The sequence below is a fragment of the Urocitellus parryii genome, unplaced genomic scaffold (genome assembly GCF_045843805.1).
Source record: "Urocitellus parryii isolate mUroPar1 unplaced genomic scaffold, mUroPar1.hap1 Scaffold_49, whole genome shotgun sequence".
NCBI lineage: Eukaryota > Metazoa > Chordata > Mammalia > Rodentia > Sciuridae > Urocitellus > Urocitellus parryii.
In genome coordinates, this window is record NW_027554054.1 from 1,747,600 (window position 1) to 1,819,688 (window position 72,089).

Sequence of the window (72,089 nt, forward strand, 5' to 3'; positions counted from 1 at the left end):
CAACAGTTCTTCAATATCTATTATATTTACTAGTCATGATTTCTTTAGATACTCCTTAGAGTTGGATATCACTCTCCTCTGAAATTCTTTAGCTTTTCAATGTTTCTCATGAATGTCAACCAGATTAGAAACTAATGAGCTTTGTAATTCTACCTTACTATCTTCCCAGTCTGCAGTTCTGTCTTGTTTGAAACATATCTGAAAAGACAGCTTAGGTCTTTCATTTTTTGAATCATTAATCTTTATAGGATCTTAAAAGTACATAAATCTTTTTAAAAGACTGACCTCTCATTTCACACTTGAGATTTAAGAGAAAAATAAATTATAAGTGTTTAAAATTCAAGGCAAGATCACTTTCACTACTGCATATAATGCATTTTGAAATACCGATCAATACTGTACCAGCAGGTGAACAAAGGGACGGTAAATCAGAGAGAATGGTGACTGTGGCTGCCACCAGACAAGCACTTTCTTCTGACAGCCGGGTTTTAGTGGCTATGTGACTTGGAGAGTCTGACATCTTGGTACTCAGATGTGGCATATGCTGAACTAAAATGAACATCAATAGTTCCATAGTTGCAAACATAAGAGATTTTCCAGGAATGAGGCCACAACTGTAAACTCCTTCTCCTAATACTGGACAGGATTCTTTTTCCATTTGATCTTCATCTTAGATAAAAAATAATTTTGGTGAAATTTTCAGCAGAAAATTGAAAATGGCATATAAAATATCACAATAAATACCTTTAAGAAATTCCTGCAAAAGGATTTACAGGTAAATGCCTAAATAATGCCAAATGTCTTTCTTAGTATAATTCTATGCCTTACTAGAATTTTGTGTATTAACTTCTCTAAACTGATGGATAGTTATTTTTTACTTGGAAAATATTAGGTATTTATTTCCTAATAAAGATAACACATATGCTAGGTTAAACTATGTGAAGTTGACATTTTTGGAGGGGAAAAATGATCAGCTATCAGCAATTTCATTTGGTCCTAATGAAAACAAAATCAGTTTCAAATTTTCTAAATGTATGATCATTTTTAAAATCATAAACCTCCTGGCCTTACTACTTTAAAAAATTAGAGTGCAAATAAGGTTTACTTTAAGTTAGTGTGATTTAAAGTGCTTACTTAGAGTATTTCTTTTTTCCTACAAATAATTCTGAGCAGCTCTTACTATCTGTTGTAAAACTCCAGTAACCAACAGCTTTTCAGGTCAAAAGGAGATGATGCAAAACACTCAGAAACTCAACACCAATCAGCTATTATAAATTGAATCAAATAAGTTGAATTAATTTTAATTTTAAAGGATAAACGTATATTATTAAAAGCTGAGAAAACATACATATGAAAACAAAGTATTTTGCAATTAATATTAACATAGAGGGCTGTGTAACAAATAAGAATATTAACAATCTTGGGAAATGGTCACATTTCATTCTAACAGATATTTAAGCAACAGATGTCTTAAATATTTAAGTTGAATTATTCTCCCACAGTTAAAAAATACTTGAATTAAACAATATTGTTAGAGTTTAGTGCCCTTAAACCAAATCTAAGCTGAGTACCTGAGAGTTGTGTGCCACAGACAACAGGGATTTTTGGCGAGTCCCTCCTCTGTTCACCTCAGCAACGATTACAAACTTTCACTTTCAGCTTTCACAGGTAGTCTGCCCAATGAGTCTGCCTCAAATTTCAAAGTCAGAGAAAGCTCAATCACAAATAAAGTACCTTTACCTCTTCCCTTAATGTTTCCACTTTATCTAATGCCCAGCTTCTTTCCCAAGTTGATTCATCTTTCTTCATGTGATCCCACCGTTCCCATCCTAGTTGACTTCCAGGGATTCTTCAAAGATTTCAATCATATCTCATATGTCTTCAACCTCCCTGTCTAGTTAGACTATTCTCCTCAATATAAGAAAAATGTTCAATTCTTTCTTATCTAAAGCTCCCAAAGTCTCTTAGACCCTTTTATCTACCCACATGCCTCCTCTGTCTTGCTCCTTCCTTTCCCAGCTCCTTCCTTTCATTTGCTTTCTCATTCACCCCCCTGATCTTCTACAATCTGGCTTTTACCAACCCAAGAAAATACTCTGAAGAAGGTCTCTAATAACCTCCTCTGGACCCTTTTCTTTCCTCATTTATGTACTATTTCTTTAGATGTTATAATCTGCATTTTTTTTTTGGTACTGGGGATTGAACCCAGGGGTGCTTAACCACGGAACCACATCCCCAGCCTCCTTTTGTTTTGTTTTGTTTTGTTTTGTTTTCATTTTGAGACAGGGTCTTACTAAGATGTGTAGGGCCTCACTTAATTTCTGAGGCTGGCTTTGAATTTGTGATCCTCCTACCTCAGCCTTCAGAGTCACTGGGATTACAGGCATTAGCCACCACTCCTGGCCTCATCTGCCTTTCTTGAAATTTCTCTCTTATCTTATAGGGGGTGGGGGAAGTGTCCTCCGGGCAGCTCTGGTTCAACCCAAACGTCTGGTGGCTGTGGTGGCCGCGCTGGGCTCCAGGCGGGGCTGGCGGCGCCTCCTCGGTCTTCTCTTCCTAGTTGGCCCGCCAGCAGCGGCTGCGCAGCCTCGGGGCCTGTCCCGCCTCCTGAGCCGCGGAGTGGGCGCGGTGGCGCTGCAGAAGGTCCACGGGTCTACTCTGTGCGCCCAGCTCGCCTCACTCCTGCAGGGCTCCTCCAGGTGCTTGTTTATGGCTGGAGCCTCCGCTGCTCGGGCTGCGCCATCCCCCATCCTACCTCATCCCCCAGACCTCGCCCCCCCCCAGCAGCGCGCGGCTCATTGACTGCCCCCCCACCCCTCTCGGCCCGGCTGGCCCCATCCCCCTCCTCCTCCTCCCACCTGGGCGGCCAGGCCCTTCCTCCCTTGCACGCCTCTTCCTCATCTTTTCCCTCCTTCTCCTCTTCCTCCAGCCTCCGGACGCATGGAGCCTGCCCTGCGGCCGAGCTACTGCTCGGCGCTGCTTCTCTGCTTGCCTTGGTTCGGGGCGCACCCAGAGAAGTGGGAGAATCGCCGCGTTCAGAGCGCCCGCCAGCACAGTGGCCACCACGGCAGGAGCACCCGGGCCCTGAAGGCTACACCAGTGCCAGGCAGTTTTGAGTTCTTTCCCTCGGTCTGATTTCAGATTGTATGTGGCTTGCTAGATGAAGCTCTGTTGAATATTTGCTCCAAACTCCCAACTCTGGGATCTTTATTCAATATGAGAAACTCCTTTCTCATCTTTAAGAAGCAGTATGTACCAATAGGGTGTTCAGGGCTGCATCTCTTCTTATTGGTTGGTCCAACTTTCCTGTTCATTGGGGGGGGGTCACTTTTAATTGTCCTCTTTGGTCATGCATCTGTAATGCTTGATCAGCACCCATGCAGTTTAGTTCTTAAACATACTGTCTCCTCTGCTTTCTAGAAATCATTAATTGAACACATGAGCCTGAGTATATGTTAAATGTTTTTGATATCTCTTTTAATCCTCAGAGTAATCTCATCATAAGTTATGATCAGACATATTTTTTTTTACAGAAGAGAAACTGGCTCAGAGAAATGATTTAATTATTCCAAAGGGCCATAGGCTATGTGCCTGAGTCAAGATTCAGGTCAAGGTTCTGGTGACTTCATGTTGACACTATGTTGCTTTCCATCCAGGAGCAGCTTGTTGGTCGTGGAGTCTGGCATGCTTATCATATTCCACATCAAAATGTCTCTGCTAGGTTTCACTGTGTTTCCGCGTCCCTAGTTGCTGATCAGGGTGGTGGCCATTTACCTGTTTAGAACTAGGAGTATGCCCAAGTCTTACTGGCTAACTGGGCTTACAGGTCTTTCTTAACTCCCCAACATCCAGCTCATCCTGATCTTACTACTAGGCTAAATCCTGCTTAGATGAGGCAGAAACTATACATGTTAGTGTCCAGATCTGTGTGAAGATTTTACATCTTTATTCTGACATTGTTACATTCTGAAGCCACCAAAGGATTAAAGGGAGAGTTCCTTGTTTCTCATTCTGAATTTTATTTTATTTTTTTAGTTACTAAAATAAAGTTTGAGACTCTAAGCATATCATCAGAGCAGTTTATTTGCCAATGATGCAGTGAAACACACATTAAAAAATGCTTTCAGGAAGTAAAACTTGGGGCTAGGGTTGTGGCTCAGTGGTTAGTAGAAGAAAGGAGAGAACTAGAAACAAGAACAAAACAAAATAAAAATAAACCAAAAAAAACCCCTATGCTTCAAAAGACAAGGCAAGGAAAAAATAGCTGCTATAAAAAAGGCTAAAAATAAGGAAAAAAAGAAACATATATGAATATATGTCAATGAACCAATTAGCACCAGAAGAAAATAATTACTATCAATCAAAAAATGAAAGAATCCTCTCCCCAAAGGTGAACAAAATAGTGGACAAGAATGGATGGTCACGGCTATGTGCAACAGTACTTCATTCCACTTTTTGAGTTGAAATAGCTCTCAGCTTCCCTTCTCAATAGCATAAGGTAGGATGGAGTAGGAAATGCTGTCCCTAGGGGTTTTGTCTGCCCAGAGCAGATCCATGCACTCCCAGGATGGGACTGTGCTGAGTTCTATTGTGAGTGCTCCATGTTAGGGGCAGTATGGTGACGCTTGACTTCATCTCCTGCAGCATGGCTGCCTCACTCAGGATGGCTCCTGCCTCAGCTCTCCATTTGTCGGTTAAGAAACAAAGAGAACTTTTCAAAGACCAGTTCACAGTACAGCCTCTGGATCATCTAAGTTCAGCCTTATTTTCCGGTCCAAAGGTTTTTTTTTTTTTTTTTTTTTTTTTTTTTTTGCTGCCAAGTCTGACCATTATATTTTGTTTGTTATTCCTCCTTGTTGTGATAAACCTGCTGCTGCTGCCATAAGGAGCTTGGCTCCAACATACTCTTTTTTTTTTGTTTTTTGTTCAGTGCAGTCAAATTCCTGAGTATCTAAGATACTCTGGCCAACAGTGATTTTTAGTGAAATCCCTCTTTCACTCACATTGCTGAAAAGCAGTAGTCTTATTGCTCAAATCTGGAGCCATGGAGCAACTGAAAATGTAAACTTCCTCAAATCCATCATCTTGAATCCCCAATTTCCTTTTATTCTAATCTGACCAGGAGGAGTTCAAGTTCAGACACTCTGCTATTATTGGGGCCAAATGACCTTTGAATTCTCATTCACATGTTTGCATGCTTATCCTCGGGTGGAGTGCTCTCTTTCATTACGTGAAGAGATATTGTCTAGTGTTCATAAGAATTTATTTCCGTGCAGTCAATTCTCCCTTAAGATTTTTTTTGTGTCTTGTATTCCAACATTATGTAAGTTTTATCTGCTAGTAGAATATGAGGGTAGGATACCAGTAAAAAAAACAATAACAACAAGAACAAAATCCTTCTGTTCTTTGCTATTTCTATGCTAAATGCCATAGTTTCTAACATGGTAAACCTTTTTTTTTTAATATAATTTTCCTCTGATTTTTTCATTCTGATTTTTGTACTACATTTATATTTATTATTTGTTATGGTTTTAATGTGGTGCCCTACAAAAGTTCACGTGAGACCGTGCAAAAAATTTTGAAGGAGAAATGATTGCATTATAGCCTTAATATAATCAGTGAATCGATCTCTGATGGGATTAATTGACTGATAACTGGAGGCAGGTGGGGGTGTGGCTACATGAAATAGTTCATTGGGGATGTGGCCATGAGGTATATATTTTGTATCTGGCAAGCAAAGATCTCTGTCTATCTGTGCTTTCTGATCACCATGTAAGCCGCTTCCCTCTGCCACACTCTTCAGACATGATGTCCTGCCTCACCTTGAGCCCTGAGTAATGGAGTCAGTTGTCCATGGACTTAGACCTCTGGCACCTTGAGCCCCCAAATAAATTTTTCTCCTCTATAGTTGGGCTGGTTGAGTCTTTTAATAGCAGCAGTAAAATAGCTGACTGAAGCATTATTTAACTACTCTCTTGTTCTTACTCATTTCTATTCATTTATATTGTAGTTTTTACTCTCCATTTTAAAATTGCAGTATTTCCAAATTTTAGTGTCATTTATAATACTTTATATATTTTCAATTTTACCTCACATTCTTGAAGTTGCATGTTCTCAATAACAATTCCCTATTTCTTCTTATAGTAACAAAAAATTTAGCAAGGCACAAAGACAACAAAGAGTGCTAATATTTACCAGCCCTTTTATCTAAGGGTGAAAATGTGTCTAAACTCTGACCAACAGCGTGTGTTAAATTTAATTAAGTTTGGATTAAAATTGCTTCTATGCATATTTTAGATTTGACCTAAAGGTTTCTTTGTACATAGTGAACTATAATCTAATGTGATGTGTAAACAGATTGTAACCTATACTTTTAACAAGCAGCCAACTCTTAGCCAATCACAGGCAGCCAATTCAAACCTGTTTTAAATAAGGCACCAGGACCTCACCTCAATTTATATGTCAAAAAGTGTTACCCAGCTATGTGGTTCAGTACTGGCTTTACTCCCAATTCATTCTGCTTGTAGGAAATTCCAGATTCACAAATCCTACTATGCTCAGTTAAACTTTGTTGAATTTAATATGCAAAACTTTTTAAACAAATGTAACTTGGATATGATATGCAGCTCATATGAACTTCTGTTAAAAACCCTTTGACCATCCTTTTCCACTAATGGTTCCATGCTATTATTGAAATATCAAAAAATAATCAAGAAAAGCTTATTAACTTCTTCTTATGTCCTTTAAAAGGAGGAACACTATAAAAATTTTGTCCTAAGTCAAAAGTAAGATTGTAAGGCATTGAACAGTGGGTATTATTAACAGTGGAGCAAAATCACCATAGAACCCATGGCCTCCTTCCCTCCAGAGTAGCATCTAATGTATTAATATACCATTATATTTCCCCCCAATATTCAAAAGTAGACATAATTTCAATTGTACACATAATTAATCATCTTTTATTTATTTTCTTCTTGGGGTTGTCCTTTAGTTCATTCTTAGAAAGGTCTTCTATATTCTTGGCAGTAATTTTTTAATTATAAATTCTTAGAGTAAAAGACATAACTTATAAATGACAAAAAAAACAATAAAAAATGGTAAGAGAAAAGGTCACTCATTGTTACCTAAGAAAAGAAAGTGTGTCAAGAAGGATATAATTTACAGGATAAAATGTTTCAGAGCTAATGAACTGGAGAAGTGTATGTTAACTTTGGTATTATGTTTAAAAATAATCTTCAAGTTTAAAAATTTTGAGTGTTCTAGCTTAATTTGACACTTATATTCTGTTCTATTGTTTATATTAAACTTTTAATAATGTTTGTTTTTTATTCACTTTGCTTAATTATTTGTTTATGCATATATATTACATGAATATGTTAACAGATTTTCTTTATACCTATAGCTTTCAACACACATAAAAAATGCTGCATCTCTTTTTCTCATTGTTATTTCTATAGTTTGGATTTTAAATATTCTTCAAAATCTCATATATTAGAGGCTTAATACCAAGTTAATGTTACTGTTGGGAGCTGGAAGGACCTTTAAGATGTAGGGTCTCATGGGAGGAAGTTAGGTCATTGGTAGCATATCTTGAAAGGTACATGGGCACCTCAGCTTCTTCCTGTTCTTCTTTCATGCTTCCTCACATCATGAAGTGAATGGCTTGTTCTGCACATGTTCCCACCATGATATACTACTCTCTTTTCACAGGCTCAAAAGCAACAGGTCAACCAACCCCAAATTAAAACTGTTACTGGCAGGAGTCAGGATCCTGTACTCTGGAGTTAAAGAATGAACACCCTCCAACTCAGCCAAGTTAAGCAAGTGAGCAGGAATTTTATGGAAATGGAAAGTGAGAGAAAGATTCAGAACTCTTTGCGCCAGGGAGCAGCAGGGTGCCCTTTAATTCTTATAGCACTCCTCCTTTTAAAGGCATATAAGAAGAAATTAATAAGCTTCTCTTGATTTTATTTTTTGATATTTCAGTTGTCCCATGGTGGGTGGGCCAGAATATGGATTATGCAATCATTTTTGCAATATGGAGACTTACCCCCTTTCTGAGAAACAGGAAATGTCTTATAGTATGTCAGGGCATGTTAAAGTGGCTGTCCTCATGCTTGCTCTCTTGTCCACCTTTTCTGTCCCTTCCCTACTCTCCACTGCTTAGCCTTTTCTATCTCAAACTTCCAAAACTGAGAGCCAACATAAACTTTACTTCTTTTTTTTTAAGTAGATTATCTTGGACTTTTTTTTTTTTACACTAACAGAAAACTGACTAACATAGCTGTGGTTTAGGTGAATGACTATACTTCCCCATTCCTTTAATATTAGGGTTAGCCATGACATTTACTCTGCTCAACAAAATTTGGCTGAAATCTTGAGGCTGTCATGTTCTTTTTATTCTATTGTACTCTGCCATCAGAGACGAAGGAGCATAGTGAGAGCTGTGAACCTAACAAGCCACCTGAGGCATAGCTACTCTGGCCAATGTGCAAATACTTGAGAAATAATAACCACTGTCATGCACCATTGAAAAGTGACAGTTATTTGCTGCACACCATCATCACAGCAATACAGTATTATATGTTTGGTATATATTTATTGATGTATTAGTGAAATAAATAAATGAATGTGTGCACAGTAAAAAACTATTTAAAGGAAAGATTATTAGAATGATTATGCTATTGCATTGTTATAATTTATAACTTTTACTTCATGAATGAAAGGAGGCGGTTGTGTATATTAATATACTTGTACTAATGAGACAAATCAATACAAATTTAGTGATTTTAGATCACGTAAAATTATGATCTTTCAATTCTATAAGTCAAAAATCTGAAACATCTCACTTGCTTAAAATCAAGGTGCTGAAAGAACTGTATTCTTTTTGAAGGATCTAGGGGAGAAGCTTCCTTGTCTTCTCCAACAACTAGAGAATATCCACATTCTTCAACTTCTAGATTTTTTCCTTTATTTTAAAAGGCACAAATGTCCCTTACACATTGCATATCTCTGACCTGCACTTTTGCCTTTTTCTCCACATTCAAGAACTTTTGATGATTTGGGAACTGACCATATTTAAAAAAGGATACTCTTCCAATTTTTAAATGAAATGATTAACAATCTTAATTCCATCTGTAATCTTAATTTCCTTTTTCCTACAGGTACTGAGGTGCATAGTGCAGTTTATAAGTCTGCATGGAACCCATTAACATGACTTCATTTGGGAAAAAAATGGCCTTTGTGGATGTTAAATTAAAAATCTTGAGATATGATAATTATGGATTAAGGTGGAGCCTAAGCCAATGGTAAGTGTCCTTATAAGAGAAAGAGAAAAAAACAGAAAATAATAATCATGTGAAAACGCAAGTGGAGATTGGAAGAATTCAGACCCAAGACAAAATATACATGGGGCCATCAGAAGGTTGAAGAGGCAAGGGTGAATTGTCAAGAACTTCAGAGAGAGTGCTGTCCTATCTTTGCTTTGACTTCATTCTTTGGTTCTCCAGAACTGTGGAATAGTAAGTGATTTTTTTTTAAAGCCACTGACTTCATGGTGATTTGTTGTATGGCAGGCACAGGAAACCAGTGCATCATATGAAGTAGCATATATGTAGGTTCTGGGATTTAGGACATGGACATTTTGGAGGCTCATCAATTTGCCTACCACATGTATATACCTTATAACTGCAAAGTGATATCCTCATTCAAACTAATTTTAATTTTAGAGGTCAGTGTATTCTAAAAATAACTGCTGACAAGTGCAAATTGGTTGCTGCAATCCAGAGACAGCAAGAGTAAAGAAATCCTGCCATACTTTATTAATGTCAATGATAAAATTAGATTCACTAAAATATTCAAATACTATATTTTTGGTTATTTATCACTCTAAAATAAATTTCCCTATGAGTTAATGGTATAAAGAAATAAATGTATTAATGATTTCATGGATTAGGAAGCTAAACAAAGAAACTATAGCACTCAATAATATAATCAATAACTTAGACTTAACAAACATATATAGAATATTTCATTCTTCAACCAATGAATACAGTTCCTTCTTGGAAGTACATGGATCCTTCTTTAAAATAGACCACATGTTAAGCCACAAAGCAACTCTTAGCAAATACAAAAAAAAAGAAAGAAAGAAATATTACCCTGCATTCTATCAGATCATAATGGAATGAAATTAGAAAGTGATGATAAAATTAAAAAAAAAAAAAAAACAAAACAGAAGCTACTCCAACACCTGGAGACTAAATAATATGCTATTGAATGAACAGTGGATTGCAGTGGATTGCAGACAACATCAAAGATGAGATTAAAAAAATTCTTATAGGTCAGTAAGAACACTGATATAACATATCAAAATCTCTAGAGCACTATGAAGGCAGTACTAAGAGGAAAGTTCATTGCATGAGGTTTATTCTTTAAAAGAAGAAAAAGTCAACAAATAAATGGCCTAACGTTACACCTTAAAGCCCTAGAAAAAGAAAAACAAATCAACACCCAAAACAGTAGAAGACAGGAAATAATTAAAATTAGAGCCAAAAATCAATGAAGTTGAAACAAAAGAAAAAAATTGACAAAACAAAAAGTTGTTTACTTGAAAAAAATGAGTAAAATTAATAAACCCTTAGCCATGCTAAAGAAGAGAAGGGAAGAGAAAATTCAAATTACTAAAATACGGATGAAAAAGGAAATATTGCAAAGGAAACTACATAAATACAGAAGATAATTAGAAATTATTTTGAAACTTTGTACTCCAATAAAACAGAAAATATCAAAGACATCAAAAAATTTCTAGAATCATCTGATTTATCCAAACTGAATCAGGAGGATATACACAAGTTAAACAGATCAATTTCTAGCAATGAAATAGAAGATGCCATTAGAAGCCTACTAACCAAGAAAAGCCCAGGAGCAGATGGATACACAGTTGAGTTCTACATGACCTTCAAAGAAGAAGTAATACCAATACTTCTCAAATTACTTTATGAAATATGAAATAGAAAAAGAGGGAACACTTCCAAACTCATTCTATGAGGCCAATATCACCCTGATTCCACAACTAGGCAAAAATGCATCAAAGAAAGCAAACTGCAGACCAATATCTCTAATGAACATAGATGCAAAAATTCTCAATAAAATTCTGGCAAATTGAATACAGAAACATATCAGAAAGTGGGGTCCATCCCAGGGATGCAAGGTTGGTTCAACATAGAGAATTCAATACATGTAATTCATCACATCAATAGACTTAAAGATAAGAATCATATGATCATCTGTATAGATGCAGAAAAAGCTTTTGACAAAATTCATGGTCTTTTTAAAACAATATAGATTGCCTGGATTGCCTGGGCTAATTCTACAGCGTTATTTTCATCTCATGGTTTAATCCATTCTTGCTAAAAGATGGAATAAACTATCATGTTAAAAATGTATACATATTCATTCCTTAAATGTTTTTATCTCAAGTAATTTATAGATGTGGGCAATGTCAATAAATGTGTTTTATAACAACATATTATCTTTTAAGTACACATGTGATTTGATACTACCATTAAAATTAACACTTTATGACCTAATGTCTGTATATTATGGGTTCATGGACACTAGAAAAAATATGTATTGCAAAGTGACTGTAGGAAAAGTAACTGTCCTTTTTTCCTCCTTGGTTTATACCTGTCTCTATGGTAGGTAATTTTTATATTAATTAATTATGACCATGTTATTCTAAGTTGCATAGGGAAGCTAACAGTCTTCTTTTCACTGTGAATCATTTTGGCTTAAAGCAATCCTGTGGGTTTTCTTTTTTCCAAGTAATTTTATTTCTTATAATTTGTAGTAAAATATATGAACTATATAGTCATTTTCTGGGTAACAATCAATAGATACATACTGTGAGCATTTTAAGTGAAATTTTTCCTTTCCAAAGCAATCCACCTGCACTGGAACAAGTCAAGAAACAAAAATATGTTGAAATAATGTCAAAAACAAAGACATTTTCAACTGAATATACACCATAACCAGAAATCATGTTTTAGATACATCACAGTTGGAGCTAGTTTTGATATGGTCATAGTGAACTTCTGAGTAGCTGTGCTTTTTATTCTTTTTTTTTTTTTTTTGGCAGTAAGATAAGTTTTTGACATATTTGATCTTGTAGATTTAATAAAATTTCAACCTCCTTACCACTTAAGTTGGGGTATACTGCTTGTGTATCCAGAAAGTATTCTTCCTGTCTCCCTTTGTGATTTTATTTGAATGGAGAAATGAAAAGAAAGTAGCAGAAACAAAAGAACCTCTCTATGTCAGTCATGATTTCACATTGGTTGGGCAAAGAGATGGACCTAACATTTCTAGAAAAAGCCTTTTAAAAGGGACTTTCTGAACTGGAAATGGCACTTTGAGTGCTTCCTGCGACTTGTCCACAGTGATGAGATTTTGAGTAACCATTTTGTGTTCCTGAATATAGAAACTGTTAACAATGAGAAAGATAGAAGTACTCTAGGTCCTTCAGGTGGTGTGGAGCCACCCTACTGGCCCTGTACTGGCTACCTCTGTAATTCTTTTACATGAAATCATAAACTAATTTATTTAAGGGACTGAAGGCTTTATTGGTTTACTGATTTAAGTTGTTGAGTGCAATTAAATTTATAACATCAAAAGTTGTTCAGGGCAATTCTTATGAATTTTTTCTCTTGTGAATCTGAGATTCTGTACTTCTATGTGTTTTTCTTTTTCTCAATATTCAAATCAGCTCTGCACACTAACATCAATAAAGTTAATTATTGTGCTTTATTTCTACTCACATTTGCATATTTTCCTTAGAATGTAGTTCATGCAAATTAATTGAAGGATGTAAATTGCTAGTACGAATGTATTTAATAATATCATTTAATTGAAGTTTCTAGTGATGCTCTTTTAGGATCATACAGATACTTCACAAATACCTGTGGTTTGAATATAACCATTATATTTTAAAATCCATGTGTTTGAGATTCATATGTAAAATCTTAGTTATAGGTGCTATTTATAAAGAATGTGGTAGACTTAAATCTGTATACAGAGGTGAAACAATAATGATCAGCCATGGACAGAGTTCTAGTCCCTGAAGCATCCAAAGTCTCAGTTGTGTTTTACCCATAGCTCTTCAAAGGATTTTTGATCCTTAGATAAAGAATTTGTTAATACTTTAAAGTTTTAAACTTAAGATCTATAAAGATTCTTTCTCTGAGACTCATATGTGAGAGTTTTACTTAAATAATATCTGGAACAACAGCTTACCCCCAGGCATTTTTAGGATACTAACATTACAGTGATGAAAATATGAGATGTCTGAAAACTTGAGCTTGTAAAATAATGAAAGAAAATAAATGAGATGAAGATTGGGTACCTCATGTATTCACATTGAAAGAGATTCAATACTTTTATTTTCCTGTGATGTCCCCACTGTCTTGCCTAATTCAGGGTACAAATCTAATACCATATTAATCAATAAAAGTTTTTAAGGTCCTTCATTCAGATAACTTTGAACTTTTCTCTTTTGTATTGTTACTATAGTTTTGCCTCTTTTCTGTGACCTATCCACTATTTACTAAATTGTGTCTCCTTCTTTCCCAAATTCAAATATTGAAGCCCTAACCCCCAATATGACTTTACATGTAGACAGAGATTTTTTGGAGGTAATGAAGATTTATAGAAGTCATAAAATTTGGCCCTAATCCAACTCGATATCTTACCTTGTAATATTTAGGAGACACAAAGACACACACACACACACACACACACACACACACACAGTGGAAGTGGAAAAAAAATCTTTCTCTCTACACTCAGGCACCATGGAAAGACCATGTTAGGAAGCAGTAAGAAGTCAACTACATCTACAAGCCAGGAAGAGAGCTAATTAGAGACCTAGATTTTGTACTTCTAGTCTCCAGAATTGTGAGAAAACACATTGTTGTTTAAGTCACTCTGTTTATGCTACAGTCCTGTGTTGCTTAATGATTGGATACATTATGAGAAATGTAGCATTAGGGGATTTCATCCTTGTACAAACATTGTAGAGTGTGATTACACAAACTAGAACAACTTCCATATCTGATATAGTCTTCCGTAATATCTATGTAGTATGTCATTGATGAAAATGTGGTTGTGTGGTGCTTGATTTTATTTTGTCATGGCAACCTGAACAGGCTTAGACACTGTTCCATTTAAACATGTCATTGTTAGCTGTGGATTTCTTTTCTTCTCTAAAGGATTTTAAGATTTTAGACTATTATTTTATTCTTCCTTGTAATCCTCATTATTTGGTTTATTCTTAGCTGCTCACTTAATAGGTTTGAGCAAATTTATGGGTGACTAAAAGAAATCCTCATAATTGCGTCCAGAGTATAGTGTAGTGTCACAGCACATCAGGCTGAAAGTGGTCATGAAGTTTCCAGAACCAAGCACAATTTAGGCACATAATAGCTTTTTTTTTTTTTTTTTTTTTTTGAGAGAGAGAGAGAGAGAGAGAATTTTTTTTTATATTTATTTTTTAGTTTTCGGTGGACACAACATCTTTGTCTGTATGTGGTGCTGTGGATCGAACCTGGGCCTCATGCATGCCAGGCGAGTGCGCTACCCTTTGAGCCACATCCCCAGCCCCTAGGCACATAATAGCTTCAATTTAAGTGGCACCAACCACACCCGAAGGATTTGAGGAATAGACAACACTTTTTTTTTTCTTTTAGAGAGTTTAGAGAGAGAGAGAGAGAGAGGGAGAGAGAGAAATTTTTTTTAATATTTATTTTTTAGTTTTCGGTGGACACAACATCTTTATTTCATTTTTATGTGGTGCTGAGGATTGAACTCAGCGCCCCACGAATGCCAGGTGAACGCGCTACCTCTTGGGCCACATCCCCAGCCCCAAGACAACACTTCTTTACATATTATTCTCTTATAAACCTTTTAAAATGTTTTTAAGTGCATATTTCTGCAACACCCCAATCCTAATTCTAATTAGTTGTTCTGAGTTGAATTCCAGAGTCTGCGTTTTTTATAAATATATTTTCAATTGTTGATGGACCTTTTTCTTATTTATTTATACATGGTGCTGAGAATCGAACCCAGTGCCTCACACATGCCAGGCAAGTGTGCTACTGCTGAGCCACAGTCCCAGCTCCCAGGGTCTGCATTTTTAAAAATAATTTAGGTAATACTGATGTAAATGGCCAGAGGCTCTCTTTTGAAAAAAAGTGTTCCAGTACTTTCCTCCTAATGTAGTTGATTATTGCTCTTAAACAATACCAAATAGAAGAAAGAAAACAAAAATATTGAGGAAAGGATGTATCTGGCAAAACACAATTGTTATGATAGTCTAATTATTTGACAAGAACTGTAATTGAAATAATAGGTTCTCATCATTCCAGAAGTAATGAATTCCACCCCCTGAGTAAAGTAGCATACCTTATTATTAACAATATTTTAAGGAGAAAAACATGATAAACTTAAATCTGCTATATGGGTGATATAATAATGATCAATCCCTGAAAGAATTTTTTCACCTGGGTACAATGAATGTTTCTATGTCACAACAGTGTGGAGCAGTAAAAGGAACAAGTACATTGTAGATCTGGTCAAACACCTTCCCAGGAACAAATGTGTTAATTTTACTAAATATGTTCAATAAATTCAAACATATTTCTCTTAGTAAATGTAACCAAATAAAAAGATAATTGTATGACTATTCAGACAATTACAGCAACCATTATTAAAAGCAAAGTTGAAAATGTGATTCACATCTATAGAATGTCTATTTATGTGACAGATACTATGACAAGTGTCCTAAATTAAAAAAAAAAAAAAGCTCAAACTTTTCCAGTCAAAATTCTCATTCTCATTTCTCAAATGAGAAAATTAAAACTCAAGTAGGGTAAATAAATTTCTCAAGACAAGTTATTAACAGAATTATGAAAACAAATGAAATTTCTGAATAGTGTATTAAGACATCCAGTCTTACTACTGACTCTGCAATATATTGTAGCATTCACTTTAAAATTTCTATAGACTAAGTAATATCTCCTATCAATGTATTTAGATTTCTTTATTTTATACTTACTGTTTCTTTCATTTCTTTTTTTTCCCTGAAGTGATGATGGATTTATGGTAGCAGAGTCATAGTCAGCTTATGACTGATTTTGTTTTGTTATAAAACAAAGCTATGCATTTTTTTAAGTGTTTGGGTTGCTTATGATGCTACTTTTCCTGAAGTAATGACATCTGTTCACCCAAATTTACCTGATGAATTAAAGAAGTACAATAACTATGTTCAATAAAGAAATGGGCATAGAGTCTGTTCTGAGCATCAGTGTTTTTCTTAAATGTAGTAACTTTATTGTATCATTTTCCTGAGCTATCAAAAGAATCCTCATCTCAGATGAGTGTTGATACAAAATAGAAAGGCTCAATTATGTGCACATAGGACTTTCTAAAAAAATACTCCAGTCTCAGAACTATATTCCTGGGAAAAGCTTACCATTATCCTTGGCAAGGATGAATAGTTAATTTTTTGGAAGCTAAGTCCATTAGGTACAGAGCCCCAAAATGTGAGTTCTCATAATTGTTATCCATACAAGCAAAGAACTTCTCTGCCACCGGCTGAAATCAAATTGAGAGCAACAAGACCAAGAAGGAGAGAAAGAGAGAGAGATGGAGAGATGAATAAGATTTTAGAAGCGTTACAATCCCAACAAATCAAGATGGCCTTTTCCTTCCCTGTCCTTTTCGGATGATACTTAGAAGTTTGCTTATAACAGATGAAAAGAGATTGATCTGGTTTCATGATTCCGTTCTGAGGTCGAAGTGCCACATCTGGTGATGGTTTTCTTGCTGGCAGAGTGCTGAGGCAGTGCTAGGGGTCACATGGTAAGACAGGAAGCTCACATACATGTCCTCTTCTCCCTCCCTTTCCATAAATAAAAACCCCAGGATTCACGTGGGGCTCCACTCTTACGGCTCTATCTAATCCTAATCCTAATTGCCCCATAAAGGCCCACCTTTAAATACCGGGGTCAGGTTCATTTCCCCCCCACTTAATACTTCACAATAGAGATTAAACGTCAACATGAGTTTGAAAGAGGTAGAAATCATATTCAAACCATAAAAACTAGCATAATTGTCTTTAGTGATAGAGAAAAAAAGGTTATTTCATTTTTTTTCATTTCATTTTCATTTCTTCATTTTATGAAACATAAGTTTTCTGTGGGAGTATTGCAAAGACTACATTTCCATTTCTTTTCTTTTTTTTGTTTTTTTGTTTTTTGCTTCTACATTCAAATAGTCAGAAAGTATTACAACAAACATAAATACATACATACTCACACACAGATATCTATATATATATCTATATCTATATCTATCTCTATCTATATCTATATCTATATCTATATCTATATATCAAAAGAATTCTCTAGGGGTGGTTGGTATGTGATGAACTTTTTAAGGTTAGTTTACCATAACAGGCAAGATTTTTTTTTTGGTTGTGTTTAATACTTTCTATTGTTCTCTGACTTTAAATTACTTAGTTATACCAAATATCTATCATTTTAAAATAAGTTCTGACAGCATAGTATCTCATTCTGATTTAAAAGATGAATTATTTTCCAGATCATTCAATTCTTTTCAGAAGGATTACAATTCAAATAATGTTTCTTTTGTGGATGAGGATAAAATATCTATTCTTCTATCTTTATCTTATGCACTGTGATTTATCTGAAACTTAGACCATGTCCCTTGTGGAAACATAATCTAATGTAAAATTTACTCTTATTTAACAGTGATGCCATCATTTGTGGTTTTATTAATATTAGAAATGCACTTAATGATAATAATTTTTATGGCACATATCTCCAGTTTACGGTATGACAGTTGTAGTATGTTATAAATTGATTGTTAAGTAGTAAATTCATTGACTACTCATTGAAGTAGTTACTATTTTAGACCAAAAAACTTTTGTTGAACAAATGAATACCATTTAATCTGTAAGTTATTTTAATATGAGTTTTCCTAGTACTATTTCTTTTTCAAAAGAGGTGAGAATTATAAAAAGGTAAGTGTGGAAGAATTTTTTTCCACATGATAATTTAAAATTGGGGTTAATCGTCATTGTAGCTAAATTTATTGTCTCTTAATAAACAAGACTCTAAGTGTTTTATATGTATTATTTCCTTTAACACTTTTAAACATCTCATAAATGGGATACTATTATTAACCCTCTGTTAGTAATGAAGATAATGTGGCTGACTCAGTCATTTACTAAAGGATACAGAGATAGAAGGAAATAAAGGTAAGATTTAAACCCACTATTATTTCAGAGATTTCACTCTACTAAATATGTAATGATAGTGTGCATTTCACATAGATTATTTCTATTAAAAGGAAGGAATTTTCTGAGTCTTGTTTTGTATTTTGAAGTACTATTATGTTGGGCATATTATTTCACCTTTATTCCTATAAAACAAGATTGAGAAAAGCATTCTGAGAAGAATCATTTTCATGAAAAACAGATTGCAAGGAAGATCAGACTTTTGAATGACTGATTCACAGATATAAAAACAAATGCAAGAAATATTTGCTCCAAAAAAATTAGGAAATATTGTTAACAATTAGCCATTCTATTAAAAAAAAACAATAAATTTTCTTATTGAAGTATTATTTCTGCCAATGCTTTTACAGTACCTTCAATATATCAGTATTCCCAAAGTCAAAGGTAAAATTTATCTTTGTTAGAAAATTTGTGACTTATGATAAAAAATTAATTTTGAGGATGAGAACCAGACAAGGTGATCCAGGGGTCTCTTTATTTTTATTTATTAATCTGTGTTATTATCATTTATCTTCAATTCACACAGCAAAGTGCTTCTCTTTTTTTCTCATTTGCAGAATGTTATCTGTTTCTATTTATAATGGATCATGAAAATGTGCAAGTTTAGCTCCCTTCCACTGGTGAATTTAAATGGATTAACATCATCAAGCGTAATGTCAAGAGACAGCCTAATAGAATGCTGTTTAGTTTACTGAATAATATGGTCACTGGCAAGCTCAGTTAAAACATAATCTCACTAATTGGATTCTAGGAGCAATGTCCAAGAGATAATTTATAAAGCTCATGGATCCAAGGTAAATTTATGAAGTTCATGTATCTAAGGCAACGTCAAGAAATGGGAAAAAAGGACCCATTAAATAAAGGCAAGAACAATTACTAGGCCAGAGGCACATACACAGTAGCTTTTAGGGTGGCAATGTGAGGATGTAGAAACTGATTTCCAAGGCAGAGATATCATTCTTAGGTCTTGGAAATTGTGAGCCCTGATCCTTTGGGCTATCATGGTAACACAGAGTCTTTCACTGGAGAAGGCTGGTGATGGGCAGATGAGTCACAGTCTGATTGGTGTCCTAGGGAGAACCTTTATTTCTCCTGTTTTGTCCTGAGGCTCACTTTCTTCAGTCTCTGACACCAGGCTGACTGCATCAAGACTGCAAAACTAACAAAATTATAAAAATCTAAATCATACCACAGGCACCAGACTGAAGCTTTCTGCCCAACACTATCTGAAATCACGTGAGTTGAAAGTGGAACCTTTCTTATGAATGCAGTGCCTTTCCAAATTTGAAGTCACACACACACACACAATCAATCACAAGTTCCGAAAATGCCATCGAGTATAATACTTATGGGAGGATGAAAGCTAAACAATTGGCCACTTATCGATTTGAAGAAATCCATTGAGGTAAAGTGAAAACAGGAGCAGGAAATGATGACTTGTGGAATCAAGAGTTAAGATTGCCATTTTTGGAAACAGGGACAGGAGCATGTTGAAGAAGCTGTCAGGATCTAATTAGTTTTGCTTTTATCTGTGGCCAGTGAATGTGTGTATATATAACAGTATTGCTAGGCATATATGCTTTATGTAAATCCTATGCATGGTATTCCAAGAAAAAATGTTTTAGAATAAAACAAGATTTTAGTTCCATAACTTTGATGCATGATTCTGTGTAGTGCTATAAACCTTGCAGGAGATCTTTTTTTGTTTGTTTGTTTGTTTTTTTGTGGTTCTGATAATTTATTTTGAAAAATTTGTTCAAGTTCACACTTGGTGTTCACTGTTGGGTATCTTCGGGCACCTGCGGGTCTCTAGTTTCCCAGGTGTTTCTTATGCCTGCCTTGGGCTATTAATTTTCCTGTGGCCTTGTTGGTCAGATCCACAGAAGCAAATGCAAGTGTTCTTCCTTGCTTCAGAATTTGTGCTGTAATCACTATTTCTTCTCCTATTTTAGCAGGTGACATGTACGTTATGTTCATGTCAACGCTGACTCCAGGCAGACCCCTTTCTGAGCACAGCAAAGCCACAGTTGATATGCTGTCTATTAAAGTGGCTGTCAAACCACCATGGAGTGTGCCCATTTTATTAGCATGCTGCTCTTCTACTTTCATTTCACAAATCACTTTCTCAGGAGCAGCAGAGACGAGAGTCACCTTTTCCAAAACTCTGTCAAAGCCGGGCGACCTCAACAGGGCCTTCATCACTTCCCGCGCGTTCTGCATCAGGCCGCTCATCGTGCATGCACTGCGAGCCTCCGGGTGCCACGCACGCCCCGACCTCAGGAGATCTTGATTGTTATTCTGATATGCCATGAATGAGCTATTCAGTAGAGGTTACAGTTCTTTGTAAAAATGGTTAAAATTAATAATTTTTCTTTATTAATTTTTATTATTTATAAAAAAGTATGGAGAATGATCCAAATATTTTAAGAGAGATAAAAATAATCAATTAGCTTGTCAGATATGTACACTCCAATGTAAAGCATCATTGATCCTTGCATTTCATAGACATCTTGAACATATATTTAGACAAAAAGAAAGACAACACCAATTGTGCCTAAGAATTCATGCACAGTTTCTTGGGATAGCATTTAGAAAAATAGTAAGAAACTTAGTTCAATAGACAGATTATCTATGAACACCACCTCAAAGAAAAGTATGTTTTTGAGAATTCTAAGAGATTCTGACTTCTTATTTTTAAACCCATAGCTTAATATTTTTTAAACTTTGTAAACACTAGCTATAATTAGGTAGCACTGCCCAGGTTATGAACACCAAGATAAGCAAATTGCTTATCACATAGGCTTGGTTCTTCTGCTATTTTTACAACTTATTAAAACAAATACTTATTATTTTTTTAAAAAGATTCTTCTCTAACATTTATATTTAATGCTATATATTTCCCTATAAATTTCAAATCAACTACATGTCATTTACATTATCACTCAGTTCAAAAACATTATTTTTTACACTCAGTGTGATTTCTATCCAAATTTATTAATTACAAATAATATTTTATAATTATCTTTTTTTGTGACTATTTTTAATTTACTTTCACTGTGGTCAGAGACTTTGTATAATTTTCATCCTTTGAAAGTTTTCAAAGATTTAATTAATGACCCAACATACACTTAATTTTGAAAATGTTCCAAATATACTGAAAAAGAAAATGAGTTCTTTCTTCTGGGAAGTAGTGTTCTATATTTCTGAATTAGATCTTTTGGTTAATTATTCTTTTCTAAACTTCTATATCCTTAGTGATTTTTGTGTAATTACTTTATGTAATTATTAGTTAATTATGTTAATTCTCCTACTTTTAATGTAGATGTATCTATTTTTTATTTTATGTGCATCTGTGTTTTGTTAGTTATGTTTTGAGGCTATGCAACTAGTTGTAGGCAAACGTTAAACTTTCCTGATGATTTTAACCTTGTAAAATTATGACATGTTCTTTTTTTATTTCTCACACTACTTTTTGATACAATTATCTCTTCAGTGTGTCTAATCCATTGTTAAAACTGTAAGTTGACTTCCATTGTGCTTCCTTACCATTGCTTTCTGTATCTCCACTTTTATGGAGTCCACTGTGGCCCTTGAGAAAGTGAGTGGGCATCTGCATTTTCTGAAGCATTAGCTCCAGGTTTCTGGGGAATTAAAAATACAAAACCAAACTGCTTTTGGACTGTAGTATGACAAGAGTAGTTGTATTATGATTATTAACTGATGCAATCTTTTTTGCCATTTTAAAAATTTTGTATCATTTTCATATTTTATAAGTGTAACATAAATGATGCTTTAAGATATCAAGGGGATACATTTACATTTAGCCCTTTTATCCATAATGTATTTTGCTCCCTAGGATTCTCCTTTTTATGTAGGATAAACTTCATAATATCCCCTATGCATTTTTCCCTCTTTTCTTTAGTTCCCTTAGTTTTTCTTTTATCTTATTTTGTTTTGTCTCTTATCTTCATTCTCAAAGTTTTTCTCTGGTCTTTTAATATGTATTCCCATGTAATAATTATATCTTCAGTGTGTCTAATCTCTTGTTAAAACTATAATTTGACTTCCATTGTGCTTCATTACCATTGCTTTCTGTATCTCCAGGTGCTACAGGTGCAGATTTAACCAACCACAAATAAAAAATATTAGAAGAAATATTCAGGCAAGTTCCAAAAGGCAAAACTTGAATTTACCCCTAAATGACCATTATACTTTCTCTACATAAATGGAAGGATGTGGGGGCATACCCTCTAGAGGCCTATGCCATTTCACAGATCTTTCTTTCCAGGGCTCATTGTCTGAACTTTGGTCACTTTGGGTCTTCTTTATGTACTGTAGTTAGACTTATGATGGGTGTTTCTATACAGAACAACTACAGACTTTTCTTCTTATCATCATTCCTTGAATAATTTTTGCTTACCAAAGCTTTAATTGTTGCAGTTACTCTTTCTGCAATCTTATTTTTTTTTCTATTCATTATGAGAGTCTCATAAATTTAAATTTGGGGGATGGAGATGTAGCTCAGTGGAAGAGTGCTTGTCTAGCATGTGTGAATCCCTGGGGTTGATCCTTAGCACCACATAAAAATAAATAAAATAGAGGCATTCTGTCCATGAACAAGTACATTTTTTAAAATTTAAATATTATCTACTTTCAAACTTCTGTATTTTCCCCTCTACATTCTTTTCTGACCAGAATGTTTATATATCAAAATGTTCAAATTCCTCCAAAATTTTGTTCCATAAGCTTATTTTTTTTTCATTTCTGTTTATTCATGATATATATTGCTGACTCTTTCCCTTCAGCAGTTAAAATGTTACCTTATGAAAGTCTTTAGCAAACCCCATGCCCCCATTCGAATTAGTGCTTTCTCCTCCCTTGTTTTAGTCTTGTGATGAAGTTATCCTTACTCATTGTCTGCAATTTTATATTTTTCTTCATTTCTTCTCAATCTACTGCCAACCAACTCTGTAGATGTCATCTGTACAATCTGTTGTAGTAATGTCGATAATCCTCATTGTTTTGTCTAATGTGAAGACTTTAATTTATATAATACTTGGCCTATCGTCAGCAGTGGCTCCTTTGGCTTTCCCAACAGGCTGCATATTTTCTTCCATCATAATGGTCCATTATTCTTAGCCTTCTTCTTAGGTGATTAGTTTTTTGTCTGTACTTAAATCAGGTGTTCCCAAGGTTCTGAATTTATGATGTTCAGAACAAATTAGTTTCCATCTGTGGGTTTATGTGTGAGATTTAATAGTGTCTTTGGCATACTCTCAAAATGGCTTTATCAAACTGCATTGAATTTACTTGGTCATTTGTGAGTTTCCTCTATTGCAAGATGAAATTTTTGAGGAGTGACATTATATGGTATGGAACGTTTAATTAATTCAGTATTGGGAACATGATAGAGTTTAATAAATATTTATTTAATTATTAAATGAGGACCCTGATGCAATCAGATTTTGATGACCAGACATTGTCTCTACTAAGCATGGGTATGACTTCTGCATCTAAAATAAAATTTTACTCCCTTCTTCCTTTTTGCAAACTTCTGCTACTATCTGATAAACACATCTACTATCCAAATCAATTCAACAAATATATTTGGAATGAGCACAGTATATATATATATATATATATATATATATATATATATATATATAGATGAAAACTTGACATTTATGAGCTTCTATTTTATTTGTAAATAATAGGCTCAATAATGTAAAAAATTTAGCTGAAACATGTAAAGTTTATATATTTGATTCACAGTAACAAAATAGATGGAAGAGAGAGTGGTATTCTATATCAGTGTTTCTTAATACAATTGTAATGTAAACCGAATGCACAAAGACAACTTTTCATTGCTGTAACCAAAATATCTGACAAGAATAACTTAGAAGAAGAAAGATTTATTTTGGCTAATGGCTTCAGAGGTTTGAATCCATGATCATCCTTTTCATGGGGTGAAGCAAAACATGTTGGTGGAAAGACATGGTAGAATAAAGGTGTTCAGCTCTGGACATCAGGGAAACAGAGAAAAACGGTTCAAATGGGGAGAGAAGATAAAACATTTTTTACCTATGATATATCATAATTCAGACTCTAAATTTATATTACAAATATACTCTATATAGAAATCATAAGATGTAGAGTTAAAATAGTAGGAGCATCTGAATTTAAATATTTTCCAAATTTATGTCAATTTTCTAAAAAGTGAGCCAAGCATGAAAAAAAATACTCTTCATTGCAAAAGCTGTATTCTATTGATAAATCTTGTTTCGTTTTCAGCATAATTTGTTTGAAACAGAAGCATATCCTTTTGAAAATTACATATGCTCAAATCACACAACTTCTCTTATTCTTTTATCAGCTTGGTGTTACATGCATTAACTTCATAGGGATATATGCATGAAATTCAAAGAAATGAGCAACTGAAACCTTTATCAATACCAATATCTACAAAATTCAGAATTTTTTTGCAGCCATAGTGTACGATTTTGTGGATTATGATAAAAATTATTTGAATATTGATTCACACTAGACAAATGCATAGAATCCTATCTGTAATATGTATGTTATTGTTGGATCTGAAATGTCCCCCAAAAGCTCATGTGTTGAAGGCTTTGTTTCCAAGGTAGCAATGTTCAGAGATGTGATTTTTGGGATGTGATTGTATCATAGCGCTCTGATCCCATGAATAGATTAATCCATTTAGGGATTCATAGTTTAGTAAGATTTGGAAATGATGTTTTGTATAAAATTAATCTTTTTTTCTCTATTTTTCTGGCCCCACCTGCTCCTGTCTGATGGTCTGCCTCGACACAGACCTAAAAATAATACAACCATCTGGCCATGGAAGGGAATCTCTGAAATCATAAACCAAACAATCTTTCCCGATTTAAGTTCATTTTCTCAAGCATTTGCCACAACAACAGAAACCTAGCTAACACAACATAGTTTCAGTTTTAACAGTGTTTTTTGTGGGTCCCATACTGGGGATTGAACTCGGGACACTCAACCACTAAGCCACATTCCCCAGCCATACTTTATATTTTGTATTTAGAGATAGGGTCTCGCTGAATTGGTTAGTACCTTGCTTTTGCTGAAGCTGCATTGATCTTGTTATCCTTCTGCCTCAACCTCCCAAGCCTCTGGGATTACAGGCATGCACCACCATAACTGGCTCAACAGTGTTTTTTATATTTCAGTATTTGTTAGGCCCAGATGAGTCACAGTTAATTCCATTTTGGGGTGTGTAAATTCATATTCTCTCAGTGATACAAAGTGCAGTATCAGACAGTGAGCTGAAAAATCCATCAGAACTGGGACATACTCTTTAAATCCAGATTTGGGTTGGGTGGTCTGGGACTAGAGTTTTTACCCTAGAGGTGCTTTACCTCTGAGCTACATTCCCAGTCTTTCTTTGTTTCTTTTTAAAAAATTGAAAGAGGTCTTGCTAAGTTTCAAAGGCTGGTTTTGGACTTGTGATCCTGCTGCTTCAGCCTCCAGAGTCACTGGGTGTATACCACCATGCCATATTTCAGCTATCAGAAAGTTGTAGTTGGCATATATAAATTATTTGAAAATGATGTATGTTATAAATAAAATTTTATAGTCCAAAAATGGGCATTTCTTTGAAAATTTGGAACGCCTTAAAAAAATGTGACCAAACCATTAATTGATTAGTATGTATTATCTTTTACAACTCATCTAAAGGTAAAATATAAAGTTTTTTAAATCTTGAATTATTTGATCACTGATAGTACTAGAAATATTTTGCATTATGTGGGTAATTGGTGACAATTTAACATCTTTAAATTTGTATAAAATATAGTTTTTCCTTTCACTAATAGTTTTCTAATGAAATTTTCATAACTGATATACTTTGGCTATTTCTCCACAAAACCATAATACTTTTTTTTTATTTTAAATGAACATATGAAGCCAGCTGTTTGCATGAACAATTAAAGAAATGAAATCACGCACGATTGCTAGAAAAGTCTGAAATATTGCCTTAAGAAGGCCTCATATAATATGGATTATTTATTTGATTGTTTATCTTAGTCTGTGGTTTACTTTTGCTGAAGTCTTTGACTTTTTTCTTGCTCTTAAGTACAAGCTTGATCAGCTTACCCAACTTCTCTCCATTACCCCTGTTATGGTTTGAATCTGGAATTTCCCAAAAAAACTTTTGTTGAAAACATCATCCACAGGGGTAAGCAAGGTTCAGAAGTAGGGCTTTTAGGACATGATTGCATTATGAGAACTGTAACCTCATCAATGATCAATCAGAAGAAATTATTAATCAACGGATTAATTTAATGAGTTAAAATTTGAATGGACTGCTTAGTGGCAACTCTAAGTAGGTGGGGCATGCTGAATAACAAACCCATACCTAGGTAACTGAGTATATCTGGTCAAGATTCTTTTCTCTTTCTACTTTCATCTATTTGGTGCCTAGAGGCTTTCCTTCACTATGCCCTTCCATGGTGATATTCTGCCTCATCTTGGGCCTAGAGCAATGGAGGATGCTGCCCATGGACTGAACCACTGAAACCATGAGTCCAAAATAAATTTTTCTTGGGCTGGGGATGTGGCTCAAGCGGTAGCTTGCTTGCCTGGCATGTGTGCGGCCCGGGTTCGATCCTCAGCACCACATACAAACAAAGATGTTGTGTCCGCCGAAAACTAAAAAAGAAATATTAAAATTCTCTCTCTCTCTTTAAAAAAATATAACTTTTTCCTTCTCTAAGTTATTTTTGTTAAGTATTCAGAAAAATGATTAGCACAACTCCATTATTTCCCATCAGTTGTGTCAATTCAACAAAAAAAAAAGTTAATTTTTATTCCTTAAGATGATTTGTTTCCTTAAGATGATTTATTTGGATATTAACATATAATTTTTATAGTTTAACTTTTAGGGGACGTATATATTCACATTTATATTATATTCACATATTTAACTTCATGAGAGAAGCCACAGTGTAATTCTCCAAAGGACTGACAAAAGGCCAATTAAAAAAAAGAAGACATATGCTGGAAATTTAACATTTTTCTGCAAGTGCTGAATCTACAAAATGAATGTATGGGAATCAAGAAGTCAAGATGTATTTGAAGATATCTGGAGACCTAACCATTATCTTTGGTTTATATATATCCCTTAAAATCTGAAATGTTTTCAGAGTGAGAGGCATTTTGAAGAGTCATTCTCAGGATTTTAGCTTCAGATACAAGAATATGGAAAAATGACTAGAAATTATTCCTATTTCCCAGAACTACCATAAAGATTTGAAACAAACAAACAAAAAAAAAAACCAATAACAGAACATGTTCTAAAGTGTGAATGCCTAATGAGCCTTATTTATGATTAAAGAATACATTTAAATAAAATTAATCTTCAGAACATATTCAGCATTTCAGATATTAAGTCACTGAAGTTATTAACTTTTATTAAGAGCATAGTGTTAAAAACTAGAGCTTCTTTTCTACTGTTTTTCTGCTCCAGTATGACTTTACAATTAATAAGTGACACTTTGAAAAGAGTATCCCTTTTAAAACACCAAAGTATATATTGAATCATTGTTAGTAGGATAATAATTGCATTATTATTGTTATAAGATAAATAATCTCTTTATGTACTGGATATTAAGAAATGTTAACCATATTTCCATATACTTTTTAATGGAATATTACATTAGCAAAGTTACTCACCGTGGCTTCTTGACCTACCAATTTTGAGACTGTTTCCTATAACATCAATGTTTTGTTTCCAAGTTATTTTACTGCAGCAGGCAGGACATCTAACTGAATAATATATTGCTTGGCTGAAACAGCCTGGACTTTAATTCTGTAACAGTCCTGTTACATTACCATCTTTCATAAGGCCTGTCACTAAGCCATGGCAGTAGGAAAGAGGAGCAGGAAAGGAACATTGATGAGGGCACATGCATTCTGGTCATTTCCCAAGAGAAGACAAACACCAATCTACTGAAGGACTTTGGCTGCCAGCAGGTAAAATCAGGACATTGCCTTTATTTCCAGCATATTAGGGATGTTTCAATTCTGCCTTTCTCAGCTGGATGGAGAACATGCTGACAGACCCTGACCTTTCATCAGTGGAATCAGGGAATTTGAAGGTTATTTTACAGCTCCTAGCAACAAATTCGTAAGCCTTACAATTTCTAAGAACTCAGTATGTGGCCTCCTGTTTTCAGAAGAGTGAAATTCTATTTGTCTGTTGCAATTTCACAAGAAATAATATTCATGTTATGACATCTGTTGTATTTTTATTTTCCTATTAAATGGAGATGATTAAACTTTTTTTTTCCCAGAAGAAATATTTTCCTATCTTTGTGGTGTGTGTTGGCCCATTTTATAGGACATAAGAAAGGAATAATCTTTCACCTCCTGATACAAACTGGTTTCTCTGATTTGTCCATAGTAACCACTGGGTCTTATCATTCTGGCTGGCTTCCTGTCACACTGTTCAGCCATGAGTGTTGTACCGACCATGCACACTGAAGTTGTTGCCTGTATTCATCATGTGCTTTCACAGTTGCATGGTTTCACCCACGATGTTCCTCTTCTTGGAATATTGTCATTCTTCTCTGCCTGCTCCAATTGACCACACCTGGATTTCTCTAGGACTTTCTCTTTAAATGCTGTAAATCTGATACTTTGGACTGTTTCTTCTTTGTGCTCTCATATCACCTAGTATAGTTGGTTATTTTAGTACCTTCTACTTAAAGCGTAAGGCCAATTTATTTCATATGCAGTAAAAAATTCTTACCTTTTTGTCTCCTATGCTTAACATAGTTACTGAGATGCACTAGACTTTTTGTTAATTATTTAAATAAATGCTTTAATGGTCCTTTGCTACATAACGATTTTAAAAGAAGAGAATAACTTTTGTAGCCCTTTCTTCTTAAAGCAAACCCCATTTCACAATTTTAATGCTGAATCTTTCCCATACAAAGTGTTCATTATAGAGAAGACCTGTATATTTATATTTCCATATGAATAATACATCATGTAATTTTTAGACACTTACTTTAACTTATTCAAATCTTCAACTATATACAAATATTTTAAGTAAGTACAATGCTGCAGACTATTTGTTCATGGATACCACATTTTCATTGTCTCTCACTCATATATTCCACTTTTCAAGAATATCTCCTTATTCCTTTTTACCTCTTTTACCCAATTACTTCGATTGGCAAAAGCTTGAATTTTGTTAAACCCGACTTTGCTAACTCAATTCAACCCATTGGTCTGATAGATCCATCACTTAATCTAAAATTGTACACTCTTCCTTCTGTTGTGGAGGATCCCCTCCCTGTTTAAACTTTGCTGCTTGATTTTCCGAGAACATGGAAACATGGTATTTCCCATGTATTTCCCCACTCTACATCTTCTCCTACTATAGGATTTCTTTTCTTTCCTTTAGAGCATGATTTCCTCAGATGTTTTCTATACTCACAAATCTGCATTATTATTTTTTTTTCATACTCTTAAACCTTCTTTGGTCTAGCTTTCTCATACTCCATCAACATAACCTGCCCTGGTCAAGGTCACCAGTGACTTCCTTATTGTCAATCACCACAAGTAATTCTCAGTGCTCATCTTAGATTTCTTTATAATTAACCAGCAGAAGAATTTGACAGAACCGATTTCAACCTCTTCTTTAGGTAATCTCTTCATTTGACTTTCATAACACCTCACCTCTGCTTTCCAAGAGTAGGTGTTTGCTCCACAGTCAAAAAGCTATAGATTATTGTTTATAGAGAAGTCAAAAATGAAAACACAAGTTACTAAAATGCTGTTTGTATTTCACCATTTGCCAGCAATACTTCTTCCAAAAATAAAAAGATAATTTGTCACGCTGATTTTTAATTACTATAAATCCTATAGAATTTTTTTTAAAGAGAGAGAGAATTTTTTTAATATTTATTTTTTAGTTTTCGGTGGACACAACATCTTTGTTTGTATGTGGTGCTGAGGATCGAACCCGGGCCGCATACATGCCAGGCGAGCAAGCTACCGCTTGAGCCACATCCCCAGCCCAAATCCTATAGAATTTTACAAATTTATTTTGAATCATTGAGTTTTTGACTCTGCAGAAACTCCACTAGAAGCTTTATTTCTTGGAATAAGTTTGTGACAACTCAAAATGGTTCGAGCTCCACTTTATAGAGTGGTTTGTACTTCCAGCCTCTGGGGATATTGCTTTTAAACAAGAGACTCAAATCAGAGTGATGCACCAGTGACTGTAAAGATTTAGAAATATATTATTATGAGTCACTTCAATTCTTTCATTTTATGTTAAATGTGGAGTGTGGGTGTGTGTGTGTGTGAGGGGGTATGTGTGTATGTAGAATACAAAACAGTGAAATAAAGAGCACTTTATAATGTATAATGGTTTTGTTTGTGACATCAGTTTTATATCTACCAAAAATGAACAATATCTTTAATATTGGCATTTAGTCCATTTGTCTTCAAAAAATTATAAAAATAAAGAATGAAGTAAGAAAACAGAAACTGCCATAGTATTATAAATGATTGTGATGGATCAATATATCTAGCCTTTTTAAACATCAGATTGTTAAAAATATACTATTTTATTAAATATGTGCTACACAATTTTTATTTGCTTTTTAAAATTTATACTGGTTGACTCAAAAAACAGAAATTCACTGTCTTATATTTATGGAGGCTGGGAGGCCAAAGTCAAGGTTTTGGAAAGGTTTGTGCATATGATGGCTGTGAGCACAATCTGTTCCAGGCCTCCCTTGTTGGCTTGTATATGACAGTTCTCTCCTTATGACACCCAGTGACTCTTCAGATTATTCTCTCTTTTTAATCTATCTCTGTGTTCAAATTTCTACTTTATATAAGGATGCCATTTATATTGAATTAAGACCCACATTAATGAATTTGTTTTAAATGTATTACATTTGCATAGATAATATATATTATTCATAATATATATATATATATATATATATATATATTATATATATATGATATATAACCAATCTCCAAATAAAGCCACAATCTGAAAAAATGGAATATATATACATATATATGAATATATGTATATGTATATGAATATATACACATATGTATATACATATGTATTAATAACAAAATATAATTCATCCATAGATATATATTATACATTCAGTAAAATAATAATTTAATAGTCTCTGAATAAAATGTCTGTACATTGGTTTTATTTATTTCACTTTATCATTTGTACTGAAAATAATTTTATTGTATAAAGGAGTAGATATTAAAAATATCTACTCTATGTGTCAAATATACTGGGTAGGTTTATTATACCTTCATCTTCTACTTTTGCACCTAAAACTCACTTCACACAGCTTGGTCACATATTTTAAAATATCTTGGTACATAAACCTTCCAAATTTATATTTTTTGGTCCAGCTTACCCCTTATACACTTGTTTCACAATTACAATGGCCTTGTACTGTATCAGTTGTATTTCTGACAGATGATACAGAACTGACATGCTCAAAACTGAACTCCCAATTTTTCCCTACCAAACTTTATTTTCTCTCAGTTTGATTCATTCAGCATATCACAACACCGTACTTCCAGCTACTCAGGCCACTTTACAGAATAACAAGTGGCTCTTTTACTCACCTATACCATACCAGAACTAGGAAAATCCTAATACCTCTATCTCCAAAACATATTTGGAATATGACCACCTAATGTTCCTATTAACTGTTGAGATCTTGGCCCAAGTCACAACCATCTCTTTCCTGTGTGAATGTTTCCTTGAATTTATATGATTTGTTCTTTACCTTACAGGCCTAACCTCAAAAAAAAAAAAAAAAAAAAAAAAAAAAGCAGTCAAAGTCTTCTGAAAACAATAAGATAAATGTGAATTTTCCTTCTCAAAGATCCTGTGGATTCTCATTTTCCTTACTAAAGGCCATTCCCTTGAAGCAGCAATGGCTTAGGGGGTCCTGGAATTCCTAATTCTCATGGCTTCCCTCTCAGATCCTAACTGCCATCACTGTTACACCTCTGTATAGAACTTTGCTGGCCCTTGGGCACATTAGACATAATTCCTTAGGGATTTTGCCCATAATATTTAATCATTCACATGGTTTTTCCGCAAGATTTTCAAGTGTTTTCCTTCCTGCCTCATAGTTTCTGTGACTAATTTGTTTTAAAAGTCTTTTTTTTAAAATGTAATATTTCCTTTCAGCTTTATTGCCTGAAGAGTGACCTGTTTTAGTTTTCTACTATATTTACAGCACTTAGTCCCTATGTATTTTATATGCTAATTTGCCTTGTTATAACCAAACAGCTACACCAAACCCCAGTGAATAGAAATTTCAGGAATATTTTTTTTTGTTTTGCTTATTACTTTGCCTGTGAGGATTTAGATGACACATGTACATGTTCAGTACACATTATGAATAGAAAATTTTAAAAAATGACTTTAGAAACAAAAAAAACTTTTTAAATAGGACTTGGATTATCACAATAAAGGACAATGGTTTTAAAGTAACAAAATCTACAACAATAAAGATACCTAAGCTATTAGTGAATTAACTTTCCATAAGTAATAGTTTGATAAATATGTCCTAAATCAAAAGTTCTTCCCCAAATAATGATTCAAGGATTCTCCTTCTACACAATGTGAATCAGTCATTTCCACATGCATTGTACAAAATCTTCCTGAGTAATCTCTCTGTAAGAACATTCTGGGTACCTTTTCAAGGGCTTAGCTTGCATTGGTTTGCTACCCTACTATTCATGTTCCATGGGCTAGCACTCATTTAGAGCAGTAGTTAGAAGAGGGTATGGATTTAATAAAGAAATAATATTTCTATCAGGTCAAATAATAAACATGATAAAATAAACATAGGGTAACTATACAAAATTGAAAATCAAATCTTGCACATTAGAGTGAGGTGTACTATGGATACATAATTACAGAACTGTTTTAAGGAGTAAGCTTTTTAAATCATTTTCAGTTTAAAATATAAAGCTGTGGCTATTTTTCTTATTCTATGTAATATACAAGGAGTGATTCATGTGTCAATCTTGCCCAACCAAATATCTGAATTGTTGCATTCTGTGTTGTTTTATGTTTACCTGGCAGGAAGATTCTTGAAAGTAATGTTGTCTTGTGTTCTTGCAGCTGTTCTTAACAATCTGAGCATATGGTTTTGTAAATTGCTTGCAAGGAAAATTTTACAGACTGAAACTCACCCTGAAGAACACAATAGACACCTACAGAAAGGTCTTGCTTTCAGGGAAGCAGCATTAAAGCACCTTTCAGTGCTACCCAGAAAAGGGTCCATAGGTGGTTGTTCTTGATTTCCATGGTAACATCAAGGGAACTGTCACAATGTCTGAAGTCCTTGAGGTTCTACAAATGAAGGAGGAGTATATGTCCTCAATTCCCTGTAGTGGGAACCCATTTCAATAGCTGCAATCTGATTTGCAGATGGAACAATATATCTACAAAAGAAAAAGTGATGACACGTGCACCATAAATTTGAAGAGGACCTGAGAGAAGCTTTTCCTGTCTTGTTGCTATTGAAAACCATGCTGAGGTCTGTTTCATAGCTTTCAGGAATACTGGCCAGTCGGTTGTGTTGAAGTTTGCTATTTCCACTGGACCCACTCCTATTGCTGGATCCTTCCCTCCTGGAATCTTCAACAACCAGATTCAGGCAGTCTTCCAGAGCTCCATTTTCTGGGGGTTACTGATCCCAGGGTTGTCCTTGAACCCTCTTACATTTCCTCTATCTGTTATTGCTCTTTTTAACCCAGATTCTCCTCTGCGCTATGTTGACATTGCAATTCCTTGGAACAGCAAGGGAGATCACTCTGTGGGTCTGATGTGGGGGATGCTGGTCTGAGAAATTCTGTGCATGTACATCAACATCTCCTGTGAACATCCATGGGAGGTCATGTCTGATCTCTGTTTCCACAGAGATTGAAAAGGAAGAGCAAGCTACTGCTAAAAAATCTGTGAACAAGAAGGAATTTCAGGGATCTGGGGATGTGGCTTAAGTGGTAGCGCACTCGCCTGGCATGCAGGGGGCGCTGGGTTTGATCCTCAGCACCACATAAAATTAAAATAAAGATGTTGTGTCCACCGAAAACTAAAAAATAAATATTAAAAAATTCTCTCTCTCTCTCTTTTTAAAAAATAAGGAATTTCAGGGTGAATGGATTGTTCCAGCTCCTAAGTTCACTGCTCCTAAACCTGAAGGTTGCAGACTGCCCGAAGGCATATGGGTTCCCCTGTGCCTCTCCAGAAGTTCCCTACTGAGGACTTGGGCACTAGTTCACCACCAAAGGCTGATCTGAGCTCCCATTGCTCAGAATACTGCATGGTTCAGATAACTGAACCAATACCAAGTCATCTTGAACTGTTCTTCTGCACACACAAAATTGAAATAAGTTATGGAAAATCACAACCAGTTTTAGAAGAACTGCATTGTGTCTTAATTTGGGGAAAATAATTAATTTTCAGTTTTCTAAGTATTTTGGTGATTATTCAGACACACTATGCCTACATTTACCAAAAGAGGTTCCACAGAGCAGTAGTTATGTGACATGATCAATGAGGAAAATGTTTCCTCTGCCAACAAAATTTTTAGAAAATACTTAACTTTGTAGTTTCCTCAGAGAAGCATGAAAACAAAAATACAGTAAGGTAATTGAGATACCCTTCACTTCCCTTGGTTTAAGTGAAATGCATACCCTCTTACTCTATGTTAACAATGAGACTATTTTCTTATCATCTTAATACATATTGTAATTAGTTTTCCAGGGATGCCATAACAAATGGCATGGCTTAGAGAAACAGAAATGCATTTTCTCAGAGTCCTGAAGGCTAGAAATCTGACATCAAGATATTAGCAGGCCTGTGTTCCATCCGAAACTTGTAGAGATAGGATCCTTCTTTACATCTTCCAGCTTTTGAACCCAAATAGCCCTTGGTTTGTGGCATCATAATTCTAATTTCCATCTGCTTTCTTATGTGCTTGAATGTCCCCCTTTTGGAAAAAAGGACATCAGTCATTTTGGTTAATGGTCAACCTAATTTCTTCCCTTTTCTCTGATTTACATCTATAAAGATCATGTTTCCAAAGAAAGTCATCTTCTGAGGGACTATGTGTCAGGAATTGAACATCTCTATTTAAGTGAGGACAAAAAGTAATACATAACATCTGTTTGCATATTTTCTGAAGAGTAAAATTTGGGATACTATGTTACATAATTGCATCTTTTAACTACCTACAGTGGAAGTGTGTGTGATATATGCAAGTTTTACATTTTTCTAAAGTTACAGAAACATCAGAGCTAAATACCAATAGCTCATGTTAATCATTGCTCCAGCAACATAATTCATCCAATCTATCCTCACATATATATACTCAAATGCCAGTAATATTATTAATAACAACTCATAACTTAAAATTTGTGAACAGATTATCAATGTAAGTATTCATTTTATATTATTACTTGCACAATCTTAGTAATACCATTTGAAAATATACATGACTTACTTTATTTCGCACTTCATCTTGAATTAAAGACTCCATTTATTATTTATTTATTCAAGAAAATTATTTTAAAATCTAATGTTCTTTTGATTTCTGTTTTAAACCTCTGTTTTTTTAAATCAACTCCCTCTTGTAGAAGAAATTTAAAATATGTTAATATTATACACACACATACACATTCACATATCACTCAATTTATATGCTTCAAGTTAATCACTTAATTTACACCTGAAAAAGTAGTAATACTGTGAATTTATCTTGGTACAAACTACAAGATGAGTATGTATATGAATATATAATTTTTCCCCTAAATTAAATGGGCTTTATCAAAAGTCATTTTTGATTTAACACCATACTTCTCAGTTGGAGATATAAAAATAAAGTACATTTTTTTTCTGTGCCTTTCTCTGTGAAATCTTATGATTTTGTAAAGATACATTTTGTGACACTGTAATTATTTTACGATCCAGTACAAGTGTTGTTGGTTATAGTTGGGAAACCAAGTTTGCTACACAAACAATACTAAACACAATTTTGTATAAATGGTGTAATAATACTTTTTGTACAGTGGCAAGGCAATTTAAAGATAAGACTTAAGCTCAAAAAACAAGCTGAAAAGAAAGGAAGGTGAATTGAATTGTACTACATAGAGTTTGCTTCCTACTCATACAAAAAGAAAACAAAACAAATTTGTCAACTTTTCAGATCAAACCATTGTTTCATGTTCCATGATATAAATAGAAGATCTGGATTATTTTCTCTGATTTTGTAAAACAACACACTTAAATCTCCTCATAAATTAACATAACATAGTTTCTATTCTTTATGAACTAAATATTTTTCCTACTATACACAAAATTTCTAGCTACCTATTTATTTGGGAGTTACCTATGTACTGTCTTCAATTTAATCAACTACCTAAAATGTGGTGACATTTTAAAATTATTTTAGTATTGATTTTAACTATTTATTTAAACTAAGTTATTCTGCCATTCTGGGAACCAAACTGTGACCACCACTTTCAAGCAAACCAGATACTTCTACATAGTCTAGTTGTTTGTAATATAAAGGTAAATTTAGTGATTCATTATTTAGATGGATTTATATATGATTTTGTGGTGAACAGTTTTGGGATTCCTTGTTAATATCACCTTCTTTCAATCTCAGTTGTGGCCCTTTTTGGAAGTATATGAGGTTCTTGAATATCATGAAGATTTGTATGGATCTAGGTGTAATAGCATATGCCTGTAAGCCCAGTTACTTGGGAGGCTGAGGCAGGAGGATCACAAATCTAAGCACAGCCTCAGTAATTTAGCAGACTCTGTCTCTGAATTTACAATAAAGAATTGTGGGGTTGAATCTCCATAATATAGTGCCCTGGTTCAATTCCCAATACCAAACAAACAAAAACTACCAAAAAAAAGAACAAAAACAAACAAGAACATTAAACATTATATGGAGATTTCAGGAAATAGCGTCAATCTTTGATATTGTCTGATATACAGGATGTAGTAGCTAAAATAAATTTAAAAATTAATAAAAATAAGTTCATAGATAAATTCACTGAAGGAAATACAGTTGCAGAGGAAAAGATGTTGAAGATACAGAAACGAAGTAAGCCAAGGTAAAAAAAAATCAGCTAAAAATAAACAGAATTTAGTGGGAAATGGAGGTGATACACTTCATAAGAAAAAGGAAATAAATAAATACAAATAGGTATTTAATAGATAATTATAGGGTTGCCAGTCATTAGACTGAGGTTTTTTCCTACCCAGTTTCACTAGTCTATGTTCTATAGGAGATAATGTCAGTTGTTGAAAGTGAATGATCTGAAGGGATGGTAGGATATTTAAGAACAAGCAGGTTTTATATAGCAAATTTGCATACCAGGAAATAAAATTAACCCAAGTCAAATAAAATTAGAGCTAATGAGTCCATTTGAAATTGAATATTGCATATAATTTTACTTGCAGCTGTCCAACTTGCCAACTATAAGTATGGTGAAACTGAAAGTTTATGTAAATCCAAGTCTGGAAACACAAAAGAAAAGAGGATGAAAGAACTTTGCAAAGTTTGAAGGAGAGTGATTAATAGAAGAATACAGCATTGATGGTTGTGTAAGGAAAGATGTGAACACAGGAGTAGTCCTAAGAAGGTTGAACAAAATAGAAGTATCATAAGATAGTGAGAGTGGTTGAAGTTCAAACGAAGAAGTGTGAAGAGCAGGAAGGACAGGGAATTGTGGTCACAGAAGAGGGAATAAGGTTTTAACATTAAAACAAACAAATAACCAAACAAACCCTACACCACACAATGCAGAGATTTGATCCTAAAACTTACTCTAATAATAATTAGGATATGGAAAGGGATGGTCTTTCTTAATTCTTATAGTTTTTAAATTATTTTAGAATTGTGTCTTCCACACTGGATAAAGCGATGTCTAAGCAATGAACTTATGTGGGAAATGTTATTTGTAGAACTAAAAAAAAAAAAAAAGAAGCTTGTACTGTTCCCATGCAGACACTTTCTTAGAGAATTCTTTTCCTTAACCTATGAGGAAGAATGCCTCTATTTATACTGTGTCCTAAGACACAAAGCTTGTTCCAGGCACCACTGCAACACAAGAATCCCACTCGTTCTATTTTCTCTTTTCCTGGTTTTTGAAGTATAATGCTTAATGAGTCAATTGTTACTGAGAAGCAAGGGCCCACTTGTCTAAATGAGGAACATATAATAAACTCAGGGTTGTGCAAGGAAGTCTTGACTATTGTCAGGTTTAGTCAGTTTCATTGTATCTTCCCCACCCATTATTTTTATACTTGTATACTAATATATATTCAAGCTCTTAGTCCATTCTAAAAATTCCTTAATTTCTATATAGCCCATTGATCACATATTTATTTTGCCTTTTAAGTGTTATTTACACCATTCAGTTTGCTCCTTAACTCTATGTTTTCTTGAGTAGCTAATAAACTTTACCATGTGTATGCCCTTTTTCCTCAGTGTGCCTTATTATTCCTGAAGATAAAAGATTACTATTTATTTTTATTTCTCCCATCAGAGATGAAATTTATTAATAAATGGTTTTGTAGAATTTGTTGGACTTCTCAAGTGGAGTGAATGGTGGGATGGGGGATATATAGGGCAGCATAGCTGCATATTTAGTGGTTACCCCATTCATTCACCGTCCTTTTATAATCTCCTGGGTTATTCCTGAAGTCTGGTAGATTATGTATCTGAACTGATGTTCTATGAAGAGAATAAAGAGGAATTCATTATGCTTTCAAAATAGCTCATAGTATTAAAAATGGTTATGGGTCAACAATTTTTCCATTATTCATGGGAGGTCTTAATTGCACACACTATTAGTATTGTTTCTTTTCAGGCAATAGAAAAATGAGTCTTCATAAATGCTAAGTATAAAGGTATAAATAAAGGTATAAATTGTATATGCTGCTTAATGTAGTGTTGCTGATGTAACCCAACTGGGTTTACGACATACATATTCCTTACTCACTAACAAGGCCAAGAGGTATCAGTATGTGTTTCTGGGCCCTGCATCTGCCACTTTACAGCATGCCTAAAGGTCACACCTATGAAGAGGTTTCTTTCTTCAAAACAAAAATCTGATTTTTCTTATAAAGGGCAAAAGAAGCCATCCATGTGGACTTGCACAGAAATTCTTATCAAACTTTAAATTTATATATATATATATATATATATATATATATATATATATATATATTAGAGAGTTAAAACTAATAAGAATTGACATATAATATAATAATATATATAATAATAACTGACAATATGAATTCACAAATAGCTAGTTATTGCTATACACTCACACACTATATATATACACACACACATATACACATTTAAATATAATTTTCACTGAATGATAACTTAATTATTATAAAATTCACCACTAATTCTGTCAGCATTAATAGCTAAGATAGCACTGTTTCAAGAAATACACTTTTACTGATATCAATATTTTCACTGGTCTCACAAAATGTATAGCCATATGCATTTCTAAAGGCATTATTATTTTTCTAAGAAATTAAAGGCAGAGTACTAAAAACATGTAACAAATATTTTGAAACACAATCCTAATGTTTAAGATCTCCACTAGGAAGGTAAAAATAGCTTTATCTGTACACTTGGTACTCAATAAAATTTGTGCTGCATTGGTGGCTGACCACAGCACTTGGAATAAATCTTAAGCATTTCTTGAAGCAGCTGGTCATAAAATATAGATAAATTATTGGAATGTCTGAAGGTTAAACTCATTTTCCAATAAAATGGAAAGAGTTCATATAAAAACTCAGATAAGTGATGGTTTAAAGACTTTTTTTTTTTTTACTTTCCAAGAACTATGGAATTTCAATGAAAGAAATAGGAGTGTAAAAATGAGAATGCTCCCTGTGTTTTCTAAAAGAAGAATTTCTTCTTTATAAAACACTTCCCTATGTTTGGGAGAAAATAAATTCATCTGGTTTTAGTTATAAAATATCTTCTATACCATTTATTTTAAGAGATATTGAGAATCTAAGTTTTCAACATTTGCTGCATGAACTGCTAGAACTATAAATGTGATGGAATGATTGTTTTTATTTTTTTAAGCAACAATCTCATTTTATGTATTCCTTGTTTATTACCAAGGAATCAGAGCTTCTTTATGGATCTTAATATACTGTGTAAATAGAGAAAATGTGTTCTTTGATATTCAAATAATAATTTAACACAACATTCATAGAAGCTAGTGAAAGAGTTTGAATGATAGAACTTACATGTAATTTTCTTGAAAGTATTTTAATTTACAGCAAGCTTTGTCCTAAGTAATAATTTGATAATTTGATACTAAACTTGACTGATATTGCAAGTATTAAGGATATTTCAGAATTTTTATCTACATAAAAAAATGTCAGCATGTAATTATGTTCCTATTTCTATTTTGCAGAGATTGCTTTGTATAAAATAAAGGAATTAAATATTCAATATTAAGGGACTTTTTGGAAAAATGTATATGTCTAAGGGGAGGCTCCTTTTTAGGAACATCCCAATTGTTACATAAATCAAAATTTTGAGATGATCGTTTTTTTCAATTATTTGCTCCAAATCAAAAATATTTAGGGAACTATAAATAGAAATATTAATACTATTGTTAGGTAACTAGTCAGCCATGAATGGGTGAGCAGGGGAGAAAAAAAACGACATGTTGAAATCTTCCCCAGCCATAGTTACATCACCTTGAGGAAAAAGATTGCTTCAAAATCCTATCACACTGCTGGGTGCAGAGGTACATGCTTGTAATCCCAGTAGCTCTGGAGGCAGAGGCAGGGGGATTGCAAGCCAGACTCAGCAATTTAGCTAGGTGCTAAGCAACTCAATGAGACCCTGTCTCTAATAAAACACAAAATAGGGCTAGGGATGTGGCTCGGTGGTCGAGTGCCACTGAGTTCAATCCCTGATACCCCTGCCCCCAGGAAAAAAAAAAGTATCACACCCTACCAGGTAGAGTGGTCTTAATTTTCTCTGTGAACACCACCCCATCTCTTTGAAAGAGGTCCAAGAAGTTTCTATGCTGTCAGTCAAAAATCAGAAGGAGGAATTGGCTGGAACTCTGGAAATTTCCCTGGGATCCCAGTAAAACTGGAGGGCAGGAGGGACATTCTCATGCCCATTAACTGTGAGAAACATATTTGAATTCTTTCTAATCTGGTTGTTAAGTATCAGAGGAAGAGGGGTCTCCGCGCTACCTCAGTTTTGTGAAAGGGACATGCTCTGTAACAGTACCATTTCATTCAATAACAAGTTAGTTGGTATAAATGTCTACTAAAGCTGCAATTAATATCTTATGTTGAGACATGAGAACAAAAGAAAGCCCTGTTATATCCCCTCACAACAGTCCTAAAAGGACTACATGGTGAGGGGTATTCAAAATAGTAGAAACAAGGAGATGTTCCCAGTGGATAGAGTTTTTCGACTGCTGCTTATATGGTCCTTAGAAAAATAATTTCTTCTCTTTAGACTTCAGCTTCATATATATGTACACACACACACACACACACACACACACACATACACACATATAAATGTGTGTGTGTGTTTTAAGATAATCTCTGCTATTTCTTTTGACTTCTATATTGTAAAATTAAAGTGATAAAATATTTGAACTTTACTAATGTTAAGCATTATATGCAGATATTTCATTTCTTAAGTCTTGACTAGAATTAATAATACAAAATTCAAAATATAGTCCTATTGATAGACTTTAAACCAAGAAGAGAATACAAAAATTATGCTGATTCAATTTAACTTTTAGCTGCTCTAAATGTATATGAAAATTACAACTTCTTGACTATTTTCTCCTATTCACTTTCTACCGTTGTAGATATGACAAATGTTAGAAGAGGGATTAAATTCAGTTTTTAAATCAGATGTTTAAAAATATCTTACTAAAAACTATACTTAGTAATATGCTAATGTTAGTTTTGGATCTGTTAGTCTATTTATGGTGTTATAACAAAATTATTCAAGACTGGGTAATTTATAAACAAAGAAACTTATTTCTCACTGTGCTGGGGACTGGCAAATCTGGGATCACAGCACCAGAAACTTCATGCTGCCCTCAACTGGCTGAAAAGACAGAAAGGAAAGAATGTTGGGTCTTCATATAGCACAAGAGCAAAAGAGAGAAAAACTATTCCTTCAAACCCTTTATACAGGCTCTACTCCCATTGTGGGGGGGAGGATCTGACCTCATAACTCAATAACTTTCTGAGATTTCCAATCATTACTGTTGTGTGACACTAAATTTCCTTTTGTTCTTTCTTTTTAAAAAATATCAGTGTTTGAAGCCAATGGTGCTTAACCATTGAGCCACATTTCAGCACTTTCTATGTTTTATTTTGAGATGGGGTCTCACTAAGTTGTTTAGGGTCTCACTAAATTGCTGAGGCTGGCTTTGAACTTGCTTCAGCCTCCTAAATTGCTGGGATAACAGGTGTGTGCCACCAGGGAAGCAAACAATCTTAAAGTTTTAGCCTTGACAATAATCTTCTGTGTCTCCATGATGCTGGAAATGGAAATATTCACTTGATAATGGTAGAGTAAAGGTCAGGCAAGCGTCTGAGGAAGAGACCACCAAGAGACTGTCTCATGCAACAGCAAGGGGTTTATTGGGGGACCAGCATGCTGGGGCTCAGAGCTCACTTGAATAGAGCAGAGAGAGCCCTGAGAACAGCTTAAGCAGAGCTTATATACTTTTCTTAGAGAGGGCAGGGAGGGAAGTTCATTGATGGGTCAGGGCAAGTGGGCGGTTTGCCTGCAACCGAGTGAGGGAGTGCATTCTGCAGTTTGGCAGTTGGGGACAGCACATTCTGGGAACAAGATTAGCAAACAGTTCTCAATATTTCAACAGTGTTTTGTTAAGCATACAGAAAAAGGGAGTGACGAGTACCTATTTTATTAACCTTTCAGTAGGAACAAAAATAACTCAAATTGAAATAGTGGTTTAGGGGCTGGGGTTGTGGCTCAGTGGTAGAGCGCTCACCTGGCATGTGTGAGGCTCTGGGTTCGATCCTCAGCACCACATACAAATAAAAATAAAGGTATTGTGTCAACTATAACTAAAAAAATATTTTAAAAAAAATAAATAGTGGTTTAGGGATGTCAAGAAAGTAGAAGCAGGGGCCAGCGGCAATACAAGGCACAGGTGAGTTATCTTGTCCCTGTTACAGTAAGCCCAATTATCATTATGTAGATAAGATAGTCAGGTAGTAAGACATAGGCAGGTAGTTAGGGCAATAGACTCAAAATGGATTGTCCTGTAGAAACTTTTCAAATATTCCAACCACCGCCAAAACCCTCTGATCCAGCCAAGTGGAAAAGGGAAAATAACATGGACCTGAGTAGGAGATACAGAAAATTTCAAACTCAACAACTGAAAGGGCTTAACCAATCAGAATGACACTGGCCATATCAAGTCAGTTTCCAGACTCTTAATTATCATAAAAGTTAGGACCCATAGCCTAAGCAATCTCCTGATTAGCATGAATCTAATGCAATGTCCCTACCCAGCAGCCATATAAGAACCTAGACTGGTATCCTTTCTTGGCAAACCTCTATCAAGGCCCCTCTCATTAAGCAAAAGCTGTTTCTTTACTTTTCACTTGAATAAATCTTATTCTTTGACACTCACTCTCCACTGTCTGTGGATTTTATTCTTTGATTTCAAGAGGTAAAAACCTGGAAAAGAATTGCTATCAGTCCGATGCTAGATGGTAACAGTAGCAGGTGTGGCCTGCTGTGGAGCTGGGAGAGCTGTAAGACAAATGCACCTGCCCACCATGATTATAACAGTAGAAAAGCCGGTTTAACCATGACACCTCCCATGAGGGCTTATCACCAGGACAACTCTTGCCACTGAAAACTTATTGCCATGACAACTCCTGCAATAGGTTCTGTATTCTAATTAAGTAAAAAAAAGTAATCAATGGAAACTGTATGCTAATTAGGTGAAAATAAAGTAATCAATTCGAACAAATTGCACAAAATCTTCAATGTGGTCCTGAGGGTAGGGGAACAAAGCACAGCTCAGCATATCAGACAAAACTCACCCAGACACTGGGGCCTTGAGCCACTCTTGCTTGGCCCACTCCACTCTAGGAGTGTTACTTTCACTTTCAATATATCTACACTCTGCCTGTTTATTTCTGTGTGTCTTGCTCAATTCTTCATTTGAGAGTCAAGTGGCTGGATCCCTTCTGGACCCCCATCAGGATCAAAATAAGCAAACACACAGGCAAGGCTTTTATTAGGGCTTCTATTAAAAGAATGGAGACACGGCACCTATAGGAGAATGTCAGGCTGGTTCTTCAAACCAAGAAAGGGCTGTTTGCAATGGAAAATAAGGTTTAGGAATATCAATTGGCTTTAGGTAAGTTTCACAGGTGTATTTTTTGTTTGTTTGTTTGTTTGGGAACAGTTTAACTCAGAGAAAGAAATGGTCAGTAGGTCAACTGGTAATAACTATTAGGTTTTTTTTTTTCATATACCTGCTGCTTATTCCATAAACAGATCTGTTTTTTAATAGAGGTGATTTGCTTTATCTGTTAAAGGGGACATGTAAGTGGAAAATGGAAGTCAATAAAAATCATGGTATGTACCATTTTAATGGCCCCGGGAATTTGCCTTTCTGGTGGCTTCTCAATGTTCTTATTGTTTTTGTTATTTGTCCTTGGAGAGTCCTGGCAAGAGCATTCTGGCCCACATTACGCACCTGATCTTTAAAACTAGTAAGTTTGTTTAAAGGAGGTAGGTGGATAAAGCATATGTGTAGATTTTGTTAGTTAACAAGCTGTGAATTACAGTGGGAGAGGAGAGGACAAAACAATGCTATCTTAATGATTATAAATCCATGAGTTTAGGTACAGGAATACATTTGCTCTTTGTGCCTATGGGTAATCTCTGTCTCATCCATAGTCCACCTTCTGGACAAACTGGAACAGACCTTAGGACTCTGAAGTCTTGGAAGACTTTGCCTCCCCTGGATTTGCTGGGCACAAAACACATGGTTTTTAGTCAGCTTTTTTTTTTTTTTTTGCTGCTGTGACCAAAGGATCTGATGAGAAAAATCAGAGGAGAAAAATGTATTTGGGGGTTCATGGTTTCAGAGGTGTCTGTACTTAGATGGCCACTTCTATTCTTTGGGGTTTGAGATGAGACAGAACATCATGGTGGAAGATGTGTGGAGAAAGAAAGTAGCTGAGGACAAGGAACCAGGAAGGAGGGAGGAAAAATATAAACCCAAAAGGCATGCCCCCAATGACCTAAATGACCTACCTTCTCCAGCCATAATCTACCTGTCTTCAGTTACCACTTGGTTACTCCCTATCAGGAGATTATTCACTGATTGGGTTAAGATTCTCATAACCCAATCATTTCACCTCCAAATCTTTTTCCATTGTCTCCTACATAAATTTTTGGGGGACACCTGACATCTAAATCACTATACATGGCAGCTCTCAGGGTTTGGTGTTGGTTACCTCTGATTCTGGTTGGCCTTGAAGTCTAGTGGCTGTGCAGATCTGGGAACCTGGGAGCATCCATGCTCCCATAACTCCATTAAGCATTGCTCTAGTGAGTACTCACTATGGTGATCCTAACACTATACTTCCACTAGGCCTTGTCTTAGTGAGGTCTCTATGGCAGTGCCTCACCTCTGGAAGTTCTCTGCCTGGGAACCAAGTCTTTTCCAAGGTATCCTTTGAAATCTAAGGGTAGGAAGCCTCATCTCCACAGCTCACACACTCTGCTTGCCTGCAGTTAGGACTGCATAGATCCAGCCAAGATTTTACCATTTGTTCCCTCTAGAATGGTGATCCAAATCCCAACTGGGGTGGCTAAAGATTATTGAAATGTGTGGAGCAGAAAGTTGATTAATCCTGGTCAGTAAACTTCCAAGTTCCGTGAATGTCCTGGGCCCCTCTCCTGTCACCATTCTGACCTCAATGTCCTGGCAATCTTGGCCTGGGAAGGCAATCTCAGCCTCAAAGGTCCATGGTCTTGGAAATGCCTTCCTTTGTCCTGAGGAATAGTATTTCCCTTTCTTCTATCCATACTAATCTCCTTATCTCATGGTCCTTTGACAGTACCTTTGATACTATCTCTGGTGAGGAAGCTCTGTCACTAACATAGACCAAACACATTTGTCTCTATTCACCTGTCTGAATATATCGAATAACAATAAATTTACAGGCTTTACTACTTTAATCAATGGTACTTAACTGAATACTTATGGATCACCTAGTAGTACTAAATTAGGCAAACACAGGTTCTTTTATTCCAACCTTAATTTTTAATAACTATAACATTCAAATCAAGCTTCATATTTCACACAAATACATAAATATATATGGGAGCTTACTGACTACACACACACACACACACACACACACACACACACACACACAACACACACACATATACATACAGAAAAGCTAAGAAGGAGTTAAGGCAATTACAGAATTTGGGGAGGCTAAAGTGAATAAAAAGGCAGATAGAAAATACAAATGCAATGTCACTAATTGGTTAGATAAGATATAAACCAGCTGACATACTTGTTCAGTTTGAAGGGACATCAAAACACAGGAACTTATTCTTGGCCAAGTTCTGAATGGATGGCAGTTTCGGAAAGTTAGAAAGTCATCTTAGAGTGGGTTGTGCATGGTCATCAGGTGCAGGAGGAACCATCTTCTGCTGAAATCTAAGGATAGAGATTCAGAAGTTCATGGCTGTGTCAATTTTCTTAGGCCAGGCTCCTGACAAGGGACTAGTTGATGGGGTGGTCCACGTACTTCCATGTCTGAAGTGACTCTTCCTTTTATAGGCTTCTATCGAGAGGGTTGCTTTATTCAGTGGTCTGATATGTTTAACTAACTCACGGGCCTGGTTTTGCCAATATGAGTTTGATGCCCATGCATCTAGGTGCTTCTGATTAACTTGATACATTCGCAGGTGTTTATTTTTGTTAACAGGTTTATTTAACTTATCACTTTGTGCCTTACAGTTGTACGAGGCAGATGATGGTTTTTACTAGTACAAACAATTAAACTCAAAATGAAGTAGTTTATGGAAAATGACTGCTTTACAAAATGGAGTAACACAGGTTTAGGTACAACCTAAAAACTGCATTTCTAGATGAAGTAAATAAGAGCAGGGCACAGCCTGCTCTTCGCATTATCTTCTGAACATACTTATTTATTCATTTTGTGACCAAGATGAGAATTTTCAAAATAGTTTATTTTGATTCTTTCCTGATTATAAATTCTATTTTTAATCTGTTGAACTCTTCTCACTTTTTACTATAAGTAGTTAAGAAAAGTAACAAACTAACTTATTTAGTTTCCATATATAAGAAAGTATATGTCATATTTTCCTTTCTGTGCCTGGCTAATTTCAGTTTGGTGATTTCGTATAAATATTCAGTGAGATAGCGTAAATAAGTTCTAGTGTTCTACAGTTAACAATAATTCATGGTATATATCAGAATACTTAGAAGAGATTTGAAATGTCCCAAAACAAAGGAATAGTAAATTTTAGAAGTTACATATAGGCTGATTATCTAGATTTGGTCATTGCATACATGATCAAGATAATTCAAACTACTCCATGGGGAAACAAAAAGCCAAAGAGCATCCTTAACAGTTTAATTTTTTTTTGTTGCCAAAATCCTAGTTCAGTGCTCTTAATATCCACCTTCCAAAAAGTACTAGGACATAGACACAATTCAGCCAAATTTTTTCCATTTCATGATATGTACTGCTTCTTCCCCAGAGGTGGGGTCTAGTGTAAGTTGATCGGATCATCAGGGCTTCCACCTCTAATTAGATTAGGAGTGCTCATGGGATCCCAGTTAATTCTGTGAGAATGAGTTTTTGTAAGAGAGCATAACCAACCCTTCCCTACTCTCTAGCTTTCTCTCTTGTCATGTTACCTCTCCACAAACATGCTCCCACAATAAGAGTATGGGACATCACATCGGAGCAGGGCTGATGGTGGCACTATGCCCTTTAGTTTCCAAAACCTTGAGTTAATCATACTCTAAATGTTACCCTGACTCAGCTATTTTTATAGCCCTTATAAAAATGCCTGAAAATTCTGGGTGTGGTGGCACATGCATATAATCCTGGAGGCTTGTGAGCCTGAGGCAGGATGATGGCAATTTCAAAGCCAGCTTCAGCAATTTAGTAAGGCCCTAAGTAACTGAGTGAGACCCTGTCTCTAAATAAAAAAGTGCTGGGGATGTGGTTCAGTAGTCAAGTGCCCCTGGATTCACTCCCCAATACCACCCCCTGCAACAAAAAGATCTAAATCCCTGGAAATTGTCATTATGTGGATTTAGATACAGAGAAACTTGTGTACAGTCAGAGAAATATGAAGCATATGCTGAGAAAGCATAGAAATGAAAGATGCCAAGAATTGTCTCTCTTCTGTTTCCCACATTCCAGTTGTTTCTATAGCTGTGACCAAAAGACCTGATGGGAACAACATAGAGAAGGTGAAGTGAACTTGAGTCTCATAGTTTCAGTTGTTTCAGTTCATAGAAAGTGACTCCATTGCTCTGGGCCCTCCATGAGGCAGAACATGACAGCAGAATGATGTTATGAAGAAAAGCAGCCCAGGACATGACAATCAGGAAGCAGAGGGGGACTAAGCCTGGCTCTCTAGTTACAAAATATATACTCCAAAAGCATGTCCCAGTAATCCACCTCCTCCAGCCCCACCCCACCAGCCCACAGTTATCACCCAGGTAAACCCTATCAGGGGATTAATGCTTTAACTAGGTTAAGGCTGTCACAACCCAATCATTTAAACTTTCTTGCATTGCCTCTCACATGAGACTTGGGGGTACACTACATATCTAAACTATAATATTCTTGATAATCTGAAACTTCTTAAGCTCTGTTCAATGGGTTTCTCTAATTTATAAAAATGTATTCCTTACTAAATAAAGCTTCTGACTAAAATTAACTATGGTGATTTGGGACAGTTTTCCATGTGTACCTAAAATTACATTTAGCATTGGAGGAAATGATATATTCTAATCTCCTTTATCACATTCATATAAATGAATTAATTTAAGATAACAATGGCCCCTCAAACAGGGTTTAACTGATAAATCTATGCAGAACAAAATATTGGCTTAAGTATCTTGACGCCATAACTAAAGTCCATCTTACTGTGATTTAATTGAAATATTCTTATTTTCTGAAATTTTTAATAGTCATTGTCTAAAAATGTTATATCAGGAAGTATTAAGATAATAACTTAATATGTAAATTATTAATGAATATTAATGTCAGTATTAGAGTTGGTAAAACACTGATTCTTTTTGCTTATTTTCATTACACTTGTGATTCTTATGCAGACATGCCATACACATTTTCTTATCTCTAAAAGAATTTTAAGAAATCCTTCATTGGAAAACAGCTAACAAAAGAGAAATACAATATATGGCTTTAGAATGAGTAGAAAGAGGCAAAAGAAATATATTAATCTAAATAAAGCTGGAAGTAAAACATTGCCAGGACGCATTGTCTTCTTTACCAGTGTTTATATTCTCTCATCAGCTATCATCCCCTATATTACAAAACAAGGTTTTAATTTTTTCTTGTCTATATTAGTAAAATGTTAAGTTCCATAAAGTGAGCCTGTACTTGTTGGTTGTGCTAACCCTCCTTTGCATGAAAATAGAAAAATACAAATATTTATAATGGCAAAGGCACAATCTATGGAAATTAGTAATAGAAATATTTTAAAACAATACTAATAAGTAAAAGAAAAAATGACATAATGACAATGAGAGATTTTCACACAATTTTATCAGAGTCCAATCAATAAAGCAGTCAATAATTAGTCAAGTAATAAAAGAAGTGTATAAATAAATAAATAAATAAATAAATACATGGTTATAGTTAAAGTCTGAAATATTAGGCAACACAAGAATTATAGACATTGATCTTATATGTATGAAAATACAATGCTTCATATGATAGAGACAGAAAGATGTAAAAAGATAGATGAAGAGATAGATGCATAGTAGATAAATTGCTCTTACCCTGAAAAATGAAAGATGCATATTTATTAATGTTTATGTAATATGTCAGAAAGGATTTTCAAACAAAACAAATTTGATAATCAATTATATGCAAATCTCACTGTAATCATGTTTGTAAAATTAATAACTAACAATAAAATATCATACAAGTCTCCATGTTTTGCATGACCTCCTATAAGTCACATATCTATAATTCACTTAGTGGAATTTCTACTTGTATTTCTGGCATATGTAGTGTGCAGCTTCTAGTGCATTGCAAATGTTGCTTTTAACCAACAGTTAAAAGAAAAAGTATTGTTCCACTTAAACATAACACATATTACACATGTTATTTATTGTATTTGTGCTCTGAACATAGTCAAAATTATAAATTAAAACCTCAATATGTAAAGATAAGTGAGAAATAAGAACAGATCTGATTTATTTTGGGGGGAAAAAATAGCAGGGAGATCAAATTACAGCATGGCACCTTGAAGTCACACTTCTTATTCTTGTGAATTCTCTTAAGTATGTTTATTTTCACACCCCTCAGGAAACTATGCAGAATAAAAAAAAGGTTCATACAGTATAAAAATTCCACATATTTAATTAGGAGATCTCTCTGTTGCCTTCTTAACTCAAAAATATAGACCTGGCACTGGGATTTAAATTTATTATTTTCTAATCACTATATTCAGTTAGCAGGAATGGAATTGAAGAATAAGAAGCAACTCATAAATTATAAGTATTTCTCATTTAGATTTCCTTTTGTCTTATTAATTGAATATCAAAATAATATGCTGACTTATTTTGCCTCTTTAAAAAGCTTAAAAGTTTCTTAATATTATGATCTTTTCATCAACACTTTAAAAAACTCATCTGAGCATCAGAATAACAAATTGGATATTATTCTAAATCAACCTTTGATATAAAGGAATACCATGAATACATATTTATTTATTTATTTTTGTAGGGAAAAAAACCCTAGAAAGTAATGTTTTATAGTAATAATGGGCAATTTGTGGTTGTTTAACCATCTACTCTTTTGTGAAAGGGATTTCCCCACTGCTTTGCAAAAAATATTTGCAATACCATAGACTCCCGTGAAAATGCATGCCTGCACACACATGCACACTCATAATTTTCTAGAGTTTTTGATGTAATCAAGCTTATTCATGATCATTACCTAGGATCTTTGTTTAGAAAATGAGAGTCTCAGGACAACGATATTTGCTTCTGTTATCAGTATTAGTCTCAGATAATACCCAATTGCTACTGATTTTGCCACTTATTTTTAAACCTTTCATTAGTCAGCTTTTCCCCCAAAGACTAGTCAAACCTCAAATCTGATAGTTATTTTGTGAGGCTGTGTGGTGTGAAGAGTGTATTCAAATTGTGGAGTTCAAATTGTGTTTTGAAGTAAAAGGTCGGAGTGAAGGGAACTCTAGAAATAATATAAAGAAAAAAAGCAGATGAATTGTAAATCTTTAACAATTGAATATAGTCATGATTGTATCCTTTATCTGTCTTGTGTATATCTTATGTGGACCACAACCTTAGGAAAGGTTTACTGATAAGACACAAAGATATTGAAAAGAACAATTCCAATTTGGAAAAGCAATCACTGGTTTAATGGTGCCTTTTTTTTTAAGGAATACATGAAGTATTAAGGAATTTAATAGATATTTTTTTGTATATGTGGGTTTTTCTCTTGGATAGGATTGTATTATTCATATGCCTGTAATTTAGGAATGGATCATACTGTGAAAGATTATTTTTTTTATTTTTTAGTTATAGGTGGACATAATTTCTTTATTTCATTTCTATGTGGTGCTGAAGTTTGAACATAATGCCTCACGTGTGCTAGGCAAGCACTCTGCCACTGAGTCACAACCCCAGCCCCTATGAAAATTTCTTTAAAACTGAAAATAATTGTGGAATGTATTTACAGTTCCTTACTATTTACAAATGTATGTTCTGTTTTGAAATTAATAGTAGTAGAAAAAAATAGCCATGATTACAACAATAAAGTTCTTTTGTATCCTTTATCATATGAATTAAATATTTTAACTGATACAAGAAAATTATTACTATTGTAATTACTTTATTACCATTGAATAAATGTAGGTATTTACATATTCTTTTAAAATTATTGAAACTAATATCTGAACTTATTTCCTATTGAATTAACTATTATCCTATGCCTGTCCTTTTTTTTTTGATGGTTGGAATAATAATTTATTCTACATATCTGATTGCTTCCAATCAATATTAGTATTTTTTTTCATTAAATATTATTAAAGTTTCATCTGATGGATAAAGATCATAATTTTGAAAATAAAAACACTAAAGATCAGAAATAGAGAAATACATAAAATTATTAGTATATTTTAATTCCTAAAATAATTAGATGCAATAATGTGTTTATAATTCTACATAATATCCCAGTTACACAGGAGAATTTAGTGAAACCTAACCTAACAGTAATAAAATATTACTGAACAAAGCAGGTCATTATTCTGAAAATGAAAATGTTTATTCCCCTAGTAAAAGAAAAATGGCATATATAATTTTACATCTCAAAACACAATATCACATTCAGCATACTAATTAAGACAAATTAATGACATTGGATATGCCACAGTTGTTTTCTTATCATTATTAATTATAGTAAATCTATTACAAAAGTAGGATATACCATGAGACAAAAGAATATAAACTAAAAATTTCTAGAATTCAATCAATACTAACCAGAGAAAACCACATACATATTTTTAGTGCATTCTTTTCTAAAATTTCCATACAGATACAAGTATGCTGAATAGTTTTCTATATGAGTACACATTTATATATTTATATATTATTTTTATTACAAATAAATAAATGAGAGTACATTTATAAGTCATTCTGAAATCAGATATTTTTATTAGTAAAATATATTGGAATCCATTCTACCTCTTGACTAATGCACACTATTTATATTTTTATATCCATTAAGCATTGAATACTTTTTTTATATTTTGTCTGCTATTAGAAAACGTGCAAAGAGATGGTACAGACATATTTATATTTACATGTTTTTATTATACAAAGTATAAATTCCTAATAGTTTATGTTACAGTATTAAACTTCTTTTGAAATATTTTGATAAATCATCTTGAAGTGACCATAGAATAAATTCACAATCCAATAGATACATGGATTGGGAGCAGAGTCTGCAAAGCAAATGAAATATCTGATAGAAAAGTAATTACAGTTGACTGTAATGAGAACACATTTGGGGAGCAATACTATTTTTTTTTTTTTAAGTTCTGCGGATTCAACCCAAGAGTGCTCTACGAACTAGCTACATCTCCAGTAACTTTTGTCTTTTATTTTGAGACAGAGTCTCGCTATACTGCAAACTTGCAATCTTCCTACTGGTATTTTGGTGAGCACCACTACTCCCAACTGGGACAATGCATTCTTGAATCTGTTTGAAAAATGTGTGTGTGTGTGTGTGTGTGTGTGTGTGTGTGTGTGTGTGTTTGAGGGAGAGGAGGATTCTATTTCTTGAAAGGCAAGACAGGAATTCAAGACTGAAATGTGTATATAAGCTGGTTTTGAGTAAGTATAGTATTTCCATAGATTCTCTACTTATTTCATTTTGTTATTCTCCAGAGTTTCAAATGTATCTAGATGGTTTGGGTGTGGTCATGGGAAAATCAATGAAGATTCATACAAATAGATTTTAATCAGATAAATAAAAGTAAATAATGCTCAGCTAAAACCAGAGTGTGAATTTGGGGTTTAGTAAGATATTAGAACTGTGAGAATATCAAATCAGGACACATTTCCAGCACCCCTTTCCTAATTAAGCATTTTCCTCTTTTCTCATATAGTCCTGCTCCCTCTACATTTAACATGAATTCTAATGGTATCAATAATGCAATTGAAATAGCAATAAAAGTTAACATTCATTAAGTGCTTAATATTTGCTGGATGGTTCTAAGTATTTTACAAATATTAAATCCCTTCTAATTTTCACAACAAACCTGTGAAGGAAGCTTATTCATTCTCATTTTATAGATACCATAACTGAAAGTTTTAATTGTTTACAGACCCAGTGCTAATTATTTAAGAGTTGGGATTTGAAAGCAAGATGTCAGGCTTCAGACAATACACTTTTGACTACTTTAAAAAGTTTCTCTCAAAATATACCATGCATATATACATACATTTATATACATATACATCTTATAAACATGTATTTAATATTTTAAGGTAAACTATTACTGGTTTTTGACATTAATCATTCCTTTGTATGGAAATATTGTAACAGTGTAGTTTCCACCAGCAGTACCTTGCACTTTCCATTTGACTTTTTCCTGTTGTGCATATTTACTAAAGAATGCTGAGGTCCTTAAATTAAGTGATCCATTCAACATACTCTAAGGGTTTCCCATTATTTATCTAATAATGAATAAATAATGAATGGATAATAATTTATAATTATTATAATTTAATAATTATTATTAAATTATAATAATTTATTCATTTATTAATTACCTAATGAAATCAGTTTCAACTATAATTTTTAGAAATTATGAGATCCTGAAATACAGTTGGCATTTGATTAGCACATTCCAAATTGAGAAAAATATAGATCCTACTCAAAATAGACACATATTCACTTACTTACATGATCTCTATAGTATTCTTGAAAAGGCATAGGACTTGACTTTGATTTTGGTCATGTTCTAATTTGTCTAAAACCCATCAGGATAAACAACTTTTCAGAGTTTCTGTATCTGTAAAATAATTAAACAATTTGACCTGTCATCTTAGTCTGTTTGGGCTGCTACATCCAAATACTATATAAGCTAGGAAGCTTATAAACAATGGGAATTTATTTCTCACAATCTTGTAGCCTAAGAAATCAAAGATCAAGGTAGTAAGATTCAAAGTATGATAAGGACCCTTTCCCTAATTCAAAGGAAGTGCCTTCTGGCTACATGCTCACATGGGGAGGAAGGGGATAATGAGCTCCATTGGGTTTATTTTACATGGACACTACATGGACTCACCCTTATAATCTAATCACTCCCAAAGGGTCCTACCTCTCATTATCATCACATTAGTGAGTAGGTTTGAAATTAAGAGTGTTGGGAGGAAACAAAGCTTCAGACCATAATATTCATAATTTTATTTTGCAAATAAAGCACATTCATGCATGTAATTATTATAATACACAATTTTACAGTTTTTAGTAGAAATAATAAATAGAAATAGAGATTAAGATAATTAAACCACACAGCAAGAAATGTTTATTTTCCAGAGGGTGGACAAAATTCTGATACTCCATGCTTTGAGCACGTTGAGGAATGTGATAAGAATTAGAATATACAAGGAGAGTTGACCACACTCTGAAAAATTAAAATAGATGGAGGATGTAAAAATCTATCTTAGAGGTCAAATAAAAAATAATATTAGGAAGAAGGGTTATTGGTGACAAAGGAAATAGCTGAAAAAGAACTGTGAAACAATCGTTAAGGATACCAGCATTTCCTGAATGGACAATATGCACACCATCATAACATCCCTGCAATTGTATATTAGGAGTTATTAAGAATACTTGAAAAAAGATAGTCCTATGACAGACATTCAATAATAGTAAAGGAAAACTAAAAAGAAAAATGAGACTAAAAGAGTCATAACCAGAGGTTTGAAATCTGTTAAAGGCACAACTTAAAAAAAATTGTATTTGTTTTACATAAGAAAATCACAATAACGAAATTCAAATTTTAAATCATTAAAGCATCTCAAAACAATTACAGTAAAACCTAACAGAAAGAGCAACAGTAAATTATAATGGGAACTACAAAGAAAAAACAAGCTAAATTTTTGAACTTATTAATATTTTTATATCATATTTACTTTTTCATTTTATTTTTATTGAGATGATATTTGTTCATATTTATGGGGTACACTACCAACATTTGATACACATACACTATGATGGTTAATATATACTGTCACCTTGATAGAATTAAGAGATGACTAAGATAAGAGACTTCTAGGTTTATCAGTGACCATGTTTCTAGAGATGAAAACTTGGGGTGGAGATGCATCTTGAATATGGGAGACACAGTCCAATAGGCTAAGAGACTTGATGCAATGAAAGGTAGAAGAAGGAGAAGTCATTGCAGATGAAAGATTCATCCATATTGAGTTGAGTTTTCTTTGTGGTGAGAGTGAAATCTGGTTTCACTCTTCTGCATATATATATCCAATTTTGCCAGCATCATTTATTGAAGAAACCATCCTTTCTTCAATGTATATTCTTGGTACCTTTGTTAAAAATTCAGTTGTATGTATGAATTTAATTTTAGGGTTCCTTACTCTGTCCACTGATCTAAATGTCAGCTTTTGTGCCAGTACCATGATGTTTTGACAACTGTAGCTTTGTAGTTTTCTTTGAAGTCACATTTCATGATACCTCCAGCTCTCCAGCCCCATCTGGTCTCAGGATTGTTTTGGTTATACTGGGTCTTTTGTGGTTCCACATGATTTTAGGATTTTTTTTTCTATTCCGTGAGAAATGTCATTTTTTTCCCATGGAGAATGCATTGAACCTATGGTTATCATTGTATAGTATAGTCATTTTAAAAATATTCATTTTGGTCCATGAATACAAGATATCTTTTCACTTTTTATGTCTTCAATACTTTGTTTCATGCATTATTTATAATTTTCATTGCAGATGTCTTTCAAAGATCTTTCACTTCCTTGGCTACATTTATTCCTATTTTTTTTAAAAATGTAACTTCTGTGAATAAGATTGCTTTCTTCATGTCTTTCTCAACAAGTTCGTTATTGGATATAAAAATGCTGGCTTTTAAATTCACTTATCAGCTTTCTCAAATTTTTGATTAAATATTTAGGTTTTGTGTCTATAAAATCAGCTTATCTACTAGCATGGATAATTTCACATCTTCTTTTTCTATTTTGAATATCCTATATTTCTTTCTCTTGTCTGATTGCTCTTGTTATGACTTTCAATAAGAAAGAAAAAAGTGGACATTTTTGTCTTGTTCCAGATCTTAGAGTAAACACTTTCAAATTTTCCCTTTCAGTATTGGCTGTGTAGGATATATAATTCTGAATATTTTGAGTTATGTTTTTTCAATGCATACTTTGCAGAGAGTTTTTATTATGAAGGGATATTGTATTTTATTGAGTCCATTTTCTGCATTTATCAATATGATCATATGGTTCTTGTTCTCCATTCTGTTGATGTGATGCATTATGTTTAAAGATTTAAAAATTTAAAACATTTTATATCCCTGGGATGAATTCCAATTAATCATGCATATGATCTTAGATGGTCTTTGAATCTAGTTTCCTAGTATTTTATTGAGGATTTTTGCATATATAATTTTGAGGGATATTGTTTTATATTTTTCAGTTTTTCTGATTCTTCACCACTACTTGCCCTGCTGTGGTAATTTTTTTTTTTTTTGGTCTGGTTATGGTATCATGATAATGACAGCCTCATATAAAGAGTTTGGCTGAATTTTGACCTCTGAAACTTTTTGGAACAGTTTAGAAAGAGGGGAAATTAGTTTTTAAAATATTTGTATAATTTTGTTTCAAAGTCACAGGTATGTCTTAGATATTTTATTTTGTTGTTGTTTTATGGAAGATTTAATTACTACATTAACCTCATTACTCATTATTTTCTGTTTATATTTTGTGTTTCTTCTTGTTTCTATATTGATTGATAGGTTATATGTATCCAGGAATATGTTCATTTCTTCTAGATTTTCAAATTTTTAGCATCTAATTAATAATAGTAGTTTCTTACGATTCTTCATATTTCTGTGTTATCTTTCATAATGTCTTCTTTTTCAACTCTGATTTTATCTATTTGGATATTATCTCTCTTTATTCCTACCTGGTTGGTGTTGCTAAAGTTTGACTAATTATTTTTGTTTGTTTTTAAAATTTATTATTTGGTTTATCAATCTTACACATTTTGGATTGTTCTGATTTGATTCATTTCTGTTCTTTAATATTCCTTTTCCTCTACTAATTTTGGGTTTGGTTGATTCTAAGTCCTTGTAGTACATTGTTGGAATACTTATTTGAAATTTTTACTTTTGAAATATGCATGTATTGCTACAAACTTTCCTTTTAGTACTATTTTTTTCAGTATTCTACAGATCTTGATACATATAGGTTTTATTTTCATTGTCTTCAAGAACATTTTTGTTTCTTTTTAAATTTCTCAAATCTCCATTGGACATTTAGGAGCATGTTGTTTTATTTCTGAGTATTTTCATATTTTCCATTTTACTTCATGTTATTGATTTCTAGTTTAAACCTATTGTGGTCTGAGAAAGTATGTGATAAGACTTTGATGTCTTAAATTTACTGATGCTTGATTTGTGGCCTAATATGTTGTATCCTAAACAATATTCCATGTTTTGATTAGAAGAACATGCACTCTGGTAGTGTTAGAGGAAATGTTCTAAAATATTTATTAGGTCATTTGTTCTATGGTATAGTACAATTCCAATAGAGCTTTATAAAATTTTCTGATTTCATGAAATATGAAATGTTAAAGTTGCCAACAATTACTGTTTTACAGTAAATGTTTCTTTTAGATCTAATAATATTTGTTTTATATATATGAATGGTCCAATGTTGGGCAGATATATTCATTATATCTTCTTGATGAAATGATCCTTTATAAATTTACAATGACTACCTGCCAATGTTTACAGTTTAAATTTATTTTTTTAGGTTTAAATCTGTTTTATCTGATATGAGTGTGCCCACTCTGACTTTCACATGGTATATCTTTTTCTAAACCATCACTGTCAGTCTGTGTCTAGGTGTGTAATTAAAATGATCTTTTTTTTTTTTTTTTTTGTAGGCAGCATAAACTTAGATCTTTTGTTTTTAACCATTTTCCCAGTCTGTGTTTCTTAGATGTTAATTCTTTTTCCAGCTTTATCAGTAGTCTTGTCACCTTAACAAGGCTGGGCCTGAGACATAGTCTCTATGATGGTAAGATAAAGAGGTTAACAAAGACATATATGGCAGGTAGAGTACCTAAGAAGATTATAACAACAATGTTTGTCCTAGCTAATTCTTTTTTTAAAAAATTATTTATTTATTTTTAGTTGTAGTTGAACACAATATCTTTATTTTATTTATTTTTATGTGGTGCTGAGGATTGAACCCGGAGCCCTGCACATGCTAGGTGAGCACTTTACCACTGAGCCACAATCCCAGCCCCAAGTCTGTGTTTCTTGGTGAATTTAATTCATTAATACTCATGGTTATTATTGATAGGTACCAAAATCCTCCTACCATTGTTGATATTTTTCTGATTATTTTATATATTTCTTGTTCTTTTCTATCTTTCTTGCCATTTTAATTTATTGTTTGATGGTCTTTTTAAATGTTTTTTTTTAATTGTGGTTGGACACAATACCTTTATCTTAATTACTTATTTTTATGTGGTGCTGAGGATCAAACCCAGCAGCTCTTAGGTGCTAGGTGAACCCTCTACCACTGAGCCACAATCCCAGACCTATTTGATGTTTTTTTGTCATGATAAATTTTGAATCTCTTTTTCCTGTGTGTACCTTTCTGTTAGAGTTTTGTACACGTATGTGTTATCATCATCATGCCATGCTTTTATTCTACTGTAAGACTTTCTTCAGCATTTCTTATAGAGTCCTTCTGGTCATGACAAATTTTTTAAGTTTCCAGGTATTAGGAAAGACATAATGTGTCCTTCATTTCTAGGATAGTTTTGCTAAATACAGAATTTGGGGGTAGAAGGTTTGTTTGTTTTTTCCTTTCAGCATGTAGAATATATTAGCCCATTTTCTTCTAATCTTTAAAGTTTCTGCCGAGAAATCTGTTACTACTGTATTGGGGTTTCACTTATACATGAATTGATGTTTTTTTCTTGCTGTTTGTAGAATTCTCTCTGTCTTATGGTTTTGACATTTTGCCATTAATATGGTATCCTATATGTCATATGTCATAAGGTTCTTCATTTTTTAAAAATTTGTTTCTTTTTCTTCTTAATTTCTTTATTTTGCATTTAGTTGCATCTAGTTGGGGGGCCTTTGAGTTTCTTGTATCTGGATATTGACATTTGTTATGATTTGGATGTGAGTTGTTGTCCCCATAACTCTTGTTAATGCAAAAATATTCAGAGATAAATGCCCTGGAGGAATGCATCTTCCTTCTGGTCCCTTCCTCTCTCACTTGCCATGAGCTGAGCAGCTTTGCTCTGCTGGGCTACTCCACTATGATGTGCTGACTCCCCTTAGGCCCAGAGGAATGAAGTGAACTGACTATAGACTGAGACTTCTGAAACTGAGAGCCGTAAATTAACTTTCATTCCTCTTCTTGTTGGTCATTTTGGATGCATTGATGCAAAGATAACTTCAAAAACATCTCTTTGAAGACTTGGGAAGTTTTTAGTTAGTATTTCATTGCACAGGTTTTTTGATGTCTTTTCCTTTTCTTTTGGTATTCCCACATTGTGAATGCTTATTCACTTCATGGTATCCTATATATCATATATCATAAGGTTTCTTCATTTTGTAATAATTTGTTTCTTTTTCTTCTTCATTTCTTTATTTTGCATGTGTGCTAGTTTGCACATGCACACGTTACTGGATCATTTCACAAACTTGTTCTCAAGTTCAGAAATTATTTCTTCTGTCTAGTGTGTTATGAATGCTCTCAATTGTATTTTGTTTATTGGTGGAGGTTTTCCGCTCTAAGATTTCTAATTGTTTCTCTTTTAATAATTTCATTCTCTGTTGAATTGCTAATTCATATTATAAATTGTTTTTCTCATTTCACTACCTTTTCTACCTGTATTGTCTTACACCTCATTGAGATTCTTTAGGCTAATTATTTTTTTTAATTTATTCTAATTTGTTATACATGATGGCCAAATGCAATTTATTTAATATTACACATATAGAGCACAATTTTTCAAGACACTGATTGTACACAAAGTATTTTCACACCATTCGTGTCTTATATATGTACTTCGGGAGGCTCATTATTTAAATTTTTTTTTTTCTGGCATTTCAGATTTCCTTCATATTGGGATCTGTTTCTGAAGAATTGTGTGCTCTTGGAGGTATCAGTATTTCTTGCATTTTAAAATTTCTTGAGTCTGTAAATTGATGTATGCACTTCTGGTGTAATATTTATATCTTCTTATTTTATGAAGCAGCTTCTATAAGAAAAGATTATTTTCATTTAGATGTTGGATATAGTGGATACATACTTTAGTTTTCTTTATAATTGAGCTCAAATATGCAGTCCCTGTGTGAATTTGTTCAGCTGTATTGAATGTCAGCAGTGTGTATGAGTGCTTCAATAGTGTAGGCTGTAGCAGTCCATGAAGGAAGTTGTGCAAATTTGCAATAAATGTGATTTTCCAAAGACGTGGCTTCAGGTCCCATGGAGTCAAGCACTGCTGGACTCGGGGGCTAACCACAGTAACAGTCATGGTCTTGGTGCTGTACAAGTTGGAGGTGATCTTTCCAGACCCAGCAGAGCAAGTGACATTGACACTAAGGATTGTGGCTGCAGTAGCCATGAACCCAGAGCCACAGAACAAGAAGGGGACCTTCTTTAGTTTCCTTGAGACAAATTACAATGATAGCCGAGCTTCTGTCTCTGGTAGCAGTAAGTCCTGGAACTGTAGAATGCTGAGGTGTGCTTCTCCACCTACGAGGTGCACAAATACAGAGTGTCTGGCCTAGGGATAGACAGTCTGGAAGAGGTTGTTGTAGAGTTTAGATTCTGAGAGTTGACAAGGGAGGTCCAATGTGAATTCTTTCTTTATAGCGAAGCAGTCATCCTGATCCCAGCCAGCTTCCCAAACTGTGTTTAAAATTTGTGAGGACTGTAAAATTTTCCTGTATTTAACACAGAAAGTGTGTTGCTATGATGGGGGTAAAATTGTACTTTCCCACTTACTATTCCTGGCAATGAGGAGCCACCACATCTCTACTTCCCAGCCCTAGCCCCACCAGGAAGGCAGAGTATAAGATGCAATAGGCTTTATTGCTTTCTCTATGTTACCTTTTCAGTTCCCTGTGATGTTCAGGGTTCCCATAACTTCTAATCCATTTTCAGAGTTTTCTCTCCATCACTTTCTTTAAAACACAGTCTTTCTTTTGTTGTCTTGGTTCTCCCCTGCAACAGAAGGAAGCACAAGGCAGTTCTATTTAGCCATCTTGGGTCTTTCCTTCTCCTGAATTGGATTTTAATACACAAAATAAATAAATATAGAGGCAACTCATCATCTGATATAAAGATAAAAGTTTACAAGTCTCTTATTTTATATTTCAAGACTTCTTCTGAAATCACTGATAAAATTTCTCTGCCACTTAAGCTACTTTCAAGGTTGCATTCATATGATCAAGTGAAGGACTGTGGGAAACAATGCTACTTTTCTTCTCTCACATTAAAAAGTGTGTCAAATTGTAGCCATTTATTGTAATCTCTAGAAATTTAAATAAAATAAATACTTATGAAATTAGTTATAATTTTTCAATGTCAAATTATATTCTGTTTTGCTAAATTTGTTAATACTTCGCTTATATCAGCCAAGAATGATGTGTAAAATCAAGTTCATTACTGGAAATTTCCTTTCAAATTTGTCCTACTTTTACCTTCTGTGAATGTTGTACAATAAAGATTATATTTACTAGTTCATAAGTATTTACTCATAAGTATCAAATACAATATTTAGTTAAATTAGTGCTAGTTTGAATTAATTAGAAATAAAATATTCTATGATAGAAGATTTTAATTCCATTCTTAATATGTATATGTACATAGATATCAATATCAATGTATAAATAAACACAGAGAATAATATATACAGTTCAAACTTATTAGATATTTTGATATATGTTTTTCTTACAAAATTATTAGAACAGAAACAGTAGGATGCAACATGTAAATTGACAAATTTGAAATAAATTATGAAAGTAAGCACATCAATAAAATAACAGATTTTTTTTGTAATGGGGATTGAAAACAGCGGTGTTTTACTTCTAAGCTATTTATTATTATTATTATTATTATTATTATTATTATTATTATTATTTGAGGCAGATTCTTCCTACATTGCTGAGGCTGAGCTCAAACTTGCAATCCTGCCTCAGACTCCTGACTTGCTGGATTACAGGCCTGTGCCACTGCACAGTAGGTATTTTACAAACAACAAGTAGGTATTTTACAAACAACAGAATATTGTTTCTCAAACTTATGGAGACTGAAAAACCCAAGACAAAAGTGTCAACAGATTCAATGTCAGGTGTGGGTCTATATTCTGTTTCATAGATGGCACCGTTTCACTGTTTCCTTACTCTGTGAAAGAAGTGAAAGATCTCTCTTGGGCTTCTTTTACAGCTGTTAATTCCATTCATGAAAGCACTCACAACCTAATCACTTCTCAAAAGACCAACCTCCTAATACTAACACGCTTCTCAAAAGCCTCACCTCCTAATACTATCACACTAGAGGTTAGAATACCAACATATGAAATTTCAGGGTGCACAATTTATTGTGTGTATTCAGACCACAATTTATTGGAGGTTAATATGCAAACACACACACACACACACACACACACACACACACAACCAAAATCTAAAAATTTTACAGCAATTTGTGCAAATTATCAATATGTGGGATTTTATTTTTCATTTTTTAGTAGTCATGAGAACTATTTGTATTTGTCTATTTCTGAGATTTAGATAGTCATACTTTTAAAGCAATTTGACAAAGACATGTTAGCGGCTTAATTATAGGTAATGCTTTAAGGCAACTGTGGTAAACCTGTTCACAAACCAATTCCAAGTAGCCCCATCTAAATTAGTCAGACCTGTATCCAAATATCTGCTATCATTATGAGGTATGTGGGGGAAAATGAATTCTCTTTGCTAGCTGCTTTGTTCTTATAGCAAATGATCAAATATTAATAATTTGTAATACAGATGCTTCTGTTTCTTTTCGCTGATAGCCTCTGATATTTGAAAATAATTTTTTTTATTTTTTATTTATTTTTTTTTTTTAGAAAACTGCCTTTATTCTAATAGTTGGAAAAATTAACTGGTACAGAAAAAAAGTTTAGTCAGCTGGAGAGAAGAGAAAAACCAAGTGCCACCCATGAGAACTGGTGGTTCCTCGGGGAGGGAACCTGGATACAGTGAGAAGAAAGGAGCATTGTGAATAAGAGCCAGACCCTGCAGTCTAGGTGAGAGGTTATGCCACCTTCAAGTGTCTAATTGTTTCAGGCATGAAACCAAATTCCTATTTACTTTGCCCAGCTCTGGAGAGGGGTACTGGGAAATGTGGGGCCAAAAAAGGGTGATATGGCCATCTTTTATCAGAGAAAGTGACAAAACGGGAATTTTAAAAATGACTTTTCCATCTGACTTTATTTCCAAATACACTTTCTTTTTTAAAAAAACCAATACACTTTTCTGTGGGTTGACAAATATCAGTATTAGGAAATCCAATTATACAAAAATACTACATCTAATCTGGGATAGATATATTTATTTTTGGTAACATGCATTAAGTGGCACTAATTACACTGAAAATAAATTTTAAGATGTGTTGAAGTTACACATTAATAGATTAGGATTACATGTTTATGCCACTTTATTTTTTCTATTTAGAAAAAAACACAAAGTAGATTGGAATAGATATACTCCATTTGTTTTCACCACAATGATCACCCAACAACTATCAAGTCCTCACAGTAGATTGAGTTTTCAAATTATAATATGCGAAATGGGGCAATGAATATAGAGGAATGTCTGGTGTGTATTAAGGCATTTTTGAGAGGTCATATTGTCTTGAATATTCTGTTAGATTCCATAGATATATTCAGAAAGATAAAGTATAATCTCTGCTCTCAAAATATTGTTGATAAAAGTCATACATTTCCACAATGAATAAAATAAAATTTACTCTGCTAGTTTGGGTCATTTTCTCTTCCTCTTCTCAGAAGATTGTGCTAGGGGCAGTTAATGTTTCTAGACATTAACAAAAACTTTCTCTTCTCAATAAAAATATCACAAAAACAGGAAATCCTTTCAGCTTACTTCTTTTTAAGTCATTAACACAGTGCTTAATGATCTACACAATTATATGTGGAAAAACAAGCAAAAAAAATCCAATCCTTTTCCTGTTCTAAATCTTTTATCAAATAGTCTAAACCTCTGAGCATAGACATCAAAGCTCTAGATTTAACCTCTATTCATTTATTTTCCAGATTATTCAGTTATTTAAAAGTACTTGCTGAGTGGCTTCTCTGGCACTGAGCTAGGATCGGGGACCTAGATCTGAGCATTAAAGTCCCTGGATCAGAGTTAATGTATTGAGCTAAATTGTCATGCAAATAAAAGTTAATACTATGATGTGATATGAGTTGTAATAAAAGTTTATGCAAGTTCCTATGAAACAGAGATGAGAAGAAGCACCTATTTCTGTTAGAAGGATTTCTGGGAGGTTATAGTTAAAAGAATTAGGATTTACTAGGATTTATTAGGTCTCAGATCCTTCCCAAAAGAGAGTCATTGCCTGTCAATCAATTACTCTGAAGTTCGAAGTATATTTACTATTCCCATTCTGGTGATAAAAAATTATAGAGAGGCTAGAAACAAAAACTAAGAATTAAGATGAAAATTATATAATATAAGAATTGGAAAACAACCAGTAATTTATTTAATAAAAGAAAGTGATCATTAACATAAACAACTGCAGATTGGTTAGATCAATTACTTTCAAAGGGGCACTGTAGATAAAAAACACAAGTGGGGAGCCTTTTCAAATGCACTTTTGGTAGAGTGAAGGTAAACTGAAGAATAAATATGGTAAGGTACATGACCAGAGTTCAATTTCAGGCCCATTTCCTTTCTCAATTTTACTTGTAAGCAGGGATTTATTGTGAGATGAAAATATTCAAAAGTATTTTTTACAAAAATGCATTGCTTCTATGCCATTGAAATTAAACACAAGTAATAAAAATCTAACACATATTATTTTGAAGTTAAATAAAATTTTGTGAGTGATTATCATGTAATGAAACTAAAAACACACTTGAAAATAGTCAAATTAAATATTTTGCATAACACATATATCTATTTCATGTTTGAATTGTTGAGAAAACTTTTTCTTTGAAGTCTGTTCAGGCATGAGAAATATGAACTGAATGGAGCTTACCTAATTCATAAAGATCTATTTCGGAAAGTTTATGGATTCAGTTATCAATGTGATGACTTGATTAATAATCTTTTCAGGTGTATGATAAAGATAGAAAATTAAGCATAGTTCTTAATATGAATGGAATTAGGAAATCTGAAGAGCAGATGAAGGACTTTTTAACAACTTCAGATGCATATAGTGGATGATGATAGGAACACAAAAAAGTTGACAACCCCAATTATTTGTAACACATGAGTATTTATAAAGAGAATTTTCACTGTGTGAAGTTAGGTAACTCTCAGAAATAAGTGCCCTTTCCAAAGGTCAACAACTCCCAGGAAGATGGATTACATATAGGTATAACAATCTGGCATCCTTTATGTTTAAATTCCTGCTAACACTAATAAGATTATCTCTGCCCTTTTCCTCCATTTCTAAAGAGTTCGAGAGACCTCATTTTTTATGAGAGTATGTCCCATCGCTTATATGTGAATAATATCCCGTTTCCTATTTTTAGGTATTAAGATATTTTGAACAAAAGAATTTTGGAAAAGAAGAAAGCATTGCAGTATACTGGGCATTTTTCAGTTTGTAACTAGGATACATTACTAGTTGGAAAAAAACAGGTATAATAGCTATATTAATCTTTTATTATACTTAGATTGGTATAAATTACTATAAAATAAACAGTTCCTTTGCAAACCAAATAAGGCACTATATCATTGGGTTTTGTTTCCCCAGGTGCTTGCCTACTGTGTGGGCACTGCCATGCATGACTGGTCCCATGCTATTACCCTCTCTTGTTATAAAGACCTTTTTTATAGATTGCATAATATATCACTTGCAAAAATGGCCAGCTTATTGAATGAAAGCTAAAGTGATGACTCTTTCCTTTCATGAAATGCTTGCACTAAATAAAATTGTCCTGAAAAAAAATTAGTTGTCAAAGGAAACCAGGTACAAATTCATTGCATTTGTGCATTCAGAATAAGAATGGACAAAATATTATAAGGACATAGATTAATGTTAGGATAATATGAGGAAAAATAAGTTGTTTATAGAATACACATGATCATATTGTCCATAAAATCCATAAACTAGAATGGGAAATAGTAAAATTTATAGATACGTTATTTCAAGTAATGTTTTAAAATATCATTATACTTATACATTAAAAATATTACATTTACCTTTAGCAAATGGATATTTATGAGCAGTCAGTCAAAAATGTGGCAAAAGAATAAATATAGTCTTTATTATCTTTTAAGATAATATAGATGATACTAAGATGTTAATTTGGATGAAAACTATTTTTAATTCTACTTGCATGGTTACAGTTTTAACAAATTGCCAGAAGCAAATTCTGTCCATGTTCCTAGGTCCTTATCTGATATTTCTAGAGTAAAATCATATTTTCAAACTTTAGTTTTATAAGCATGGTTTTGAAATCATGAATCATCAGTGATTTTATGTTAGACCCTTGATTTCTCCATACAAGTAAATAGTATAATATAATTATTAAAGTATAATGATATTATTTATTCATTTGAATAATAATAATAATAATAATAATAATAATAATAATAACCAGTTTCTTTCTGTGTTGTCCAGACTGGCCTCCACCTATCAACCTGCCTCAGCATCCTGAGTATCTGGGATTATAAGTGCACGCCACCATGACTAGCTAGAGATAAAAGTTTTAAACAGACAAAACTTTTATTCTTTAAGTAGTATAGCTGAAGAACACACACACACACACACACACACACACACACACACACACACTAACATCCTCCATAGTCACACTACCTGAAAACTGATATTGTTAATATATTTTTGTAATCTTAGCTAGGCATTTTTTAATATATCTAAATTTAAAGTTACATCAAATAGCAAATTTCTATGAAATCCATTTGATCATTGCTTTTTTAATAGTCTATGTGCCATCATGCTTTTAATATATGCTCTTAACTTTGGAAATTTCTAAATCTGTATTTTATAAGCAACTTTGTGCAATACAGTTTTATCAACATCTTTCTTCTCATCATAGGTTAAGGTTTGGGAGAATGTCCAAGTAGCTTTCAGAAACTTTGTGCCTAGCAATTCATAAAAGTGAATTGTAAAAGTATTTTGGGCAGGTGGCTACTTCCTTGCATGTACTAATATCCTATAGAAATTGATTTTGTTTCAATTTGTTGTTTAGATTTTTTTTTACTTTTTTTATTGGTTGTTCAAAACATTACAAAGTTCTTGACATATCATATTTCATACATTAGATTCAAGTGGGTTATGAACTCCCATTTTTACCCCAAATACAGATTGCAGAATCACATAAGTTACACATCCACATTTTTACATAATGCCCTATTAGTAACTGTTGTATTCTGCTACCTTTCCTATCCTCTACTATCCTCCCTCCCCTCCCCTCCCATCTTCTCTCTCTACCCCATCTACTGTAATTCATTTCTCTCCTTGTTTATTTTCCCATTCCCCTCACAACCTCTTATATATAATTTTGTATAACAATGAGGGTCTCCCTCCATTTCCATGCAATTTCCCTTTTCTCTCCCTTTCCCTCCCAACTCATATCTCTGTTTAATGTTAATCTTTTCTTCCTGCTCTTCCTCCCTGCTCTGTTGTAAGTTGCTCTCATTATATCAAAGAAGACATTTGGCATTTGTTTTTTAGGAATTGGCTAGCTTCACTTAGCATAATCTGCTCTAGTGCCATCCATTTCCCTGCAAATTCCATGATTTTGTCATTTTTTAGTGCTGTGTAATACTCCATGGTGTATAAATGCCACATTTTTTTTATCCATTCATCTATTGAAGGGCATCTGGGTTGGTTCCACAGTCTAGCAATTGTGAATTGTTCTGCTATAAAAATCCATGTGGCAGTATCCCTGTAGTACACTCTTTTTTTTTTAATTGTTGGTCGTTCAAAACATTACATCTTTCTTGATATATTATATTTCACAATTTGATTCAAAAGGGTTATGAACTTCCATTTTTACCCCATATACAGATTGCTGAATCACATCAGTTACATCAGTTACATTTCCATTGATTTACACATTGCCATTCTAGTGTCTGATGAATTCTGCTCTCTATCCTCTACTATCCCCCCTCCCCTCCCCTCCACTCCCCTCTTCTCTCAACCATCTCTACTGTAAAACTTTTATTCCACTTGTATTATTCTTCCCTTACACCTCACATTCTCTTGTATGTAATTTTGTATAACCCTGAGGATCACCTTCCCTTTCCCTGCAATTTCCCTTCTCTCTCCCTTTCCCTCCCACCTCTCATCCCTATTTAATGTTAATCTTCTTCTCCTTCTCTTCGTCCCTACTCTGTCCTTAGTTACTCCCCTTATATCAAAGAAGTCATTTGGCATTTGTTTTTTTAAGGATTGTCTAGCTTCACTTAGCATAATCTGCTCTAATGCCATCCATTTCCCTCCAAATTCTATGATTTTGTCGTTTCTTAATGCAGAGTAATACTCCATTGTGTATAAATGCCACATTTTTTTTTATCCATTCGTCTATTGAAGGGCATCTAGGTTGGTTCCACAGTCTTGCTATTGTGAATTGTGCTGCTATGAACATCGATGTATCAGTGTCCCTGTAGCATGCTCTTTTTAGGTCTTTAGGGAATAGACCGAGAAGGGGAATAGCTGGGTCAAATGGTGGTTCCATTCCCAGCTTTCCAAGAAATCTCCATACTGCTTTCCAAATTGGCTGCACCAATTTGCAGTCCCACCAACAATGAACAAGTGTACCCTTTTCCTCGCATCCTCTCCAGCACTTGTTGTTGTTGGACTTCATAATGGCTGCCAATCTTACTGTAGTGAGATGGTATCTTAGGGTAGTTTTGATTTGCATTTCTCTGACTGCTAGCGATGGTGAGCATTTTTTCATGTACTTATTGATTGATTGTATGTCCTCCTCTGAGAAGTGTCTTTTCAGGTCCTTGGCCCATTTGTTGATTGGGTTATTTGTTATCTTATTGTCTAATTTTTTGAGTTCTTTGTATACTCTGGATATTAGGGCTCTATCTGAAGTGTGTGGAGTAAAGATTTGTTCCCAGGATGTAGGCTCCCTGTTTATCTCTCTTGTTGTTTAGATTTTAAAATCTAAATAATTTAATGTGCTTACTGGATTTCAAAAAAATGTATAATTTTCCTGTTCAAGTTATGTGTCTGTGTTTCTCTTGGCATAGTCACCATTTTCTAATGAATTTGTAGGCATACTTTATATTATTATTTTAATAGGAATCGACTTCTGGAAAATTTCTTATTCTAAACTATGTGAAATAATAAGGAATTAGTAAGATTTTTTATTTTTAAAGAGTCAGTCTGTGTTAACTTTCTGTCTCTGTAACAAATATCTGAGATAAATACCTTTTTAAGGGTGAAAAAATAATTTTGACTTGTGGTTTCAGTATTGTTGGCTGGCTCAACAGCTTTTGGCCATGTGCTGAGAGAGCACCTCATGGAAAGCAGCATGCAATGCAATGGAACACAGCTAATCACTTCACATCAGCTGGGAAGGAAAGAGAGAAGAAAGGGCCACATCCAGGATCTGTTGAGGCCATGCCCCCAAAGACCTAACTTATTTCCACTACTATCTACCTCCAAAAGGTTCCACCACCTCTGAGTAGCACCACACACACTGGAAAGAAGTCTTTAGCGCATGGGCATTTGGAAGACTAAGACACGGTGTTATAATTGACAGTCTGAAACACTGCATCAAGACTCTTGAGATGCATGATTTAATGTTAATCTGCAACAATCCAATGATGTTAGAACATAGCTTATTTAGTCAAATATCTAAATTATAAATCAATATAGACACTGGAAAAAGCAGAATCTTGAGCTCTTGTTAAATAAATTTAAAATTAAAACCACATATCAGAAGAAAAATAATAACATGCCACAAAATAAATCTTAAAATTATAATGAATAAACAGTATACTATAGGCAGAAGTACAACCTAGAAGAATGTAAAGGTTTATGACTTAATATTTTCAGCATAAAATAATCTTTGTATCATAGAGGACCATAACCTTGCAGTGCTTCAATGATAAATAAGGAGGGACAAGTGATAAAAAAAATCAAGATTTTTGATAGCATTAATGACTAGTGTAATAGAAAATTGATTTTCTAACTCTCTTCTCTTTCCATGGTGTCTTTGGAATTAGATTGAAAAGGAATCAATATGTGAATATCTTAGTATATGAGAGGCAGCTAGGTAAAGATAAAATACCATTCAATTAGTAAT

General features: G+C 33.8%; 2 pseudogenes; one reads left to right on the top strand and one right to left on the bottom strand.

Annotated features, from left to right (window-relative positions):
* Positions 1-20,103: 20,103 nt before the first annotated feature.
* On the bottom strand, positions 20,104-20,623 carry LOC144252669 (acyl-coenzyme A thioesterase 13 pseudogene; annotated as a pseudogene).
* Positions 20,624-33,869: 13,246 nt separating this feature from the next.
* Positions 33,870-34,896, top strand: LOC144252625 (small ribosomal subunit protein uS2 pseudogene; annotated as a pseudogene).
* Positions 34,897-72,089: the final 37,193 nt, after the last annotated feature.